This window comes from Solanum lycopersicum, chromosome 2, assembly GCF_036512215.1.
Source record: "Solanum lycopersicum chromosome 2, SLM_r2.1".
In the NCBI taxonomy this organism is placed as follows: domain Eukaryota; kingdom Viridiplantae; phylum Streptophyta; class Magnoliopsida; order Solanales; family Solanaceae; genus Solanum; species Solanum lycopersicum.
Genome location: NC_090801.1, coordinates 32,116,290 through 32,188,378, shown reverse-complemented (window position 1 = coordinate 32,188,378; position 72,089 = coordinate 32,116,290). Strand labels below are relative to the sequence as shown.

The 72,089-nt window shown below is 36.3% G+C and overlaps 2 protein-coding genes across 7 annotated transcripts; both read right to left on the bottom strand.

Annotated features, from left to right (window-relative positions):
- Positions 1–10,256: 10,256 nt before the first annotated feature.
- LOC101263065 (glycerophosphodiester phosphodiesterase GDPDL6-like) lies at positions 10,257–14,972 on the bottom strand. The gene is made up of 10 exons (XM_019212128.3): positions 14,821–14,972; positions 13,943–13,989; positions 12,955–13,402; positions 12,766–12,875; positions 12,183–12,690; positions 12,050–12,091; positions 11,663–11,938; positions 11,405–11,541; positions 10,793–11,276; positions 10,257–10,713 (listed from the first exon to the last, which is right to left on the bottom strand). The coding sequence occupies exons 2-10, from the start codon at positions 13,973–13,975 to the stop codon at positions 10,367–10,369; spliced, it is 2,385 nt and encodes a 794-aa protein (XP_019067673.2). The 5' UTR covers positions 13,976–13,989; positions 14,821–14,972; the 3' UTR covers positions 10,257–10,366.
- Positions 14,973–35,145: 20,173 nt separating this feature from the next.
- Positions 35,146–65,998, bottom strand: LOC101262759 (ribulose-1,5 bisphosphate carboxylase/oxygenase large subunit N-methyltransferase, chloroplastic). Of its 6 annotated transcripts, XM_069293253.1 has the most exons (13): positions 65,760–65,986; positions 65,165–65,263; positions 61,537–61,662; positions 55,275–55,377; positions 54,295–54,589; positions 49,508–49,626; positions 43,439–43,571; positions 37,512–37,588; positions 36,586–36,783; positions 36,117–36,306; positions 35,836–36,017; positions 35,541–35,641; positions 35,146–35,469 (listed from the first exon to the last, which is right to left on the bottom strand). In XM_069293253.1, exons 3-13 carry the CDS (start codon positions 61,539–61,541, stop codon positions 35,334–35,336), a joined length of 1,539 nt encoding a protein of 512 aa, XP_069149354.1. In that variant the 5' UTR covers positions 61,542–61,662; positions 65,165–65,263; positions 65,760–65,986; the 3' UTR covers positions 35,146–35,333. The 6 variants fall into 6 exon arrangements, with proteins under 6 accessions (XP_069149354.1, XP_004231492.2, XP_025884945.2 ...); XM_004231444.4 differs by lacking the exon at positions 55,275–55,377 and having other exon boundaries at positions 65,760–65,998; XM_026029160.2 differs by lacking the exon at positions 55,275–55,377 and having other exon boundaries at positions 61,594–61,662.
- Positions 65,999–72,089: the final 6,091 nt, after the last annotated feature.

Here is a 72,089-nt window from a genome sequence, read left to right as displayed (position 1 = left end):
CATTGAGGCATTGTGGTTATCCACGTCATGAGACTTGTGGTGACCTACCTTCCTACCATAGTAAGGGACACACACTCATATTCAATTTCATTGGTGCTAAGCTAAGTTCCTTAATTGAAAACCTTTATTATATTTTTACTTTATAAAACATAGGTTTAGGAGAGTCATCCCCTTATATGCTTAACTCATAGGTCATAGATGAAAGTTAATCAACGAAATTATGTAAAGAATCCCTTCACATGAACATAGCATATGTAAAGCATCATCTAGTTTAGGGTACACATGAACACACCATTCAAGGCCCCTCTCTTGACTAGGTCTTCATACATGTGTGTGTGTATACATATATTGAGCAAACCTTTCACATCACGCATTACGACACACATTTTCATACATACATATACAAACCAAAACTAGAACTATCTTATCAAGGTACACATGTGCAATGCATAGGAAAAATCCCATACCCTTGCCCATACTAGTACACCTACAAAGTCTTCCTAGCTGAGGAAACACATATCATGCTTTCATAAACATCATCTTAACATGCGTAGTAGTATACACTAGTTAATATGAGAACTACCTTACATCTAGACACCATGGCCTCTACTACTTGTAACATGCATGTAAAGTGAGTGCGTGTGTACATTGGTCAACATGATGAAATAACATATTGAGGTAGCCACCCTCTTAGACCATAATACTCTTTCAAGCATAAACAACTCAACACACAATGGCATAGGAGACAAGCCAACTTTATAATACACTTAAGACTGCTAACTTGTGCTATTCATGCATTCACATAGGGGCACATAGGTAAGGGATTATTAACCATTTTTAACTCATAAATGGAATCACCTATACTTTACCATAACATGTATATACACATGCTTACACAATAGCCATACAACCGAAATCACAACTAGAATAGGAAAGTAGGCATAAGCTTCACATAGTATCATCATAAGCACATGTTAATATATTCATATATTTGCCTTCATGGCCATGTTAAACACATATATCGATTTACAATAAAGTAAAAACCTCCACCATAAGTCGACCATATGACACAATTCCATACAAGGATTCATCAACATTACTATAAAGAAATAGAGAAGTAGAAGAGGAGAGGGATTCTTACCAAACCTTTAGCCTTTGGTCATCATTGACCATTACTACAACTTCATCAATAAATCAAACATAATAAGTATGTTAAGGTACCATAATCACACACAAATTTAAACATAAGCTACTACAAGTCCATGCTACGACTAGTACAACATATCATTAACATGCTAGAATGTAAAAGGACATAGATCATCAACCAACTTCACTTGCCTGGATTATAGATCATATTTCATCAATAATATCAATCCAAGGCAGTAGCTAATCATACACATAGTCATATCAATCATGCTTAAAGCACTTCAACATCAAGCTACTATCACAGACATTAAACTATCAATTCAATGTAGAGTAGAGAGAATAGGCCATCTTATTAATTTTACCAAAGTATTAATCATCAATCATATTTTACCAATAAATTACATTCTAGGCAGTAGCTAACGTGATCGGAAATCAAGTATTATTCATACCTTATTCACCTTAGAATATAGATCACATCACCTACATAGCATTATCAAGTCATAGACTAAGAGAATATGATCGTCAATGATTTAAACCCGCAATTTATCCATAAAATAAACTAAAACAGTAGCTATAATCAACTCAATGTAATCAACGTCTTACAACAATTGACTTAAATCCAACCTTACAGTGAATACAAAGATCATAGTCTAGTTTTGTTCAAATCTTCATACATGGCTTCACATGGGTAATTCATCAATAATTCACCATAAATATACATACTAAATAGTATACAAAATCATATTAACATAATTGAATCACAAATCGACATGCATAAGATCAAGATCATAAAGCCATACATAGGCTAAAATCGAGTTTGTGAAAGATGCATGGGTTCATCATGCAATAGGGATTGAAAATCACGTCCAAATCAGTAGATAATAATAAATGTATTCATATTATGCTTTTGAAATCAATTTAATAAAGAACCCATGTCTAGAATGAAGAAGATGAACTTGATCATACTTTTTTTATAAAAAATTTTGAGATTCACTCTCTAGATGGAAGGATAACTAGAGATGAAGGATCACTATACCTTTATATACATTAAAATCTCTAAAACATGATGATTCATCCATGGAAATCCAAGCTCCAAGTTGTTCGTGAGCTTCTCCAACAATGGAGGTTCCAGAGAAAAAAGTTTTGGAGGTAAAAGTCTAATTTGGTGAATTGTATTGGGAGTGGGGTTAATCATGTTTTTACTCCCTTATATACACCCAAAAGTAGATAAATAAAACAGTTAGAATAATTTCAGGACGTGGGGTGAATTTCCCTTTCACTCCTTAAATAAAACAGATGCAGGCAACATCTTGCAGGCCACCATCGACGAAACCATCTTCTGGACGTTGGTCAGTCGATGGGCCGTGAATTGGCTTCCGTTTTTTGGTCCTTGGCCAAATTTTGGATTTATAACTTCATAATATAATTATTAATTGACTATAACTCACCTATGGTCTGTTGGTTGAAAAACTGGACGTCGTTTGGTCGGTCGATTGACACTGCCAAGGCAGTGTCTTGACCACGCTTGGGTCCTTCTTGTGGGGCCTTTTGTAAGGCCCTTTTGAAATTGTACCCGGATTTTTCCAAAGTAAATACAATACTTAAAAATTTTTAGACCTCCCACATGAGTTTCACCCAAATAAAACACCTGCAACTCATCAAAACAGGCTAGGCCCCATCAAGACACACGTTGAGCGCCTTAAGGGCTATCTTTCGAACGCCTTGGACGTTCTTGGTCGTTGGACCTCCAAACTTCTTAGAAGTTTTTATAACATCTTTAAAAATCATTATAAATAATTTTAATACTTAATATTCTCATGACATGCAGTCTATAAACACGCATGGACACATGAGGCACATAGGCGACTAGTCGACGATAGTTTTGGTCGTCCTTTGACGTTCGACTTCCAAATCCCTATAAACTTTACACACTGCTTCTACACCATATTAAAAGTCATTTTAGGACCTTATAACCTTAAGATAAAAATTTTAGACTCTAGAACCCGATCTCATTTTGAGGTCTTACAAGGGTGGAGGTGGATAAAGAAAAAGTAGAAGTGATTGAGAAGTTGCCACCCCCAATATCGGTGAAAGGAGTGAAAATATTTATTATCCATGTTGGTGTATATAGGAGGTTCATTAAGTACTTCTCTAAAATTTCTAGACCCATTTGCAGTTTATTATAAAAAAAAAAGATGAAATTCTTGTTTGATAAGAAATGCTTGGAGGTGTTTGAACTGTTGAAGAAGAAGTTAATTGAGGCCCCTATCCTCATTGCACCAAACTGGGAACTTCTATTTGAGATGATGTGTGATGCTAGTGATATTATTGTAGGAGCAGTTTTGGGGCAAAGGAAGAACAAGGTGTTTCACTCCATGTATTATGCGAGTAAAACAATACATGAAGCCCAGACAAATTACATTGTTACTGAAAAAGAGATGTTGGCCTTAGTGTATGCATTTGACAAATTCATGTCATATCTGGTAGGAACGAAAGTGATAGTCTATACTTATCATGCTACAATATGATATTTGTTTAACAAGAAGGATACCAATTTATACTGATCTGGTGGATCCTACTTCTTCAAAAGTTTGAAACGGAAATAAGAGATAGGAAGGGAACGGAAAAACAAATAGTTGATCATCTCTCCAGATTAGAGGAATCATCCCATGTGGTGAATGAAGGTCAAATTCATGACGATTTCCCTGATGAACAGCTTTTTACACTGGACATTGCACAGGTACCATGGTACGTTAATATTGTGAAATTTCTAGTGAGTATTTTATTTTCACCTGAGGCATCAACACACAGAAGCAAAGGTTGAGGTATGATGCTCGATTTTATACATGGGATGAGTCGTATTTGTTTAAGCAGGGTCCTATTCAAATGATGAGGAGGTGCATAGCTGAGCAGGAGGAACCACAAGTGTTGGAGAGCTGCCATGTCTCACCGTATGGTGGAGATCATGGGGGAGAAAGAACGACACATAAGGTATTGCATTATGGGTTCTTTTGGCCTACCTTTTTCAAAGATGATGATTTGCTTGTTTGAGGTTGTGATTAGGGCCAAAGAATTTTCACCATTTCAAGAAGGCATGAGATGCCTTTGAATAACATTTTGGATGTGGAGATCTTCAATGTATTGGGGATTGATTTTATGGTATCATTCCCATCTTCTAGACGTAACCAATATATTCTAGTCGTAGTGGCATGTCCAAGTGGGTCAAAGTTGTTGCACTGCCAATGAATGACTCCAAAGTGGTTGTGAAGTTCATTAGAAAACACATTTTCACCAAGTTTGGAACACCAAAGGTCAAAATAACCGATGGAGGTACACATTTTATCAATAACATTATTCATTATATGTTGGCTAAGTATGGGGTGAGGCATAAAGTTGTGACGGCGTACCATCCTCAAACTAGAGGACATGTTGAGGTGTCAAACATGGAGATAAAGCAGATCAATCAAAAGATTGTAAATGCCTAGAGAAAGGATTAGGGTGACAAGCTAGATGACGCCTTATGGGCGTATCAGACTGCTTACAAGACACCGATAGGGACTTTTCCTTATCTAATGGTGTTTGGAAAAATTTGTCACCTTCCATTTGAGTTGGAACACAGGGCATTTTGCGCAATAAAGAATCTATATTTGGACGCAGAGTTCAGGCTTCATGCCTATGAGAATGCAAGAGGATACAAAGAGAAGGCTAAAAGGTGGTACAACAAGCATATATTGTCAAGAACCTTCAATCATGGTCAACTAGTGCTATTGTTCAATTCTAGGTACCAAGGAAAGCTATGGTCTAAATGGAGTGGTCCATTCAAGGTAGTCTGAATGACTCAACATAGTGCGGTTGAGTTAAGAAATAAGGGTGACAGTTCCACATTCCTGGTGAATGCACAAAATGTGAAATATTTTTTTGGCAAGGATGTGGATCACGAGGTTGATACGCTTAAACTGGAAGATTAGTGAGGCCTGGGATGGGTCGTGATGCTTTAATTTAAAAAAAAACAAAGAAAGGAAAAATATAAAAATAAGAGTCATGCCATGACCAAAACTAAGGAGCTGAATGGGAGGAAACCCATCATGGTTTATTGGATGAGTTTTTAGTGCAGGGTGTAGGGTACGATATTCGAGTCAGTGAGCCTCGTGTTCGTCCCACATCGCGTGGTAGGTTGCATTTCCTACCTCGCTAAAGAAATTCAAGGTAGAGCACCTCATGTAGCTTGTGTGTCGCGTGGTTGGGTGCAAGAATTGATTTCGACAGTGAAGTGTTTTCACATTACATAAAACAACCAGTGCGTATCGACCCGTGTGGCGGACGCATGCCAACAAAATTAGGTCAATTGGAATTTTAAATCTAGAAGACCTCGTGTTGGTCCCGCATCACGAGGTGTGTCCCAAAAATTAGGACAACTGGAATTTTAATTCCACAAGATCTCGTGTAGGTCGCGCGTCGTGGAGTCAGGTAAGTATTGTGGAATTTTCATTAAATAAAAATGGGTTTAACCCATTTAAAAAGAAATAACCCGACCCATCCCCACCTTCTTAGATTAAATCCCAATTTCCCCCCATTTCCCCATATTCTTTTCTCTTCTATCGTGCAGCCCCTCTCTTTTTTTTCACCCCAAATTTACTCATTTCTCATGGTCCTCACGTATCATGCAACTAGGGAAGGTTTTGCTCGTCTGTTGTTTTCTTTCAACTCTCACTCAGGTATGTCTCTTCCTACTTTCATGGTGTTTAAATGAGGGATGAAAGGTATTTTTTTCTAGGGGTATTAAGGGTCAATTGGAAGAAGGTTGATGGGTGTTTGGGTGTTATAATTGCCTGAAATTGCACATATTTCAAATTCTTGAGTCAAAACTATCATTGTTGTTGTTGTGGGGTAGATCACATTGGTAATTACAGTTAGTAGGGGTATGAAATTATGGAATGGTGGGTTATAGTGTGTGGTTGTTGTGTAACTGGGTTTGTGATAATTGTTGTTGTTGAGTTCTTGAGTAGATAGAAAAATTGCTTGGCTATGTTGCATTCAGTTATCGTGATGATTTGGTTTTGTCATAGCGCTCACTAATGGTTTGTGTGGGTGTTTTAGGATATAATGGTTAAGAAAGTACTGAATTTTCTTATTGGCCGATTATTTTACGCTATATCATTTGGGAAGTCTGAGTACCAAAGTTTGTCGTACCATAAGTACACCATCCATGTTTTGTTGATGAATAGTCACCCATGGGACTAAAATTGCACATCTTATGCAGGTAATTATGTCAACGTCACAACGACCGGGAAACACTGTTGCTCAGGCTTCCCAAAAGAAAAGGCCAATGAGAGGGAATGTCTCACTAGAACCCCCAGCCCTCATAGGGCAGGCGCAATAATATGGGCTAAAGGCGGTGTTCAAGGAAGGAAAAATTGGTACAAAGAGCACACAGAAATTTCTTACTTCTCCGGTGTGTGCGTTGATCGGGACAGCCTAGCTCGCGAGTTCCCATATATTGTAAGGGGGATGCGAGAGCTTAGGCTTGGCTTTGCATTTTAAGAGTCTGAAGAGTGTGACTTGAGCATGGTTCGTGATTTCTATGCTGAATGAGTTCCGTAAACACGCTCTCATTTTGTCACTATCTGTGGTAGGTACGTGCCCATCACACCTACAAGCATCAATGATCTATTGGGCACGGCAGAAGTCACAGACCCATTGGTGTTAACTCGGCTGAATATCCGACCTCCCTATCAGGCCATCCGCCATTAGCTTTGCGGACCACAGTCTATGGGTCGGTTGACAAAACATAGTAACAAGAGGTATGACAAAACCATCTATACGCTCACATGCTCAGATAGACAGGATCTTAACATAGGTGCCATCATCAAGTCAGCTATGAGGAAGGCTTGGGTTCGCAAAGGCCATAGGTTTGCATTTGGAGGACTCATTGCAAAGATGTGTCGTCGTGCAGGTGTTCCAACGAAGAACCTGGATTATATGGACCCCTTTTACCCCGAAGCTGAGGATATTACACGGAAAAAATGGCCTGACTTAGGTCCCACTCTTACCATTGCGGAGCGTCACCGACGAGATGAGTTGATCATGGCGCGGATGCATGGATTGGAGATGTTGCACTATAGTACTGGTAGTCGACCATCTAATGTGGTTGAGCTTCTGGAGATTAACCAACACTACCCATTGAATACACATGTTGAGGCGTTGTTGGATATTGGCCAAACGTTCACAGAGCCATTTGATGATGACATCCCGACGAATGAGGATAATTGCGCACAGTCTCACACAGATTTTGAGGACGAGATGGATCCTCCAAAAGCAGGGGATGGTGCCGAAGGCAATGATGCCATGGAGGATTAGTCAGGGAGTGTTTATCTTACCCTTTGAACTAAACTGAAATTTCTTTTTCTGTGCATTTGAGACAGTTATAAGTGTGGGGTGGGGTGAAACATTGTCTGTTTATGGCTTTTTGATTTTCATGTTTTGCGATTTTGGGTTCCTTGGTAGTTTTTTATGGTTCTTTAGCCAAGGATAGTATCTTTTAACCGTACAAAAAGATTATTGTATTAGCATTGAGTCTCTAGTCGTAGATCAAGTCAAGTTGCCCAATGATAGATGGATGACGATCGTCTTAAGGAAAATTGTGTCACTTGATTCGTAGGTTGGGTTATGCTGAAGCCATAATTCTCAACACATGTATGAGCATATTTGAATTTATATATGAATGCAGTGCAATTCTGTGCATGCTATAGAAATGTACAACTTAAGCTTAAATGACCATTCTATGCAACATGATTGTGTGCTGACATTTATCTTTCTTGCTGCAACTTGTGCCATGACTGATGAGCTATTGATATAATCCATGACATGCTTTTGTGTCTAGAACTTGTCCAAGTTGTTATTAAAGTGAAATGTTGGTGTATTGTGCATAAAAAGATTATAGTAGGCTTTCTTTGGAAATTGTTTATAAATTGAGCTTGTTTAGTATCGCTATCTAGCCCACTTGAGCCTTTAACCTTAATTTTGTTGGAACCCACTGAATAAGTCGAATCCCTTTTATTAATCCCATGATTTTGATCCTGATCCCTAATGCACTGTGATGGGCTGAAAGGAAGAAACATAGAGAAGGTGATGAAGCGTAGTTGGGAATGCAAAGGACTAAAAACGGTAAGGGAATGCCTCAGGAAGAAGAAGCTAATTGAACAGCTTGATGATATATACGCCTGAACCTCAGATATATCCCGAAGTCAAGGGTAACTACTATATATATATATATATATATATATATATATATATATATATATATATATATATATATATATATATATATTTACTAGTTCTGGAAACGTGTCTTGCACGTTTGACCTATGTTATTGTTATAATTTATATAGGCCCAAGATATAAAATTGCTCAATATTGTTTGACGTACTCCTATATGTCTTTTTGTGGATACAAAATAATTTTTTTTAGTGTTTACTTTTTGCGTAGAACTTAAATATCAACATTTTTTTTGGTGAATGATGAGCAACTTGTAAGGCTAGAACTAAGCCTCAAGGCTGAAATTTCTTGGGATATAAATACTCCAACAATCATTAAAAATAAAAAATGAATGAAGGACACAAACCAATAAGAAAAATAGTGACCAATAAAAAAATATTACAAGAACTATTAGATTATGTGTTTCTCCAACAACCATGAAAATAAAAAAATGAACGAAGGCACAAATCAATAAGAAAAATAGTGACCAATAAAAAGTACTCCTGACAGAAGAACTATTAGATGATGAAAAAAAAGTGTTGTGGATTAATATTTTTTATCCAATTTAAGGGGATAAATTAAGTACATGAAAGGTTTGTGCATGAATGTGTTTAATGGTAGAAGCTGAAAAGTTTTAACAATCAAATTCATTAAGAAATGGAAAATGATAAGTTGTAACATCTAATCATGTATTTGGTCTAGTTTAATTGTCATTATTGATTTAATTTTAAAATTAGTTAATGATTTTTAAATTTAAAAAAATGGTGAAGGGCATTTTCATAATCTAACTTTAAACTTAAAATCTTCCTAGTTATAATACTATATGATATGATGTATATATATACACACACACAAATAGATCTAGCAATAAGAGGGGCAAGGATCCAAATGTGAAGGCGTGTAGACTTGAAGAAGAAGAGGCTAAATGAGATAGAATAGCTGCGATTGTGGGTAAAAGCTAAACATGGTACAATAGGGAGAACAAGTCACTAGTATCGTCTAAAAGAATCTTCCTTGACCCTTAGCCTACATTACAGCCCGAACAAATCCTATTTGATTTGTATGGCGATACACTTTATTAGTAGAGATGTACATAATCGGCAAGCTTATGGTTCTCAATGCATGTATGTGAATTCGATTCTTGAGAGTGAGTTGTTTTGATGATAAGTCCCGATACTATTTTCAACGGTAGAGTGTGTGCATAGAAAGTTTATTGACGTGAGAGGCACTTGTTGTGGAGGTAAAGTGATAAGTAGTAATACACAAGTCTGTTAAAATTGTGGGTTGCAAAAAGTTGTCACAGCATGTCCATAATGCAGGCATATTATAAGATGAAACATGTTGAGAAAACCAGGCAGAATTGTGGGATACAGGTGAAGCACAATTAAGTCTAGAGTCTAGATCTAGGAGTAGAAAGTAGATGTTCGAGGACGAGCAAAGCTTCAAGTGTGGAGTAGTGATCTTGGTAATATTTATATGCCCGTAATACTAAGTAAGCGCATATTCATGCCTAGTTTGGAGTCGTTAAGTTATTGATTAAGTGTCGTATTTACTCAATTCTTTGTTTTCTGAGCTAACCAACATAATTAGTTGTATAGGGAGGCTATTTGGAAGAAATACACACGTAAATGGGCAAAGGAAGCAATGTGGCGACTTGAGACAAAAGAAAGCAAGGAATACGCTGAGGAAATGCTTCAAAAGGACTTTAATTGATTGTCACTAAAAATCATTTTTGATGTAGTGTCAATGCACATATCGTTATCTCTTTCGTAAGCCTTTCCCCTTTTCTTTGTTTGTCTTTCCATTGTCATAGGCACAGGGAACTAATAAGAATAACATGACAGAAAAGGAAGGAATAACTGAAATGGTTGGCTAAGGTTAGTGGAATGATGAATAAATGTAGTAGGTTAAAAATTAACTACATAAGTTAATTGCTTGTGAACATTGTGATTGTTCCAGTTGATCTTCAGAGCAAACTAACTAGTCCAAGAATGGTTGAAAAGAGGAGAGCAACAATATTAATTGTGGCAGCAGTTGCGGTGCTTGGGGTTTGGGCTTGTTCAGGAGGAGATGAACTCGAAGAAGGAGCATTAACGTTGTTGTTGTTTGAGGAAGCAGAACCTTTATCATCATCTTTGGCAATTGCAGCTACAGGAGGCAGTGGTGGAGTAACAAAGTCCTTAGTCTCCAAGTGCACTGGAGGGGGAGGCTTGAACTCTTCTACTTCTTTTGGATCAAGGGAAGTTGTTATCACATCCCCTGGATTTATGTCTGGTATCCTATACGACTCTAGATTCCCGGTGCACAAGTTCCCTGAGGCAACAAGAAAAATGTGATTCTTCTATCTACACAATTAAGTAGATTAGATATATTTGAGTGTTGATTTACTTACTGGTGTATGCATTAGCAGTGCCTGGGTACTGCGTTATAATTCCATCCGCACCATAGTAAATGAGGTTATGGATCAACGAATATGGATCAGAGCTAAAATCCATGTAAATATCTTGGAATTCATTTAGAACAGTTCCAGCGTAGACACTAACATTGGCCCAATGCAAACATTCAATAAGGTTGGTAGAGTTCAAAGTGAAACCCTCTCCTCGAAATTGTGTGTATAAGGAATGCTTATGTAAATATACTGCATCTGCATGCTTCTTTATTTCCAATGCTGTCTCATTCGTTACGAATCCCACCTGCTTCTTAATGTGAAGTACTTTTTGGTAAGTCGGGATATCCTTGAATTTGTCTAGCACTGAACTTTCAGCTGACATGATCAGAACCTTCTGAGTTGACTGCTTATCAAGTGTGGCGTTGCTCAAAGCAGTCGTGACTGCAGCCACAATGTCAAGGCCCTTGTTGGCAAGGTAGACAGCATTCTTGAACACAACAAAGTTGCAGATATTAATAACTCTGGACTATATATATATATATATATATATATATATATATATATATATATATATATGTATATGTATATGCACAATAGAGTAGAAAAGATATTTACTTCTATGTTGATAAGAACTCCTGGAACAGCCTTTGCCTTGGCAAATTCCAAGAAATCGGAGAGAGTTACAAACTTGCCCACATTCTTGCGTGCTGGATCCCTTATCAAATCTCCATTAAATTCACTGAACATTTGAGCTGTGGCCCGGACCATATAAAATAAAAAAGAGAGAAAAGAAGAGAACTAGGTTTCAGAAATGAAATCATGATAGTAATATTTGAAGTATAATTGTTTGAAAGAGATGGCTTGAATGCTCACGTTTCAAAGACAGGATCTCGTCCCATTTAAAATCAAAAGAGAAAATTCCCATAGAGGATTGAATTGAATCAACCTTAACTGCTCGGCTCATGAAAGGTCCGGATGCAGTGGTGGTTGGGATGAGGTCAGCTGAAGGCAAGCAGAATGCAACTCCGTCTTTTGTCATTTGGACAGAACAATCGATTATGTCAGCACCATCATCTACTGCTTTTTGATAAGCAAGATCTGTTGATCCTGGATACTCTCCATTGGCTCCGTTTGCAGAAATAATCAGAGCTGCCAATTAAAAATGGCACAATAGAATTGAGATGTCATCTTTTTCTAAAGTAAAATAGGAACGCTATCTATTACTTAGTTCTTTCATTGCACAGAGATTCATTTTCTTACTAGGTACTTTCCTTGAAGCATTCTTACTTCCTGCCAAGCACGCTGCAACCAGAACGAGCAACAGTAAGCTTCTAGATTTGTACAAAATAAAATTGTATTTCATCTTTATCTCAAGAAGAAAAAATATTCTTACCAATGGCCGTTGATGCAGATGTAGGGAAGTCTGTGACCACACCGTCAACAGCAAACTTAGAGTTGTCAACGAATTGCAGATACTCTCTTTGTACATCATAGCTGTAATTATGAGGCAAAAAGTTGTCATTTGCAAATCCATATGCAAAAACTTCAAGTCCTTGTTTATGAGCATCAGCCACTAAATTGGTACTAGGCTCTAAATAGCGAGCTTTATTGACTGGCCATATGAATTCTCTTGGCACAACGATTCCAGTAGCGAATGTCTTGATCATTGGCAACTTAGTTAATATTGAAGCATATGGTTCATTTGTTGTGGGTTCAACTGCATTTCTATCAATGGGAAACTTGAACATTAGCTTCGTTTTAAGACGGTGCACAACTGGTCCCATGCTCTTCAAAAACCCAATCTCTGGAGACGATATGTATGTGATATCCTTCTTTGTCTCCACAAGATGCTTCACATGATCAAGTAAACTCAGTTTGTGCTGGTCGTAGAATGTCGCATACTGCAATACAGTTTCCGAAATTAATAACCAGCAATAGCATTAAATCAAATGTTTCAACAATGAGAAAATAAGAACCTCGGCATTAATCCAAAGTAGAGCATTCCTGTTTTCTTCTAAATATATGTCAGTTGGATATGGTGATAAAAAATCAAATAAATCTGTTCTGCTGAATATCGATTGTGTCACTGGAGAAAAAGAACACAACAAAGTCAGGTATTTGTCGTCGTAGGATATATCGATTTTGATGCATTAGTTGTGACTTACCAATTAATTTGTCAAACATCTCATTACTTGTAAGGTCCAATGCAAACCATCCTTGAAGTTCTTTTCCATTAACAATGTAAGTTTTTTTACGATTAGGAAAAGCATCCGCTGCATTTGTTGTATTCTGTAGGTTTAATTGTGAGAGACAAAATCCATGTCCATCGCGACTCATATGAAGATCACATAGCAAGACAGTACCGCCCTTTCCAAATATAATTGATTGACTATAAGCTAGTTCTGTTTGTGGGGGATAAAGGCCCGAAAATCCCCCATTTGCAACGACATATGGTTCATCACCATGTAGAGTTAACCATGCATGCTTCGGAAGAGGCGGAACAGAAACAGGAACAGGAGGAACAGGAACAGGAACTACAGCTTTTGGATCAGCTATAGTACAATGGATCATCAAGCATAATAATAACACATGTTTGATCATTTTCTTCCAATCCTGTCAATATATTTATTTCACCAAAAACCATCACCTTTAATTAGTCAAAAATAAAAGGTGATTAAGTTATATCATTTCTACTTCAAATTCGATAATGCAACCTTAACCATTCAATCCCTAATTTGAATAATGAGGTTTACTAATCTTTGATCTTATAACACCATTTGAAACCAAATATTACTTAGAATACATAGAAACCCTTTTATATTTCTCCATTCCTTATCATATAATTCTTAAGTTGCATCATTTCAATAGTTTTTATCGTAACGACTAAAAATGAAAGCCGAAACATCATTATGACCGTAAACATCCAATCAGAGGCGAAATTAGGTGGGGTTCATTGCCTAGCTTTTTCGTAGATCATATATTTGTATTAGAAAATTAAATAAATTTATGTATATTAACATGTGAACCCCAAACAAAATTGATTTAGAACCCCCAAACTTCTAACCTTGGCTCCGACTCTGCATGCAATAACATATATATATATATATAACAACAAGAATTAAGAAGAAAGCAAGATATGCAATTAAGACTCACTTGAATCTTGAGATCAAGGGAAGAAAGAAGCATTTCTCCGTTGAGTTCTACAAGGACAAAAGTAAAGGTAAAAAAAAAATGAGGTAGGAAAGTATCAAAGAAATAAAAAGAATGAGGGAATTTTGAATAAAATGGAGAGAATAGAGGCTTTAATTTATTTTCTTTGCCGCATATTTCCGACTAATATCTAGTTAGTTCTTATTTGTTTTTGGAATAATCGAGATGTTAATATTAACACAAAATTAATATTTTTCTTCGAAAATAATTTTAAAGACCTTTCTTTAAATTCATTTTTATAATACTAATAGCTTTTGTGATTTATTATATGTTGTTTATCTTCTTTAGTTTGATATATTGGTAACAACTTTTTAATCTGTTTGTTTTAATATAAAAGGGTAGACTTTGACAAATTTACCCTTTTCAACTCTCTTAACTTTGAATAGATTTATTTTACTAATATATTCTAAATTTAAATGCTTTAAAACCATCTCAAAATAATATAAGATGGATAATATTCCACTTATGATTCAAGAATGAAACCTTTCTTACCATCCATAGTCTAATTACACATACTGTAATTGTTCATAAGTCGCCTCGTTATATACAAAAAGTGTAAAAGACCATAAATGCATATTGTAACAACAATTGAAACTGTCAAACCACACATTCTTTAGAAGAATAAATACATAGAAGAATTTATGTATTTCTCTTCTTTATCTACATAATTCATAAGTTGCCTCATTTAAAATAACTTTCTTGAATAATTAAATGACTAAAAATCAAACATGCATGTTACATCATCATAAACGTAAATCTGAAAAATATGTGCAGTAAAATATGTCATCAAGAATTAAGAAATGAAATAGAATAATACTCACTTGAATCTTGAGACCACCAAAGAAAGGGAGAAGCATTCCCCTTTGAGTTTCAGAAGGACAAAAAAAATAAAGATAAAAAAGAAAGAAAGAAAACAAATGATGATGTATGAAACTCTCAAGGGAATGGAGAAAAAACGAAAAAGAAAATGAAGAGTTTTATATAAAATAAAGAGAATATTTAGAGGCTTTAATTAATTTTCTTTCTCACATATCTCGGATTATATTTGGTTCTTACATTTTATTTTCCTTTTTAATCGATTTTACTATTTTTATTCTTCCGTTTTAGCTTTTTGGTTGAATTATTTATTTTCTTTTTCTATCTTGGCACATGTGTTTACAGTTCAAAAAATTATTCTCATTTTGTCAATAAACATTTACTCATGCATATTTGTCAATTAGGGTTGATGCATCCTAATTCCTAGCATAATGACTTGAATTAATTAATTATAAAAAAAACATTTTAATTTTATCTTTCTATTCTAAATGTGGATTTTTGTAAAAGGAAACCACCTTTTTAGTTTAATCTTTAGTTTAATTCATTTGTTTTTCTAATAATTGAGATTACAATTCACATTCAAAGAAAAGGAAGATAAATATAGTTTAAGAAAGGGTTAGTCTATCTCGATTCAAAATATTCTAAGTCGTGAAGACATTTATTCTCAACTCAGCAGGTGAATCATTTTCATATTTTAATTAATTTATATGGTTGACACCAATTTTTTCTCTCCACAATTTAATTAATTTTCAAGCTTCTTCTTCAATTTGAAATATATTTTTGAAAATAAAAAATACTTTCAAAATTATTTTAAAGGCAACGTTGCCATTTTTCTATAAATATATTTATATCTAAATACTTAAATATATATAGATTTATATAATTTTCCCCTTGAATAAATACTTGAAAACCATAAAACAGTGTTTGAATTAAATATGGATTTTATTTTCTTTAAAATTGATTAATTCACAATTTAATTGATATAGCTAATTTTTTATCTTCAAAACAATTATTTTCAGACTAGTTATTTATCTGCGCTTCGCAAACATAAATAATTTTCTAAGCTTTTGAATAGACTTTACGATAATCGAATATTAGATTGAAAGAGAGTCGATTTATTTCTATCAAACAACACCCTAGGTAGTCTGTAAACATCTGCAACACTCAGTCCCACTCACGTTTTTTACAAAGTATAGAAATACTTAAAGGCAGCAAACACTAACAATGAACAACGCCTTACAAGAACGCTTCCCAACCTTTTGTTAATATCAAAGTCAACAAAGGAAAAGGCTTCACTAATTCGTATAAGGCTAGAATTGAACTCCCCTACCTTAGACGAATTTCCAGCCTTAATAAAAATTCTGCACAAGGCAGTTACATCTAACATGTGTCTAACACTTGTCCTCACCGAATTCAAACTAAGTTCCAGCACTAAATATTTTAACAAATAGAATATTTTTAAATTCTAATTACATTCTAAAGCATAACCAAAATTAATCATCCTAACACTTAGAATATTTCAACTTATTCCAACACTTAGAATATTTCAGCTTATTCCAACACTTAGAATTATTTCAGCATGTTTCCAACACTTAGAATATTTCAACATGCTTTCAACACTTAGTTTTAATTCAGCTTTTGTCTTGTCAACGCCAAGTCCACGGCCTTTTGTCAAGCCAACACCTCGCCTTGCCTTGTCGATGATCCTGCCCACACGTAAACCTTGTGCGTCCAAGCTGCCTTGCCATCACTCAAGCATCTTGAACTCTTTGTTGCTCACTAACTCTTAATTGCACAGCTACACTGTTTTACCCCCATGCATGCCAAGACAAATGCCCGAATCCTTGCCATGTCTGCACATAGTTAGATCAAGTAGTTTAAAGGTCTAACAGACCACCCGCACCACTTAAAATCGATGTCCTCATTGAGACTGTTTTGAGAGAGTCATCGATCTGAGCATCGAACAGCCATAAATCCTTTGCTTTCTACCAAACTGCATCAGTCACACTCTTGCCTTTCCAATGAATCAAGAATTATGTGTTCGTATTCTTATTACTTGTGCCATAACCCGGTGATCAAGGATCTTCTCAATTTCAGCATCAAACTGTATGGGTACTAATGGAGGAGCCCTCTTTCACCTGTTTCTATACAGATCATCTACATCTGCAAAGTAAGGTTATAAGAAGCTCACATGGAATGTGGGATGAATATTTAACCTTTCTAACAGCTTCAACCGTGTAAGCAACTTCGCCTACTCGTTTCACTACTTCAAACGGAAAAAGGAAAGGCACCAATGAAGGATTCTAAAGACAGACCAAAGAATAAAGATGGTAATTCAAAGGGTTGTTTGACTTTTGGTGGTCCTCATTTGGCTAAGTCTTGTCCAAACCAGGAAAAAGTTAATGTTTTGCTTGCTGGAAATGTGAATCAATGGAAGAAGAAAGAGAAAGTTGTGGCTACTATGGAAAATCCATTGGGATTGTCTTTCAATCAGATTACTTGGTTAATAATGTTGGAGAAACGTCCCGTACTTCGAATCCTCATGCTCCACTAATTCATATGGAAATGAAGGTTAAAGAACAACGTGTGATGGCTATGGTTGATTCTAAGGCACAAGTCATTGTGGGAATAGCTTGTGGGGTGTCAATATCGACTGGAAGTTTGGTGAGAAAACATAATTTGATGGTGATGTTACTTGGGGAATTTGATATCATACTCGGGATTGATTTTCTAAGAAAATTTTAGTTTTTCTGTTTCCTCATTTAGATGGAATGATGGTTATGAATGAGAGCAATGCTGGATTTCTTAAGGGTGTTTATCCATTAGGAAAAGTTAGTAAAGTAGCAAAGAATAAAGACGAAGGAATATTGTTGTCTGATATGTCAATCGACAAAGAGTTGAAGAGAGGTGATGAAACTATACTTGCTGTCTTAGTCAAATTGAAGCCTGATGTTACGGTAGAATTGCCTAATTATGTTGCTGAATTGTTGAAACAATATGTTGATGTTATGACGCCTGCGTTACCAAAGAAGTTACCACCAAGGAGGGATATTGATCATAAAATTGAGTTGCTGCTAGATATTGTTGCTCCTGCACAAGCTCCTTATCATATGACTCCTAAGGAGTTGGCTGAGTTACCGAAATAGTTGAACGATTTGTTGGATGTTGGTCTGATTCAACCATCTAACGATCTCTATGGTGCTCCTGTTTTGTTTCAAAAGAAGCAGGATGGGACGATGAGAATATGTGTGGATTATAGGGCGCTGAACAAGGCAACTGTAAAGAACAAATATCTGGTTCCATTGGTGCAGGATTTGATGGGCATGTTGAGCAAAACATGTTGGTTCACTAAAGTTGATCTCGGGGCAGGTTATTGGAAGGTTAGAATAGCAGAGGGTGATGAACCAAAGACTACATGTGTAATTAGGTATGGTTCGTGTGAGTTCCTTGTCATGCCATTCAGGCTAACTAATGCTTCGGCTACGTTTTGCAACTTGATAAATTATGTATTGTTTGACTATCTTGATGATTTGGTGGTTGTTTATCTAGATGATATTTTTATCTCTAGTCGAACGTTGGAGGAACATGTTAATCACCTAAGTTTGGTTTTGTCTCAATTGATAAAATACACACTTTATATTAAGATGGAAAAGTGTGAGTTTGCTCAACAAGAGATAAAATTTTTGGGGCATCTTGTTAGTAAAAACCAAGTTCGAATGGATCCTAAGAAAGTATAGTCCATTATTGACTAGAAAGCACCAGGAAATGTTAAGGATTTGTGGTCGTTTCTTAGGTTGGCTAACTATTACAGAAAGTTCAGTTTTGGTTATTCGAAAAGGGCAGCGGCTCTGACAGATTTGTTGAAGAAAGATGTTAAATTGATATAGGATGTACGATGTGAAGAAGCTTTTCAAAATTTAAAGGAAGCTATTGCGTCTGACCCATTCTAAAACTGCCTGATTTTGAGTTGCCATGTGGAGTGCACACTGATATGTTTGATAAAGTTAATGGTGGCGTGTTAGTGTAGGAAGGTCATCTTGTGGCCTTTAAAAGTAAAAAATTGAATGATGTTGAGCAGAGATATTCGACACATGAGAAGTAAATGGTTGTTGACGTGTATTTTCTGTAGGTTTGGAGAGTCTATCTCTTAGGTACTAAATTTATGGTGAGAACTGATAGTGTAGCCAATACATTTTTCAAGACACAAAAAAAGTGAGTCCTAAACAGGCACGGTGGCAGGAGTTCCGGCAGAATATGATTTCATGTTGGAGCATAAGCCAAGGAAACACAACCAGGTTGCTGATGCATTTAGTCAAAAAGATAAATTTTTTGTAGTCTATTCAATTTCGTAACTTGAAATTGATTTATTTTATAGAATCAAGTGGTGTGTTATAAATGACTCATTATATGTTAAGTGGATGAGTCAAATGAAAGATGGAACAATGAGACGGTATTGGATCGAGGACGATCTGCTCTCTTTTAAAGGGGGGAGAATCGTAGTACCAAATCAGGGTGGACTATGAAAAGACTTGATGAAAGAGGCACATGATTCTACTTCGGCTGGACATCCGAGTGTTAAAAGGATGTTGGCTTTACTGTCTCGTGTTTATTTCTGGCCAAAGATGGAAGATGATATTGACGCATATGTAAACACTTGTTATGTCTGTCAAGTGGAAAAAACTGAACGTAAGAAGGAAGATAGGTTTTATAAGCCTTACCTATTCCATAAAGGCATTGGTTGTCGGCAAGCATGCAATTTATTTATGGGTTTCCTAAGGTAGATGGCAAAGCATCTATTATGGTTGTGGTGGACAGCTGTATTCTATTTCATTGCTGCAACTGAATTATGTTCATCTGAAGTTGGTGTTGATTTATTCAATAAATATGTGGTGAAATACTTTGGTGGTCCAGCTGACATTGTGAGTGATATGTATACAAGGTTCACGACAGGTTTTGGACATCTTTGTTCAACATGATGGGAACTAAGTTGATGTTTTCTACTGCGAATCATCCACAAACAGATGGACAAACAAAAAGGATTAATCACTTATTGGAAGAATATTTGAGGCACTATGTGATAGCAAGTCAACGGAACTGGGTTGCTTTGTTAGATACTGCGCAGTTTTGTTACACTATGCACAAGTCGTCTACAACAAAAATGAGCCCTTTCAAAATCGTTTTAGGCAAGTAGCCTATGAAACCATTGAATATTGCTAAGACTAAGAATCAAGGAAAGTGTTCAGCAGCATATAGGGTTGCAAGGATAGAATTGAAATGTTATCTGAGGCACAAGACAACTTGTGCAAGGCTCAGCGTCGCATGAAGAAGTATGTTGATCAACATCGTTGCTCAGTTGATTTTAATGTGGGTGACAAGTGTTTCTGAAACTTACTCCACAAATATGGAAACAGATTGTAAGTAAGACTAGACATTTCAGTTTGATTCCGAAGTATGATGGTCCATTTGAAGTAGTGAAACGAGTGGGCAAAGTTGCTTATATATTGAAGCTGCCAGAAAGGCTAAAGATTCATCCCACATTCCACGCGATCTTCTTAAAACCTTACTTTGCAGATGTAGATGATCCAGACAGAAATCGGTCAAAGAGGGCTCCTCCACTAGTACCTACACATTTTGATGCTGAAATTGAGAAGATCCTTGATCACCAGGTTATGGGCACAAGTAAAAAGAATACGAAGACAGAATTCTTGATTCATTGGAAAGGCAAGAGTGCGACTGATGCAGTTTGGGAGAAAGAAAAGGACTTATGGTTGTTCGATGCTCAAATCGATGACTATCTCAAAACAATCTCGATGAGGACATCGAGTTCAAGTGGTGCGAGGGTCTGTCAGACCCATAAACTACTTGATCTAACTACTTGCAGACGTAGCAAGAATTCGGGCATTGGTCTAGGCATGCATGGGGGAAAAACAGTGCAGCTGTGCAACTAAGAGTTAGTGAGTAGCAAAGAGTTCAAAACACTTGAGTGATGGCAAGGCAGCTTGGATGCACAAGGTTTACATGTGGGCAGGATTGTCGGTAAGGTAAGACGGGTTGTTAGCTTGACAAAGCAAGGTTGTGGACTTGGCCTTGGCACGACAAAAGCTGAAACAAAACTAAGTGTTAGAGCATGCTGAAATATTTTAAGTGTTGGAAGCAGGCTGAAATAATTCTAAAGTGTTGGAATAAGCTGAAATATTATAAATATCAGGATGGTTGATTTCGGTTATGCTTTAGAATGTATTTTGAATTTGAAAATATTCTATTTCTTAGAATATTTAGTACTGGAACTTATTTTTAATTATGTGAGGACAAGTGTTAGACACATATCAGGTGTAACTAACGATGTAATTGCCTTGTGCAGAATTTTTATAAAGGATGAAAATTCGTCTAAGGCAGGGGATTTTGATTCTATCCTTAGACTAATTTGTGAAACCTTTTCCTTTGTTGATTTTGATATTAATAAAAGGTTGGGAAGTGTTCATGTAAAGCGTTGTTCATTGTTAATGTTTGATGTCTTAAGTAATTCTATACTTAGTCAAAAATGTGAATAAGATATGGTAAGTGTTGCAGACGTTTGCAGACTGCCTAGGGTGGTGTTCGATAAAAATAAATCAACACTCTTTCAATAAAGAAAAAGCAATGATTTTTAGTAGGTTTTATGACATTTCAATAGAAATTAAATAATTTGACATTATCACGTATCTCAAGAATTGTAACTATAAAATGAATGATTAAAATTATATTGATATGTAATCATTTTTATTTTTTACATAATTTATCGTAATATATGTTTGCTGATATAATTGTCTTGTTAAAATTAAGTGATATTTTTATGTAGTGATGAAGTATCACTTTTTCTATTTTTAAAGCATACCACAACAACATAAATAATTTTTTAGAGACAATCTAGTCTGAGGTGAAACGTTCAACGGTTTTCCTTATTGTTACTTTGTTACTTTAACAAAATTTACATAAGGAGAAAAATAAATTTGAAACAACAGCAAAATATTATTGTTGACCATTTTAGAAATTTATTCTTCATCAAATTGCTCTGAAGCCCCTTCTACATGCTTCATCAAGGTAACTTTATGATTTTTTTCAAAAATATATACGTATAATTGTTGTGTTATAATAGTGAAAGTATATTAAATATTGGATTCTAGACTCATGTTAAAGAATTAATCTCGAACATGAAAAAAATTAAAAATGGTCTGACCTAGATAACGCAAATCCTCATCAATGACTTGGACATAAAGGCCAACAAATCTATATTAATAGACATATATTTTGTAGCTTAAGATACTACTTTTATTTATCGTAGGTTTTCTTTCATATTTTTCAAATTAAGATTGCCGAAAATAGTCATGACTCACACAAAAAATATTTAGAAGAGTCGAATGAGAAGGAAAAAAATAATTAAAGGACGAAAACTTTGTCCAAGTGAGATCATATACATACTAAACGAAAAATAGTCCATGCAATTTTACATAGACAACAAAATTGCGAGAAAAACATGCATTAAAAGGAGTAAACTATTAGATATCGAATTATGATAATAAATAATTCTAACCAGACAACTTCCTATATTCTGAAATAACATACCTAAAAAGTTTGACTAACACTTCAATCAACTTTCAATCCTTAAAGTACTCATAATACCCATTGATAAAATTTAGTAAAAATAGATAACTTGCAATATAAAAGTCAAAAAATATGGACATGTAAAGTTATTAACTCTCAAATGATTTTTTAATGAACAAAAAATCGCATACTTATATGTGCAGGAATGGCGTTGTTGATGAAGTAATTAGAGATTTGTAAGAGATTTTTTTATTGTACCTTCAACAATTCTAGTAGAGAAAATTTGCCTGAATACTCAAGTAATGTTTGTTATTTAATATAGCTAATGTTTTTAATCTTAAAAAAATATTATTTTCAAATTGCTAAAGATAAGAAGCTTTATAGTTAATTAGGTTGGAAAATGCATAAGTACCCCCCTACACTATAACCGAAATCCCATAACACACCTTAACTAAGTTAAGGTCCTATTACCCCCCCCCCCCCCCCTCCCCGAACTTTTTTTTGTAATTTTGTACACCTTTTGTCTTACGTGATATACTCCGTGACTCCACACAATTGAGACAGGTGGAAGATATTTGGATGTCATAAAAACCAAAAAGGTGCACAAAATTGCAAAAAGAAAATGGGTTACGGAGTGTGCCACATAAATTTTGTATACAAAATCACAAACTTGATAAGTTAGGTAAGTTGTGTCTCTGGAATTTCAGTCATAGTCTATGGGGGTACTTGTACATTTTTCCGTAATTAGATATATAATTTATTTCATTTCCAATCTTATCAAAATTAAATTTTCAAGGTAAAGAGCCCAAGTCCCTTCATCCTCATTATTCCAAAATTTGTACTTCAATTGTTTCAGCCATATTTGGTCGAACAAATCATGAGGGTCCGTTCAAAGACTTTTAAAATTAATAGAACTTGATTTTGCTTGTGTAGACTTTTAGTGATTGCATATCAGGCTTATAAAGACCAGAATTAAATTTTAGCGACTAGATTTCTGATATTTAAATGACAAATTTAAGCTTTCGTCTACATTTTCTAATTTCAATTTCCTGAACTAGGAAGCTCTGGTTAAGGCGATTTCAGTTACGTTGACTCGGGTTTTGGCGTGTCTACGTTTTGGAGTGATCAGGAAGCTTGTAAGTAATTGTTTAAAGGTTATTTCTACCCAAAGGTGTTTTCTAAGCTTGATTTTTGATCTTCTATGGTGATTTTATTGCATGGATTATTTTAGCCCATTTCGAGCTTGGATTGGGTCTGTTTTCGTGGCATAAGTTCCTTATCTATGTATGAATTTCTGAATGAGTCCATTTTGGGATTCCTAATGTGTTCCCCACATTCTCATTTTGATTCGACTTTCGAACCATCTCCAATTATTGTGATTTCAATGTGTAAACATCCGTATTGACGTTGTGATCAATAATTTATCAGCATGATAGTGTTCGGAGGTAGGTTTTGATCTATATTCTTTATTTTTATTTATTAGATAATATTTAGAATAAATTAAGTGTAATTTAGGACTACATTTGTCGGGCATTAGACCTGCTTCTTTTATTCTACCTTTTCTTGATTCCCATATAAGCTTTGGGCTTATTGTGGGTAAAAGTATCATTAGTTTTGGCGTGTAGCCTTACTTGAGTATGAATTAGCGTGATTATCCTTTTTAGGATTGATACTTTTGGTTTGAAGATAGTATTGAGCCTTACATTATGCTTTATCACCCTTGTAGTGGTGTCTTGCTTCTGGTATGGCTTGTTTCTATGGTGTATCTTATGTTAGTGCTTGAGACCTTAAAGTCTCTTCATAGCCGTAGGTTAGCATTAGTTATGCTCAGTTGTGGGTTGGATCACTATGAAAGGGGTAAGACATCATTCCTTAAGTTATTTCTCTCCCTTGTTGATTCAGAAGCTCTTCTAGACTCCTTTTCTTGTTGATTAACGGTAGATTTGAGTTGATTTATTAAATGATTATTATATTATTGGGCTCGAGGAAATGGTCGAAGATTAGTTGGATTTTAGGTTAGTATGTTCCATCTTTGTAGTGTGGTAGCGTTGGTATTGTATATTAAATCATGAGAACTTTGTGAATGATGATGATGGCATGCACTGAATATGTTGTTCATTCTCACGTGTTTATGTTTGTTATTTGTACCTTTCATGATTATAGGGGTACGGTTAGATTATTGTTTTACTATATTGCGTATTCCTTTGTTGTTGATATGATAGTTGATAGGTTGTGCTTTAGATTTGTGGACGTTAGTCCTAATAACCTTGGTAGTTGACTCTGGTATCATAGTTTGCTTGTAAGTAAGTTTGCTTGTGAGTAAGTTGTTGTGTTTCATTTCAAGGTACATTCTTTAACTCTATTTCTTTACTCTATGTATCATATCCTTTCATTCTTATTGCATGTTTTGTCATATTGTATCGCTTGCTTAGATACTTGTCATGTACTTTCCTTACTACAATCTATTTATACTTGCTTTATGTTTGGAACTTTGTTGATCGATGTCTGTTGTGTATCACTTGTTGAAACTCATACTACACTTCTATAACTTGCATATCACTATAGGGGTTCTAGCCAGTGACTTGAAGCTACTGTGGAGCAACTTTTGGGACTTAGAGACTATGGTGAGCTCTTGTGTTCGGAGTTACCAGTTTCCATTTACTTTTTTCTAGGATAGTCTTTTTCAGTTAGGTGACCCATGAGATATCAAATCAAAGTTCGTTGATTCCTCTCTCGAACATCACCAAGTTATCTAAATTTTGAGTTCAGATGAGAGAGATATGCATGTTTTAGTACAGTCTGTCAAGAAGGACTATTTTTGTCTTTTTCCTTATTCCACTAGGCCTACACGTTTTGTTCACCTTTTTAGGACTCTAAAATTATTGATATCAGTTTTAGCCATTCCAAAAATAAATCTCTTACGGTTTTTAGAGAGAATTTTAACACAAGAAAAAGGAGAGTCCAAGCATTCGTTTGAATTCGAGGATTTTTCCAAGAATTTGATTCTTTCGAGGTAAAAAAAGTTTTCATAGTGATAATTTAGTTTTCCCTCACTCCAATCATGAGCTTTCCGTTGGAATTTGTTCATAAGATTTCGTATATTGAGTTCTTGAAGAGTTTTCTTGAAGTTTCGTTCTTCAATCTTTATTACTAGAGTTTGATGAGTTCTTGAGGTGAGGGTTAAGAGTTTGAGGCTTGTTCTTGAGGAAAATTGAGTAGGATTTTGTTTACTTGTGTTGGATTTATGAATCTAAGATTGGAAGAAATCAATTGATTCTAGGTAAATTAGGACCAAAAAATGATAAGAAAAAATCGTTAGAATGTTTTGTGGAAAGGGTGGATCAGCGCGTCCCAAATGCGCTAGAGTGGCTGGCGTGGGGTGCCTGCAATGCGCCATAATTAACCCTCTGAAGTTGAGGCGCTAGTTCCTATGGTAGGGTCGCTTGTCCCCGTTCTTCTTCGGTCGTTTGTTCCTGTCACATCTAGGGAGCACCCCTCTCAAACGTAATCGGTGTCGTCGTCCTCATTGAGGACTAAACCTAGTCTCTTAGATTACATCATTATATTTATAGTTTAAAATGCGGAAAATTTAAAACTTTTCTTATGTCTATCATGAGGTTTACATAGACCTCTTGCATAGACATAATATATATTCATATCAAGTATACATACACCCTTCGTATAAGAAGATTACATAGTCTTCTACTTTTATTGCACATATATATATATTATATAACATAGTCTTAAAACCGAATGACTTATCTCATAACCATCTAAACATGAGTATAATAATTTGGCATAGCCCATACATCAATACAATAAAATCCACATATAGGCTATGCAATCTTTAGCACTCAAATGAAAGAAAAGGAACATATTGTCTTTAAGACTAATCAACATCCAACCCTAGAAAGTGACATTGTCCTCGAAGTAGTGAGGACCTACCCAACTTGGAGAGTGAGAATCCAATTCTTCCTCCAAAATTCGTTTTAAGCCCTTCGATGATCGGAATCTAATATGTAGGGGGGGGGGGAAGGGAGAAAATGGGGTTAGCACATCACTTGTACTAAGTATGAGACCATATGCACACACAACACAAAGTCATGCTAAAAGGGACATTTCAATAAAGTATGAAATTTACCTTGAAAATCCTCATGTACATTCATGAACCCATATTACTCAATAAGACATATTCATTAAGTCAAGACCATGTATATCACAAGACCAACAATAGTAAGTCTAGTCAAGTCAACATGCATATGAACATAATTGAGCACATAATCAAGACAACTCTATCATCAAGTTATATAATATCAACAAGCATGAACAAGAGTTCATAACATCATAAACAAAGCAAGAATATTACTCATGAAACCTCATTGATTTCACTAGTGCAATGACTCATCAAATCCCCATAACCTTACTCAATCAAGTAAACCCAACAAGAACCATAAAAGATGTCCAACTTCACATAGCATATCATTAAGAGTACATAAGCATACATTAGAAATAGAGATCTAACACATGTTCACAAATGAAACCAACATCATATAGTATCATTTACATTTATAAGCATATACATATATAAGAACATCCTTCCAAGACTTCCTTCAAGGCTAACTAGTGCAATGTATATGTAGATTCCCATACCCCTATATAAACTAAGTTAAACCCCTTAGGTCATCCTAGTTAGAGTTCAGTACTTTACTTCATTTTACCTTTTGGCAACATCTTGCCTTTACCGACATAGACCACATGAGCTAATGGGAGTTCGATTTCATGGAACCCTACACCAAAAGAAGGCAAACTACTTGCCAAGGTAGTACAAAATCATGAACATAACATCTATTGTGGATCCACAATCTTGTATTCATATGGGGGCAACATAGTTCAAGAACTATGAGATGTAGTTGGGACCCTCTTTATGCTACATGTATTATAGTCTCCAATATAATGAGTACATTAGTGATTCTACTTCCCTATGTGGGAAGGTACACTCCTCACTCTAGTTCACTCGGTGATAAGCTAGAGTTTCTTTTGAAATGTCCTTTATGCCTTTATTAATCATCATAGATTAATGTAGGTCATAGGGTCTATCCCTTATATAATCATCATAATCATAGCTCAACAAGAATTGCATGAGTATTTTCCTTTCATTACAATTCATACATGTGAGGTTAGCACATTTACATAGTCACATCATAATACGACACATTAGTAAGTTCACCATCCTTATAACATTTACATCTTAGCCAACAACTTAAAATTCATAGTTCAAGACATTCCAATTCAACATCATACCAAACCTAAAAATCTTAAAATAAGGTATACTTCAATACAACATTATCACTTAATCACAAGTAATGATAATTGAAGTAAAGAATTGAGATCATGAGACTTACCCGATCTCCTTCACAATACCATCATCAAGGTCTTACCACCAAACATCCAATTCAACCCAAAAATGGGTGTAATATAATCACACAATATTAATCAACATAATAATAAATTTAGTTGAATTACTACACAACAATTCATCACTAGTTCATACCCTAGAATTAGAGACTTAGGTCAAATTCATGATCTACTTTACAACCTAGATCAATCACTCAAAAACAAGCATAATTGGACTACATTTTATCACAATCTACTCATAAATTAGCATGATAACAACATAGTATAGTAATTCACATACTAACAAAGCCAATTATGTCAATACTATATGATTCCATTCAAGATTAGAACCTAGGGTTAAGGGGAAAATGTCATCTTCCACAACTAGGTCAATCATCAATTAGTATAATGTAACCCTAATAAATGTTAATCTACTCATAATAACCAAAAAAAACATAAACAAGAAATTCACAAGATCAATTTCGTATTGGAAGTAAACCCACTGGAATTTCATATTTTTGAAATCCTAATATGAAATCAATTAGGAGGAGCCCTTTGGGAAAGAGATCCCAAATGTGAAAGGAATTTCATACCTTACTAGTTGATGAAGTTTGATGGATTAAACTTGATCTTTTACAGCACTAGAACCCTCCTTTGCTTGGTCTTCAATGGGGTTTCTTTGGGAGAGAGAAAGAAGAGAGAAAGAGGAGCAAATTGGGTTTTGAAAATTATGAGAGTTAAGTGAGGTTTTAGGCTATGGGTAGTTTATATATGGACTTAACTAACTTAATTAACAACCCCCTAATCCCTTATTAACCTCCTACCTAAACTAACTAATTAGTTGAATTAATTAGAACAAGGCAGCAACGTAGGGGCCTGACCTACGAGACCCCGACTGACGGGCTGTAGGTCAGTCGACGGGTAGTGTGGCCTTCCGTGCTGCACGTCCGTAGTTTATGTAACAGATTTTCCAAAACGACTCCTTAAAAAAATTGCTATGTCTTCATCGACGGAGGCATCAATGCCCCGTCGATTTCCAACAGCTCGTCACCTGCAACTCGTCAATGGACACTGGCTTTTGACAGTTTTTGCCAAATTGCAAGGGTTTTCCTCAAGGGCCCTTGGTTGGTCCTTGGGGAGTCGTACCCAGACGTTTTGAATATAAACTAAATATAATACGTGTTAGATACCTTACCATAAAATTTCATTATTTTCCGACTCTAAAAACTTAGTCAAATAGGCTATGGCATACTAGCACCTCTTGAACTAGTTTCTGGACGTCATGGACGTTCCTTGACGTTTTAATTCTAAAACCTCCTTAATGACTTATATACATTATAATTGACCTTAAAACAGTGTTAAAACTCTTAGAATCTCATTTAAGGATCTAGATTAGACTTTAGACTTCCGGAGTATTACATTATCCCCCCCCCCCCCCCCCAGGAACATTCGTCCCTGTATGACACTAAAATTCTTTAAAAAGGAAGGAATAGACTTAAGAATAGCATCCAAACCAACAACAACATATCAAAACATGAGTCACAATAAAAAAACCACATAACCTCATAACATTTTTCACAATGCAACTCAAAACATCATTTTCAACTCATAAGAGTTCAACATTCATTTCATGCCTATTCAGTATGCCAAGGCTTTCTTCAACACATATAATCATGGGCAATACAACTTATGAAGGCACAATATAAAAAAATGCACAACATAAACTCAAAACAAGTAAAAATCAACATTTTCATTTTTTAGGCATAATTTCACTGTAATTCACTGTAACATGCACTTTTTGCACAACTTTACCAAAAATTAATGCAACTTCAATTAAACTCATTATTTTTACTACAAAAAGGAATAAATAACCTTATTTATCAAATAGATGAGGGTAAAGGGACTTCATGTCTACCACAGCCTCCCATGTTGCACCCTCAACTAGGTGAATCTTCCATAACACTTTTACGGAAGTCACCTCTTTGTTCCTTAACTCCTTTACTTGAACACCTAGACCTTCAATAGGAAGAATGGACTTGGAATCACCGATACACTTCTTAATCATGAAATCATGGAACACCAGATGAACCAAAGTCAATTCACTGTGCAACTTCAACTAATATGCAACCTTACCAATCTTTTGCGAAATTTCATAGGGACCCACACAACGAGGTCTCAACGTCCCTTCTTGTCAAATCTCACCACCCCTTTCATAGGCGAAATTTTTAGATACACTCTATTACCTTCTTCAAACTGTAATTCTCTTCTCCTATGGTCGGCATAAGACTTTCGCCGGCTATAGGCTATTTTCAAGCAATTCTTTATAATATGAACCTTCTCCAAAGTCTTATAAATTAAATAGAGACCCAAAAGTGAATACTCGCCCACTTCAAACCATCCAATGGGAGATCCACATCTCCTACCATACAAGGCTTCATAAGGAGCCATAGATATAGATGAATGGTAACTATTGTTTTAAGAAAACTCAACAAAAGGCAATTTCCCTTGAAATCTATTATACAAGCTCTAAGCATATCCTCAAGGGACACTCCTCTCTCTAGTTCACTCTATGATAAGTTAGAGTACCTTTTGAAATGCTTTTAATGTCTTTATTAATCATCATAGCTTAGTGTAGGTTATAGGGTTTATCCCTTATATAATCATTGTCATCATAGCTCAATAACAATTGCATGAGTATTTTCCTTTCATTAAAATTTATACGTGTGAGGTTACCACATTTTTACATAGACACATCATAATAAGGCACATTGGTAAGTTATCACAATTCTTATAACATTTACATCTTAGCCAACAACTCACAATCCATAGTTCAAGACATTCTAATTCAACTTCATACCAACCCTATCAATCCTAACATAAGGTATACTTCAATACAACATCATCACTTTATCACAAGTAATGATAATTGAAGTAAAGAATTGAGATCACAAGACTTACCCATTCTCCTTCACAATGCCATCATCAAGGCTTACCATCAACCATCCAATTCAACCCAAAAATGGATGTAATGCCATCGCACAATAGTAATCAAAATAATAATGAAGTCAACTGAATCACTACACAACAATTCATCACTAAATCACTACACAATAATTTATCACAAGTTCCTAGAATTATAGACTTAGGTCAAATTCATGATCTACTTTACAACTTAACTCAATTACTCAAGAAATAGAATAATTGGATTACAATATATTACAATCTACTCATAAATTAGCATGATAAAAACATAGGATATTTATTGACACACTAATCAAGCCAATTATATCAATACTATATGATTCAATTCAAGATTAGAACCTAGGGTTAAGAGGAAAAGATCAGCTTCCACAACTAGGTCAATTCATAAAGAATTAGTATAATGTAATCATAATATATGTTAATCTACTCATAATAACCAAAATAAATCATAAAAAAATCAATTCACAGGATCAATTCTGTATTGGAAGTAAACCCACTTGAATTTCATATTTTTAAATCAATTTGGAGGAGCCCTTTGGGGAAAGAGATCCCGAGGGTGAAAGGAAGCTCATACATTACTAGTTGATGAAGTTTGATGGAGAAAACTTGATATTTGAAAGCCCTAGAACCCTCTTTTTCTTGGTCTTCAATGGGGTTTGTTTGGAAGAGAAAGAAGAGAGAAGGATGAGCAATTTGGGTTTGGAAAATTATGAGAGTTAAGTGAGGTTTTAGGCTTAGGGTAGTATATATAGGGACTTGACTAACTTAATTAACCATACTGTAATCCCTAATTAACCTCCTAAATAAACTAACTAACTAAATGAATTAATTAGAACAAGGCAGCAACACAGGGGCCTAACCTATGAGACCTCGACCGACGGGACATAGGTCAGTCGACGGGCAGTGTGGCTTCTGTGATGCACACCCGTAGTTTTGGTCAGATATTTGCCAAAATGAACCCTTCTAAAATTTGGCTAAGTCTTCATCGACGGAACCATCGACACCCCATCGATCCTCCAACGGCTCGTCGCCTGCAACTCGTTGATGGACACTGCCTTTGACAGTTTTTGCCAAATTGCAAGGGTCCTCCTCAAGGGCCCTTGGTTGGTCCTTGGGGAGTCGTACCCAGAAGTTTCGACAGTAAACTAACTCTAGTACGTGTTATACACCTTACAACCAAGTTTCATCATTTTCCAACTCTTAAAACTTAATCAAATAGGCTAAGGCACGCTAAAACCTCTTAAACTAGTTTCCAGACGTCATGGACGTTCTTTGACGTTTCGATTCTAAAACTTCCTAAATGAATTATATACATTATAATTGACCTTAAAACAGTGTTACAACTCTTAGACTCTCGTCTTAGGCTCTATATTAGACTTTAGACTTCTAGAGTCTTTTACAGTTCCGTCTGAGTTTTTTTAAAATATGTCTTTTGCACTCTTTATGATTATAACTATCCAAAACATTTAATCATAGAGAAGTACTATATATCCTAATCATAATTCTTGAATTCATTTTTCAAATTCAAGATAGAGTTAACAGTAAAGTTTGAGGGAGTCCTTTAAGTCCTGTCTTTAACGAATTTTTAGAACTTGTTTTAAGACTTGAGTTCTTGAGCATGAGGAGAGTTGAGTCCATGTTTCTGAAATGAATATAGGGGAACTAAGTATTCCCGAATGTAAATGTTTTACATTTAAAAATGAGAGGAAACCTTGATTTTCAAATGGGTTCATGAGGAGTTTTTGAGCATCTATCTTTTACGAAAAGCTTTTGAGCATGAGTTAGATTATTTGAAGTAGTATTGATCACCGATATGAAGATGAGTTTAGAAAAATAAAAGTCCTTATAAACCATGTATGCCAACATGGGTAAAGGGTCATACTTTTTGGATGTTTCTTTATTTATTTTTAAGCATAACTTAGTGGATCCACTTAGTTGAGGATGTTTTATACTCTGGAAAGGTATATGACAGTTTTGGCTGCATGGATGAGACGTTATATCATCAGATAGCTCATAGTAATGGTTATTGGTTAGAGAATTTACCAAATAAGAGTAAAGAGATTACTATTGTATTTTATATACATTTGAGTTATTATCTAGCGTTTGAAAACTTTCTTTACGCTGCATCTTTATTGTTGCTTTTATATTGAATATAGTTGAGTATTTCTGAGTTAAGTATCCTTGAGTTGAGTTGAGTTGAGATGAGGTGAGTATGTTTTTCCTTTTTATCAGTTCAAGCTTATGTCTATGTTTTAGAGTTCTCCTTGCATACTCGTATATTCAATGTATTGACGTCATTTAGCTTGCACCTTTTAATGATGTAAATACAGGTATTCAGGGTCATCAACAGTCACTTCATTGGTACCACTTGCACCCCTAGTTAACTTTGGTGAGCCTCCTTGCTCCTAGAGGGTTCCACATTTACTTTCAGACTTGTTAGGATGTCCAGGGTCTTGTCCCGACTTCCATCATAGTTATTAAAGGCTTCACAGACAGTAGTATTTTGAGGAGTCTTTTCCATTTCAATTGTTAATGCTCAAGACTTGAGTTGTAATTTTTGGCTAGTTGAATGTTTTTCTAAATATTCTGAGTTATTTACTTTGAGACTTTTTGAGAAACCTTTACTTTTGAGTTCGTACACTATTGAGTAAGTCTTCCACTGAGTAATGAGCCTGGCCAAGGGTTCGATTTTGGAGCAACAATGGTTCTCGATTGTCGGTTACGTCTAGGATGTAGGATCGAGGGTCGCCATTAAAATTTTGAACTTCTCGAGTGTCGGTTACGTCTAGGATGTAGGATCGAGGGTCGACATTAAAATTTTAAACTTCTTATCCAACACCAACATGAAGCAATGCTTGTCCTCAAAAAGATAGTTTGTATCCCTTTTTCTACCAACTAACAAATACTCAACAAGTTTTGATCAATATTAGGTACATAAAGAACATCTGAAATGACCTCTTATTACCTGGACGTATTTTGATGACAATAGTTTCTTTTGTTTTTTCAACAAAAAAATTTGATCACCATTTACAATCCTAATTTCGGATATTTTAATAAGCTTTATTTTCTTAAACGAACTCTTGTCCTAAGTGATGTCTTTAGTACAATCACTATATATCAACCAAAAATTTGTCGAAGCCATACTTGAGATACATGTTGCAACAAAAAGATGGTCTTCTTCTTTATTCGCCATACGTACATCTATTTCATGGTCCTCAAATTTATATTTCAAATCATTGCTTCATGGCCAAGTTGATTGCACTTTCTACACTACATGTCTTACCGTTTCCAACATTTGTCTGGAGGATGACTAATTTTTCCACAATTCTCACGAGGTGGGTAATTTTTTGTAATTTTTACCCCTATTTCGAGCTTTATGGTTGGCTGCTAAGGCTCCTTCAACCATACCAACTTGCCTCATAAGTCTTCTATGTTTCTATGCCTAAAAATAATTTAACAATTATATCAAGTTATACGTACTTCATATCTTTTGGCATTGTAACAAAAATTGTTTTCAAGAATTCTTGAATCTTTAAATTCAATAATTAGTAAACTTACCTTGTTACAAGAGAGAGCAAAAGATGCCTAGCCACACACTGGTTTCTAATTTCTCTTAGCTCCCAATCAAATTCCAGTTTATTCACAAGAAATGCTTCCTTTACTAGAACAAGCATGGAAATGTTGAAGTTTGAGCTTGTTTTTTCCTATATTCTCTACCTTGCCCACTCCACCTTATTTGTTGGAGGGAACTATTCAAAGCAATCTGTTTGAATATTCTTCAACTTTCTCAGAGTCTTTTATTCACTGCAACTCGAACTCCCTTGTTAAATTCAATACTTATATTTCCCAAGTTCTTTCATCTCCAACACGTTCTTTAGATAATCTCATAGTTCTTTTGGTGATGCGAGAGGCACAATTCTTATGAAAATAGTTACTGGAAGTCGGAAACATCAACAAACAAATTCCCTTCAACTTAGACTTCGCAACTTTCTTTTTCTTGTGACTCTTAATTTGAGCTATGGTGAAATTATTTGGCAACGGATTAATTTCATAATCATCTTCAAAATCTTTCCAAAGATTAAGAGCCTCATAATATGTTTCCATTCTTACTGCCCGTTATTGATAATTTTCACCATGTAAAATGCATGTCATTTGTGAAAAACTATTTTCAAAATTCATCTCTTCACTCAGGTCCCCTGAGAAAATGGTTCTAGATACCAATTGTTGGTTTTAGAAAAGAAGAATTTTAAAAGAATAAAAATATTGGAAGAATGAAAAACAAGAAACGGAACTTATAAAATGAGTAGATATTTTGACATATTTTAGGACAGTCTAAGAATGCAATTTATAATAAAACTATTAACTTCTAAACCTAAAAATAAACAAAAAGATGTATTGAAAATACCACTCCTAAAGTGTGTAAAATACAACTTATTCAAAATTCAAATAGAATTCAACTCCTAATTAAAAGGGCTAACCAGTTGACTAGATTCATCTAAATAAAATAACTTGCAATAATAATTTAACAATTCTAAAACATAGAAGAGCTTCAGCACTGTTGTTATAATGTGTATATTTGCAGTTCACATTCTACCAACTCACATCCTGCCTGACATGAAGCAACAATGGAGGAAAAAATCCTCCTCTGTAAATCTTTGAAATCCACTGCAAGCTTTACATCACAACTTGTGGTCTCCCTGATATGTTAAAGTACATTTTGGTTAGGCCAATGCAATTCATCTCTCTAGAATGAAATGTTGTTCGTTACCTGTTATCCAATTCAGGATCTCCTAGTCCATCCCGCATCTCTTCGAACATAGAACAAAGGTCCCTAAGTATGTCGAGTTCAATTTCTAAGTTCTCTGGTGTCTGTAAAGATTGATATATGTATTTCAGGTGAAGTAAATCATATAGCTGATTAGATAAGAGGAAGAAAAACTTGATAAAATGAAGAAAGTATGCAACATATACAAGGGAGACTTGATAAAATGAAGAAAGTATGCAACATATATAAGGGTTACAGGATAAGAAAAGCCGTGACAGAAAAATAAATGTGGGATTACAAGGGTCATCGACTGCAAGGAAGGATTCCGAGATCTACGCATACGATCCAGTAGAGGTGCTGGTAACCCATAATGGAAGATGCCGTGATTCTTTGAGAACCAAGTTCCACGGACCATATGGGAGGTCCAATCAGGTGTAGGGTCTGTGTCTGCACAATCATCATTGCTTGCAACATCAATATCTGCCAGGAAAACATGCCCTTGTTCAAACAATAATTACAGGAGTGCCCATGAAATTACTGTATTTAGGTGTAAAGAGATCTTGACATAGACGGAATTACCTAGCGGAATCACATCATAGTAGTTATCTAGTTGTGGTAGAAAACCATAGAAGGTCAGTAGATGAGAACTAGAGAAGCTCCCGTAGCCAAGAAAACATTGTTGCCCTGCATTACACGACCTTGACAAAGGAAATTTTATAGAATTTGTCGTGGAATCAACTTTCCCATAGTGCATTATGTGTGGACAAGTCTGAAGGAAAGAGAAGTGAGCATAATGAGGAAGATGTCAAAATTTGTATGTGAAGAACCTGATATATAAAATTTCTGTATTATACTCCACCTAAAATACTCAGAACACAACAGATATTCCAATTTTTGATATTTAAACTTTCGGAGACACAGATGGCATGTTACAAGAGCTCAAGTCAGCAAGTAAAATTCTAGCTCTGGAATATTACAGTTCCCCGTTACCAGCAATATCAACCACATGAAGGGAAAGAAAATATACTATAGGGAAGAATAAACTTACCGAATGATTAAGAAAACCTGCAATTGGAATCAAGCAGGTTCTTAGCTTTCCATCAGTAAACATAATTTTCATGCTATTGGAGTACCAAAGTTCACAAGCCCATAAGAACTGCTCCCATCTGTATTGCTCCGGAGGAAATACATCTGGGTGATCATTGCATAGGGATGGAAATAGTTCATCATATTGTGCACGCAAGTGCTGCAGGAATATTATTCAAGTCATGCCGGGAAATGGGACACATAGCAAATGAGAGATGAGAAATAAAGCATTAAAAAGTGTAAACAAGCCTATTTGCATTGCCCCAGAGGTCCAGCCTGTCATATATTCTAATGACATTTGAAAGAAGTACCGGAACTAAAAGGAAACACTGATGGCAAACCAAATATAGACAAAAGAACAACTTACTATACCATTACCAACTGAAGGAATATGATATAAAATTAAGTTGATCGAGTGATATATGAAGGATAACAGTTCTGAAACAAAATAAAGAATCTCAAATGTAATTATTCTTTTGCCACCATACTGCTTGTAGACATATACCAATTAATAATTATTAACCATCAAAATATGACTCCATCTTGAATGAAAAAGAGCTTTGTATTGAGACTGGCTTGGTTGAACAACCTTGTTAACATGTTATCAGTCATTTTAGCAACAAGAAAACGTGCCTCTTTTTTTTCTACCTAACAACTTTATGCCAGTGTTCAGGGAAGCGTGAAGCAGAAAAAAGCGATAAGGCCTCGTTTCACACTTTATGCGTTGAAGAGCTCACATACTCATTCTAGTCTGTGAAGCGTAGAAGGCTCGCATCACTTCGCTTCATCGCTTGCATGCTTTCCTAAACACTGATTTATGCAGTTTTGGAGAATTTCCCTGTTGTATGAACGTACTAGCCTATAGTAAATTGGATCAAAGGCTGGTACCTCTTTTGCTTGGACAATCTCTTCTAGCAGCAAGGTTCCATCTAAAGCCATTATAGCCTCCATTCCAAAACTCAAACCTGTATAGTATAAAACAAACAAAAGGACGTCATATAAGGCATAAAGCTGAACCATGATAGAAACCTAAGGAAATAGTAATAGAGGAGCAAGTACAATAAACTTAGAAGAATATGGCTTCAAATAAGTACAATGATCTATGTAAGTACACAAGAATGTGGATTTCCTTGTCATGCATTCCACAATGTGATAGGTACACAAACATTTACTGCTATGCCATTAAGAAAATAATCAAAAGAGAAATTCTATCCATCCCTAAAGATGGGCTATGCTATGTATATTATACAAAAGAGTATCCACATGCCATCTCGAATACCCCCCTCAAGTTGGAGTATAGACATTGATCATGCCTAATTGTTCCACAGATAACCAACTTAACCTCCATTCAAAGCATTTGTGAACAAATCAGCTAGTTGCTCTCGTCTTCACGCAGCAATGAATATCACGTATTTCTAGATCTTCTCATGAATATAATCGCATTTAACTCAATATATTTAGCTCTTTAATGATAAATCGGATTGAGGCGATAGAAGGGCAACTTGACCATCATACCTGTGAGAAATATATGGGAAAAATATTATTGAATTGTGTATCTAAATTGTTACATCGAGGCCCTACTCTACTTATAGACACTACATTGGAATCCTTTTCCAACTAGGATTCCTATTCTAAGTAGGAATGGTTATACTTATTTCTATTCTAAGACTCCCCCTCAAGCTAGTGCATACAAATCATATGTACCTAGTTTGTTACAGATGTAATTAATACAAGGGCCTGGGAGGGACTTGGTGAAGATAATTTGCAACCTGATCATTTGACTTCACAAATTTCGTAACAATATCTCCTGACAATATCTTTACTCTAACAAAATGAATCTCAATGTGCTTAGTCCTTTCATGACAACGGATTTGATGCGATATAAAAGTTGCTTGATTATCACAAGCAAGTTCCATCCAATCAATTTCACCAATTTTTAGTTCTCTCAACTTTTTGATCCAAACTAATTCATAAGTTGTTGTCGCCATTGCTCGATATTCTAGTTCTGTACTAGATTGAGCAACCACCCTATGTTTCTTATTTTTCCACGACACCAAATTACCTCCTACAAAATACAATATCCGAATGTCAAACGTCTATCAGAGGGTGATTCTGCCAAGTCCGCGTCTGTTTGTCTATTGATATGCTTATGGCCTTGATCCTCATAAAGTAGTCCTTTAATGGGAGCTGACTTTATATATCGCAGGACACGAACAACTGCATCCTAATGACTATCACAAGGGGAAGTCATAAACTGATTTACAACACTCACAAGAAAGAGATGTTAGGGCTAGTTACTGTGAGATAATTCAACTTTCCAACGAGCCGTCTATACCTTTCAGGATTACTATGTGACTCCCCTTATCCTGGAAGGAGTTTAACATTTGGATCCATAGGAGTGCCAATAGGTCTACATCTCATCATTCTGGTCTCCTCAAGAATGTCTAAGCCCTAAGGCATTCTTGAGTTGAGAAATAACAAGAGCTAATATGGACTGAGCATCCTCAATGCCTTAAAAAAATTCAATTTACCAAGGTCTTTAGCCAGGAAGTGCTTAAAGAGATGTTGATTCAATTTGGTGAAACCATCTTCATCATTACCAGTGATAACAATTTCATCAAGGTAAACAACCAAATAGATACATCGATTTGCTGCATCATGTCGATAAAAGAGTGATCAGCTCCACTACGAGTCATGCAAAACTACTGAATTACTCTGTTGAACTTCCCTAACCAAGCTTTAGGAAGTTGTTTCAAACCATAGTGTGAGCTATGCAATTGACATACAAGGCTACTGCATACTGGACTCCCCCTGAGCAACGAAACTAGGTGTTTGCTCCATATAGACTTCTTCCTCAATAACACTATGCAGAAAAGCATTCTTAATGTCCAGCTGATGAAAAGGCCAATGACGAACGACAACCATAGATAGAAAACGACGGTCATTTGCTATTTTGGCCATAGGAGCAAAAGTGTCACTATAATCTAGCCCAAATATCTTAGTATACCCTTTGGAAACAAGGTGAGCAGTAAGTCGTTCAACCTAACTGTCTAGACCAACCAACAATAAATTTACCGGGAGGAAGGGAGACAAGCTCTCAAGTATCAGTCTTATGCAAAGAAAACATCTCATCAATCATAGCATGCCTCCATCCACAATGAGAAAGTGCTTCACCTGTAGCCTTAGAAATGGAAATAGAGGACAAAGACGATACAAAGGCATAATGGGGTGATGATAGACAATGATAACTCAAGAAGGTGTAATGAGGGTTAGTATTTCGAGTGAATCGTACACCTTTTTGAAGTGCAAGCGGTTGGCTAGGAGGAGGCAAGTCCACAATAGGAGCAGGGGCCGACACATGACATGAATCATCCGGGACTAGCGCTGGACGCGGACGGCGATGATAAGTTAGGAGTGGCGACACTACAATTGGAGATGTAGAAGTAACCGTAGATTCCTCAAAAGTAGGTACATGTAAAACTTGAGGCATGGACAAGACCATAGATACATCAACATGATTAGAAGATGTATAGTAAGGCTAAGACTCAAAAAAATGTCACATCAGCGGACATAAGGTATCAATGAACATCATGTGAATAACGATACCCTTTTTTGAAGTATACCTCCTCTCTTTAAGGTCATGTCCTCGGTAAGTTGCAGTTATACCATGTCCTTTCTAATCACCTTTCTCCAATACTTTTTGGCCTACCTCTATCTGTCCTTGTGTCCACTACATCAAACTTCTCGGACCTTCGCACTAGGGTACCTGTGCATCTCCTCTTCATATGGCCAAACTATCTTAGCCTCACTTTCCTCATCTTGTCCACCATGGAGGCCACTCTCATCTTGGCTCAAATATTTTCGTTCCTAATTTCATCGCTTCTAATATGCCCACACATCCATCTTAGAATCCTTATTTCCACAACTTGCATCTTTTGAACTTGAAATTTTTTGACTAGCTAGCATTCCCACCCCCCACTCCCATATAACACAGTCGGTCTAACTACCACTCTATAGAATTTACCTTTCTGTTTAGGTGGTACCTTTTTGTTCGAGAAGACTCCGAAGGCAAGGCTCTAGTTCATTCACAGAGCACCAGTATGGTGTGACATCGTTGATGCCCCTACTTCCAAGAATTAAGAACCCAAGATACATGAAACTCTCTTGGGGATAGTTTTTCAGTTAAGCCTCACTTGCAAATTTACCTCATGCATTGCACCGCTAAATTTGCTCGCTAAATATTCCATTTTGTTTGTGCTCTACCTCAACCCTTATAACTCCAAAGTTTGTTCCAACACCTCCAACCTAGCATTAACCCTGTTGCTTGTTAAATAAATTAGATATCAACTGCCAATAACATTCACCATAGCACTTTATCTTGGATGTATCTCATTAATTCATTCATCAACAAGGCAAATAGAAACACGCTAAGTGTTGATCCCTGGTACAACCCCATCTCAACTGGATAGTGTTCCGAGTGTTCTCCCACCATTCTAACATGGGTCTTGACTCCATCATACATGTCCTTCACTACGCTAATACAAACCACTGGTACACCTCTAGCCTCCAAGCATCTATAGCAGACTTCTCTCATAACTTTGTTGTAGGCCTTTTCAAGGTCAATAAACACAATATGTAAATCCCTCTTTGTTTCCTTATATTTCTCCACCAATCTCCTCACAAGATGGATGACTTCTGCTGTAGATTGCCCTGGCTTGAACCTGAACTAGTTCTCGAAAATGGACACATCCCTCCTAATTCTCATCTTCCCCCGTCTCTCCCAGAATTTCATAGGGTGGTTTAACAACTAATAACAATTACAATTTTGGATATAACCCTTGTTTTTTTTTTGTTTTTCTTTTAAAAAAAAATTGGTAAGGTTGAATTCTTCAGCATTAAGGGATGTTGGCTACCTCCAAAAAGGGATGGTATAACCCTTGTTCTTTTACGACACAACTATCATACTCCACCTTCATTCTTCAAGCACTTTTGTTATCTTAAAATGACATTAAACAACCCAATTAATCACTCCATGTCTACCTTGTTTATGCCCTTCTAAAACTAAAACACTACCAGAATCTTATCTAGTTAGGTCGCTCTTCCCCTACTCCTCAAGTAAATACCAAGCTTACCCTCCTCAAGCATAAAACACCTAAACTACCCAAAATTTTAATGTCTCTCTGAGTGCTCTAAATCACCAAGCACCAAGTCTTTATCCTTTTCTTCATTCAAGAGTATGCAAGTATACTTGTCATCTTTGTCTAATGAGTGTCTCTTCCACCAACACCTTGTTGATGCAATTCACTTGATCCAGGTCTCAAACCTTCCACATTCTAGCCTTCGAGAACCTATACAACTTCTTATCTCCATCTTTGTCCCCCGGTTCAACATACAAGCATTTGAAGTTGTGTCTTTTCTTCTATAACCTCTACCTTAGCCTTCTTTTTCGTCACCTTATACTTGACCTTATTCATCTGTTTTTTTCCTCGTCCTTGCACTCCACAACTTAGCATAGGAAGCCTTCTTTGTTTCCATTTCTCCTCAGACTTCTACATTCCACCACCAATCCCCTCTAACTCACAATATCAAAAATAAAGTTGAGTGAAAATCAAGAGAAAATACCAATACAAACACCCAAAGTCAGAGAAGATCAATCCAAACTTTCAACACTATCAAACATAGTTGCAAAATTCTCCACAAAAGCAAACTACTCGATCAACAATCGAAAGACAAAAGATGCAAACAAAATTGATCAAATCTATCGGAACTCATTTGACACCAAAAGGAATTGCAAATCAAAATCTTCTTAAAATCTCCAAACAAATCCCACTGAAAGAGTGCTCAACTTGAAAAGAAAATTGACAGCATCAAACCCGATTTGAATATATGAAATTTATGTAGCCAAGGCTGTGAATCCATAAATCTGTCTACACACAACTTTGTATGATTAAAAGAGTACCAGGAACGGGAAATGGCGAGGCAAGACTGGTAAGTTGAGTCGGGGCTGATTCTATTGGAGCACGTGCCCCTACGCTCCCATAAGGGGGAGACAATTGAGAAGTGGGGAGACAGCTGCGAAGTGGAGGTGGCGCTGAGCCTTAGACGAAGCTCACCCAATTTCTGGAAATGGAGTTTGATGGCCTAAAATCCTCTTTACTGATAGAGAGTCCAAGACACAAACTAGTCACTCTTTTAGGGTAGTTGAATAAGTACAATTTTTTCTAAAACAACAGATTTTGAAATCATTGAGCAAAAATTTGAGCCTTGGAGGCTCTATACCATGTAACTTAACAAAATGCCGAGTAATTTCCTTGTCATCTATTCAACAATGTGATAGGTATATATACATTCATGTTATGCTAATTAACGAGATAACCAAAAAAGAGAAAGTTTATCAATCCCCAAGAATATGTTTAGCCATTTACATTACAAAGAAGAGTGTCCACATGCATTCTTTTAACAATATCCAAACCATATCGTTTATGTATAACTCTTGAACAATTTTCTTCCTTTCGATCAGGTCGATAAAATATACGGGGGAAGGAGCAAAACGTTACTTTATATAACAAAAGAAGGTTGGTAATTTATACAACCAGAAGGACACATGCCATTCTCAAACCAACTGCGCACCTGATACATAAACATATGCACACATGTAAATTGTACACTTATGGATCAACAGGCTAAGGTCGATAACTACTTTGCTCACAATATAGGGACATGTATAGAGGAAGGCCCAACTCCATATTAGACGCAATTACAAACAGAAAAATACTTTTTTTAATTCGAGTAACACATTCTTTCAAGAAACAAACCTGTATTAAATACCTCTGGCAGCGTATCAAAGTACAACTTAAATTTGGAATCAGGGTTGTGCTTCTCCTTCATGCTCCACAACAGTAACATTGTTTCTGCTGACATGCCCTCGATCTTTTCCAAAATGGAATACTGTCACATAATGCAAAATTTTGTTAGCTACTCTTATAAGACTGTCAGTGTTAGGGTGCAAATACCTATACACTCTTCTCAGCTTTTCATGCCGATAAAGCATGAGAATTTGCAGTTGAGAGGTTTCATAAAATAAGTTGAATTATTGTAGATTTTAAAAATGAGGTTTGGATTTTTTCATATTGGATTTCATCTATATCATTGTAACACCTTGAAAATCCAAGACTCATTGTAAAGCCTAACATAGGTGTCATAAAGTCTAAACAGTGTTTCTAAGTCAATTTTTAATGAATATAGGTCTTTTAGGAGGTTTAAGAACCAAAACGTCCAAAATGTTCAGGAAGTTGGTTCAAAGGGATGTTAGTGTGCCTTAGCCTTTTCGACTAACTTTTAGGAGTCGGGAATGTACAAAAATAGGTGGAAAGGTAGCTAATGGGTGTTCAAGTTGTTCCATGGTTAAAAGGCCCGGGTACGACTCCCCAAGGACCAACCAAGGGCCCTTGAGAGGGACCCCTGTAGTTTGATGCAGCACTGCCTGGCAGTGTGCATCAATTGGACAGACGACGGCCCTTGTGTGGATCGACAGGGCGCCATTGCCACCGTCTTCCCACACTTAGGCTGGTGGAGAAGGTCCTTTCACCTGCACAGTCCCTAGAATCATCGACGGAATGCAGTAGTGCAGGTTACATTCCGTGTGAGGATCAATGGGGCGTCGATGCCAATGTCGTCCCACACTTAGAAAATTGGAGAAAAGTCTCACCTGCACCAGTCTCTGACTGAACTTACGGATGTGCATCACGGACCGTCGGTGGACCACCGATCTGTCGATCGAGGTCTCATCGATTGGGTCTGCAAATTCCTGCACGTTTTAAATTAAGTTCATTTAATTAATTAAGTGGTTTAGGTGTTAGTTGGGGATTAAAGAGAGACTAATTAAGTTGATTAAGTCCTACTATAAATACCCTCAACCCTCATTAATCAACACACAACTCTCAAATAAACCCTCTTCCTTCTCTTGTCTTTCTCTGTCTAATTGGAAGACTCCATAGAAGCTTAGCTTGGAAGGTGAACTGGCGGCTGGAAAAGGGTGGATTCTTCATCATATTGTTCGAAAACATTAAGGTATGGGTTCTATTCACCTTTGAGACCCTTTCCTCAAAGGGTTCCTTCAAAAGAGATTTAAAAAAGTTGAGCTTTCTTATGGGTTTCATTCAATTACGAAATTGAAGTTATGGATTGAGTTGTTAATGAATTCTTAGGGTTATATTGAGTACATTAACATGTAATTCGACTTGTTTATGATAATTATTGATGGTTTGGTTTAAATTGAAGAATATGATCCTCTATCCCTAACCCTAGGTAGTAATCTTGACCTATATTGTATTGTAATCATTCAATTAAGTTGGTTGTTGATTTGATTACTATCCTATGGTGTTATTATGATTAAATTAAGATGAATTATAGACCTATCATGCTAGTTCTTGAGATGTGATTTAGGTTATGAATTATAATGTGAAATTAGCCTATGTACCTTGTCTCAAGTTGTGATCTAAAGATGAATTGTGTTATAGATATGCAATTGGCCTTGTTATTCTATTGATTACCACTGTGTGATGATGTTGCGCCCCAAGTCGGGTTGAGTTATGAGTTGATGGTAAGATCTTGATGATAGACTATGAGGAAGACTTGGTAAGTTTTAGAATCTTCTATCTTCACTTCCAATTGTGATTAATTGTTGTTAAGTCATGATATTACATTTGGAGTATGCCTTATATTGGGATTACAGGGTGGTATGATGTTTAATTGAAATGTCTTGACTATGTTGTGAGGTTGATTAAGGTGTATGGTGAAAACTATCAATGTGCCTGAATATATTATAAAATGCTAAAGCGTTAACCTCACTTGTATGAACTGTGATGAAAGGACTAATACAATTCTTATTGAGCTATTGATGATGATGATGATTATACAAGGGATAGATCCTGTGGCCTAAATTAAGTTATGAATGATAATTAAAGGCTTGATGACATTTCAATAAAGGGACTTAGCTTAGCACCGAGTGAACATGACAATGGGAGGTGATTGCTTTCCATAGAGGAAGTGTTACCCTATAGGTCTATAAGTGATGTTGACTCCCCTTTGAGGGATACTCATCCAATGATTCCCATGAGGTGAGGCCCCAATTACTAAATGGTATGTAGAGGGAATACCTATCTCTTACTTCCTTAAACTATGTTGACACCATAGGATACTAGCTAGTGGATCCACCTAGAAAGCTATGTTTATATGAGGTTTTACCTTGGCCGGTAGACCACCTTCCATCGGTGTAAGGTCTTATGACACCGGATTCCACATTAAGCTCATGTGGTCTATGTCGGTTAAAGCGAGTGTTCCCTAAACTAAAATGAAAGAATGAAGTATAGACTAACTAAAGTGATTTGAGGGGTTTGACTTAGCGTAGGTAGGGGTATGGGACTCTACGTATGCCTTGCACTAGTTTGCCTTGATGAGAGCTTTGGGAAGTTAATATTGTGTATATGGATTGTGTTAAATGTAAATGTTTTTATATGATGCTTATGAACATGCAAATGGCCTTAATGGTCTTAATTACTAAAGATGTGAATTTATGAATATATGAGGTTATATTGTGTGGAGCATGATACTAATTATAGTTCTTGTTGGGTGACTTGATTAAGTAGGGTTATGGGGCTTTACTTGGTCATTGCACTTGTTGACTCTATGGGAATATATGATTTGTTACCTTACTTTGCTATTTATGTGATTACTCTTATTCATGCTTGTGATGATATTACTTGGTGATAGAGCATACGATACTATGGGTTCAAGCGTGTTGATATACATTTGACTTCCTTAACTATTGGTTGTGCATAAGTTCTTAAAGGAGTAAAATGGCATGATTTAACTAAAAGCTCCCTTTTTGCATATTTTCCTTGTATATGTGCATAAGATCTTATACTTGGTAAATGTGGAGTACTAACCCCATTTTCTTCCCTTTTCCCCAAACATTTTAGGTTCCGGTCGTTGAAGAGTTCTGGGAGGCGTCATTGTTGAAGGCTTGGATTCTTCCTTTCATCCAAGTAGGGTAGGTCCTCAACTCTCGAGGGCAATGCCATGTTCTAGCTTTGGATTTTGTTATGAGCTTATTGACTCTATCATTCCTTTCCTTGATATTTGAATATTATTCTTTTGTACGACTATACATGGTCTTGTTGAATTGATGTAAGGGCTATGCCCACATAGTGATATTCGTTTAGATGGTATGAGATGAGACAATCATTGAGACTTTATTCCATATTCTTATATATGTGTGTGCAATAAAAGTAGAAGGCTATGTAACCTTCCTATATGAAGGGTCTATGTATACTCTATATGAATATATAGCATGTGTATGTAGAGGTCTATGTAAACCTCCAAGTAGTAATAATACAAGTTTTAAAAAATTTTGCACCTTTCAACCTATGAATGTAATGACATGAAACTAAGAGGCTAGTCTTAGTCCTTAAAAAGGACGACGACGTCGGTTACGTCTAGGGGGTAAATCTGGATGTGACAATCATTTTTCCCAATATGCTTAGGGTTCCCTACTCTATAAACAGGATCCTTCGTACTTTTCTTCTCTATCTATCCTTATCCCTTTTCCCTCTATTTTCTAGTGTTACATCAGTCTTGGCACTTACTAAGAATCTTGTAAATATTGTAGTATCCAATGATTATGTGATTGATTATATTTTACTTTCTTAGGACATGTACACGTTGATATTTAAACCTCAATCGCTTGCGGAAATAATCAAGAAGTGTTGTCTCTCAATATATTCTTCCTTGTTTCATCTCTAACATGGTAACAGAGCTTTTGTGAGTTAGTAGTTATTTGTGCATTTACAGTGATATCAAGAAGAATGTAAATAGCCATCATGCAATTATTCTTCTTTTCGAGCAATTGTCTCGTCCTACTTCAATTTTGTGGATTTTGTGCGTGTGGCGTGTCAACCACATATGATTCGGACTCTGCACATCTTGGTGAGAAAACCCATCAATGGGCAACCCTACGAAGTTGTCATGCGGCAGGATAACCCCAACTTTTTTGGCTAGATTTGTCCACATGCCTGCGTATGCAAGTAATTCTAAAGACTTTCCAGTGAGGTTCCTTCTTCTGTATTGTTCACCTCTTCATCCGAGCTAGTCCATCCCATTTTTGTTACAATCCATCCACCAAAACCCTAGTCTGAGAGGGACAGCTTAGTTATCCGGCGGAGTTGAAGATGAGGACATCCAATTTAATAATAGCAAGATGTAAGAACTGTGTAGCCCCAAAACACAGCTGAAAAAAAATTGAATTAGAAAAGTGTGTGAAGTCTCAGAGAGTTACCCGTTCTTCCTCTCTAGTATCCCATTTATTGAGGGGAACACGGGCAAGATGTTTGATATAATTCCTTGGTGAAAGGCATACCACTATGAAAGGCAAGAATAGAGACAACAAACTGATCTTGTATTTTAGCACAAGTACTCTTAAATAAAGAAACAGCTCAGAACAATCTTTTATTAATAAATTCTAAGTACATCTTGAATAATCATCAATAATACTAATTTAATAATAATATTCTAAGGTTGACCTGACTCTACTAGGACCCCAACGATCATAGTGGTCTAAGAAAAAGATTAATTCTCCACAACTCTCAGCACTACGTGGAAAGTTAGTGCCAGTCTATTGTCAATGAGCTTGGGATAAAATACATTTTTGATGGATTCACCAAATTATATGGCCATTAGATTTGAGTATCATTCTCTAGTAGCTCTGTACGTATTAGAGCCTACACCTCCTCAGATTCTAGTATGTTGATCAATGCAATCATAGTTTCTCAAATAGTGGTTTGTTTAGGTACCCATAGTAGTCAAGTTCACTTCAACCAGAAGAGAATGATGCACCTTCAAGTGATTTGGGAGAATATAAAGTAGGAATTGAAGAACGGGTAAATTTTGAAATCTCGTCAGATTTAAGAATATTTTATTATTTCATCTACACCTTTCAGATTTTTTATTATGTTCAAATCATTGTACATTATATTTCTATCCTCATTATTATAAAAATCACCATCTTAGTTTGATTTATCATATTTTTTAATATAGCCTATTTGTAGAAGTGGTGATGTATTCACCACCTCACACAGACCTCGACTAATTCAGTAGGTAAATGGTCCCCCTCACAAGCACAAGCACCTAAAGGATTTTCTGCCCATACAGGTTTTGAGAGAATCTTTAATTTTATCCTTAACTTTTTATTTAAGACAAAGTTCTAAGTGTCTCCAAAAAGTACATGGTTTTCTACTATAGATATATCCCGTTCATCTATGTTTTGACACACTTAGTACTTTATCATTGATCCCTTGTACTCTCATCTTTCTCTGATGGTTCTCTTATTTCCACACTACTATTCTCTGTTTCTCTCTTCTCGGCTCTAGTGCTATATCAATTTCCCAATACTACCCAATCACTTCTTCAAAGATAAATCATTATTGCACAGAAGAAAGCTTCTTAACTGGTACCACAGGGCAAAATTTTGAACTCAAAGCAAATGGAGAAGTGCCTTCAAAGTATCAAATTGAGAGTCAGTGTGTGGAGACAAGGTTCCTACAAGACTACTAGAACTGAAGTGTCGACTCCAAATGGACTTGCAATTCTCCTATCCAATCGCATGCTCTATTACAGAAAATTAGACATTGTACTTTACAAAACTATGATGACTTCATTTATAGGCACTTCAATCAGCTATAGTTTAAAATTTTGAAGTGTCAAGCTTGCAAAAGCCGACACAGTGAAATCTGATTGTCGAATTGTTTTAGCAAGCCAAGTGGGAAGGCAAGGAGAAAAAGCATAACTGGTTCAATCAACAAATGCCCATAACAATTGACAAAGCATACCATGTAATATTCATGCACAAGATCATCTGAAATGACAATGGATAAAGGGATCTCCAAGGCAATGTCTCCAATTCTCAGATCTTGTCTTGCAATGGCTCCCCTTCCAGCTCCTTCAAAGTCTGCATCACAAGATACACAAATGTGCAAGGAAATGAAAATAGTATTTCTACCTTATTCAATCAATAAGTTAGCCATTGAAGGAGCTTACTAATACAGTTTGTTGGTGAAATAATGACTGGAAATGAACATAGGAAGTGTCAGATCAACCAGTGAAAATTTTCTCCTGCACTGAAGGTAATTGTCCAGCTATCTAGCAAGTCTAGGACAGTAAATTGCTGAAACAGTACCAGTTTATAAGGCCATACGGCTGCAACAATGGGAATTGTCTGATGGTAAAGTTGTTGTGCTATAACTGAAGGATGGTGAGAACTTGGGCAATCAACAAAAGAGAACAAGAACAGAAATTCACTATGCCATTGGCACTGGCAAACTGCAACTTCAAGAGGAAGAGGCTGAGAATTATTCCAGGAATCTCACCATAAAAATTCCCTAGAGAGACACCAAAGGTAAGACCGCATCATAAAGCATTATAGAGGCACAGACTTAATGCATACTTCCCCCCTTGATGTGCATTATTTTCCCATTGACACTCACACACCTTAACAGGTTGGCCTCCCTTTACACACCTTAACTTCAAATTCCGTAGCTAGTACCCCAGCGTTTCACCTTGGACCATGCTGGAACAGCATGTTTGCTTCACTCCGCCAGTCCGCCTTGAAGTTCATTAGTTCCAATCCTTTTTTCTTGGAAAAATACTATTTTCTTCCACAAAACCTTACACTTCAAGATAAATTGACATACATAGGACCTGTACCACCTCTCCAACCATTTTTCAGCAACAGTACAAGCCATCCTCTGAAAAAACACCACGTCTATTCACCATGTAAACCATCCATACTCACCACCAAACACAGCCATCATTTCCACCCAACACCATTCAAGCTAAAAATCACCTTCGTTATAATAGTCCATATACATTTAAAACAGACTCCCAAAGTTACGGGGCGAAAAATCTCTACCAATTTTATCCATCTTTTGACACCTTCACTAAAAATTCTTCACTGACTCACTCTTTTTAACAAACATACAGCATGCATTCCGTTCTAAACAAGCAGCAACCAACAGATTTCCAGTTGAATTCACCATTTTTTTACAGAGTATAAAAAGAATGACACGCGTCCAAAGTTCCACTCACCTGAAATCACTGCAAGACCGCAGATAAAAGTGTAAAACCTATCTAATTCATCTTAGGTCTACAAAGACCCAGCAGATATTACTTATTATTTGAGAAGCCAAGTTATTGCAAAAGTACGGGATTTCATTGTGTAAAGTAGTGCTTTAGTTTTTCACTAGAAGCTCAGCCTAGAGTTGATCAACAGGTTAAACACAAAATGAGTTGATCAGCCGGTAGTGCCCCTCCTGTAATTGACCTGATACCACCTCTCAATCCTCTACCATATTCCTTCACCATCTCTCCACAGCTCAACCAAACAGAACAACAAACGATCGACAGAGAACATTGTAACGACGATGGTAGGTAGAGCAGGCGAAGATGTGAAGGAAAAAAGGAGAAATTTTTTTTTTAGAAGGAAACGATTTATATTTCTATTTCAAAAAAATCAAAACCTGCCACAACATGTTACAGATTCCTAATTACAGATTAAAGAGAGCATAAGAGAAGATCTTCAATCCTATGACAAAAATTACAGTGATCCTAAGATATTCATAACTGATTCTAGATCTTCCATATACTACTGTTTACACCAAAAATGAAACAGCACAAGACATTTCATTTTCATCTTCTGAATAGTGTTTCTCTTGTTCTGATGACGTCTCTCTCCCATCAATCGGTACTAGTTGAAGTAATGAAAAAATCCCCTTTCCTTACAGTCAAGTGGCTTTCAGCTCCTTTGATGAGAAATGCGAAACAAATAAGAAAAAAATACCGACTTCACCAACCCCCAACCCGGCTAAATGGTTTGACGCCTGCATTTAAACTAACTCACCCTATGCTAGTATGCTAGTGTGCGGCTGAGAAAGTATATAGAGGGCAAAGGTTTTCAAAAAGCCATTCTTTCCACGTTGACCACCAAATACAAGCTGGGATGATTTTGCATCTCTCCCTGTGACAAGAGATGTTGGAATAGCTACTCCATATCTTCAGGGTTTGAGTTACTCTCCTTGGCATCACCCAATTCAATTCTTTTTTACTGATGAAAAGGTCCCATAGCTGGTTGGTTATCCTACAGTGAAGAAACAGATGAGTCACAGTCTCAGCCTTTTTCCCACATAGGAAACATCTAGGGCTCAATTGGATACCCCTCTTCATGAGGTTTTCTTGAGTCAAAACAACCTATTTAGCAAGTAGCCAAGTAAAACAAGACACTTTATAGGGAATTTTGCCTTTCCAAATCATTTTCCAGGGCCACCCATTAATTTGGTTATTGAAAGGGTTGAACTTTTTGTAAGCCCCCTTGACACTGAATCTTCCTTGCTTGAGATCCTTCCATTCCAGGCAGTCTTGGACGTTGTTTCCTCCTCTGAATTATTCGAGAGTTCTGTAGAATTCTATTACTCTCTGGATATCCCATTCCATCCTTGGTTTGACCAAACCTCTGCCACAGTAGCCCTCTGTTGTTGGTTGAGGATGAACACATCAGGGAAAAGTGTTTTTAAAGGACCTAGTTCCAGCCAGTTATCTTCCCAAAATAAGACCTTTATACCATTTCCAATTTTGATTTTGCAATTCCCTCTATGTTTTGGCCATAGGTTCCTTATGGTTCTCCAAAGGCTAGTTCCATAAGTGTTGGTCACCATGCTAGTTGACTAATGATCTTCCATTTCATATTTTTCCTGAACCACCTCCTTCCCCAAAGCTTGTTCATTGGAGGCTAGTCTCCAAAGCCATTTCATTAGTAGACATTGTTTTTGAGTCTTCAAGTTTCTGACCACTAGACCTCCAACTTGTTTATTCCCAATCAAGGCTGCCCATTTAACCAGGTGAAATTTTTTTTTTCTCGTTGTTGCCTTCCCATAGAAAGTTCCTTCTTAGAGCATCCAATCTATCAATTACTCCATCAGGGATAGGAAAAAGGGACATCATAAAACTAGGCATAGAGTCCAATACATTATTAATAAGTGTTAGTCTCCCCCCTAGGGAAAGGTATTGGCTCTTCCAATTCACTAATCTTCTTTCACATTTTTCCATCACCCCATTCAAAATACCCAAAGACCTACTGTTTGCTCCAAGAGGCATCCCCAGATAAGTAGTAGGGAGGTCACCAGTTCTTCCGCCAAGGGTCCTAGCCAGAGAGGATAGGTCAGGAACTACATTAATTGGATATAAGAAGCTCTTATTCCAATTAATATGAAGTCCTGATATAGCTTCAAAGAGAATAAAAATCACCCACAGCATCCTGAGTTGTTCTTTGTTGGCATTACAAAATATGAGAGTATCATCTGCGTATTGTGAATGGGTGATCTCCAGTTCACATCCCACTCTGTTTGATATTTTGAATCCCTTTAACCATAGCTTCTCTCGAGCAGTTTTCAGCTATCACTTAGCCTTTCCATTGCAATGATGAATAGAAAAGGTGATAAAGGGTCACCTTGCCTTAGGCCTCTTTGAGCAGAGAAGAAGCCTGTAGGGGAGCCATTGATAAGAATTGAGAATTTGACAGTTTGAATGCAGAAGTTCATCCATCTTAGCCATCTACCACCAAACCCTCTTTTATCAAGAGTTCCCCACAAATATTGCCAATTCAGGTGATCATATGCCTTCTGTATATCCAGCTTGCAAAGAATCCCTGGAGCATTGCTTCTGATTCTAGATCCACACACTCGTTTGCCATGAGGATGGCATCCATTATTTGCCTACCTTTTAATGAAGGCCAATTGTTGAGTGTCCACTAGTTTATGCATCACATTTTTGAGTCTCTCAGTAAGAAGCTTAGAAATGCTCTTGTAAACACTACAGATTCCTTGTTAAACAGTTGGTGGTCTCCATGCCAGCTTTATTGCACCTCGACTTATCAACCCTGCAGCCTGCCCAGCCCACAACCACAGGTTGCTATGGTAATCCTGCCCACCAAGATTGACACAGATGGGCCCACATCAAGTGTTCCAAGTTGTTACTCCCATGCCTCAACCACAAAGCATTTATTTGAAACATGTGCTAATTTGTTTCACTAAACATGTAATGAAAATTGAAAGACATGAATTTATATAATAAAAAACAAAAGAGCAAGTTTGATAGGCATTTAATGTTTTTGCAACAAGTTGAAAGTACAAAGTAGATGGCAAGAGGTTAATACGAGGAGAGTATGGAGAAGAGGTTCTCCGGGGTAGGTGCAAGAAAGGCAGCCAGAAGAGGGAGGTTGCCTTGAAAAACATTCAAATAAGTGAAAATAAGACAGTAGTGAATGTTATTCCATTTTATTTGAAGTAATTTTCTGACAATAAAGACTTGTACAACTCAAACGAAAGAATTGAAATTCACAGAAGTGGTTTAGAAACACCAATTAAATGGCAATCATACAAAAGTCCCACGTAAACAGGGAGGTTATATACACAATGGTAAACTGAAATGCAATTCTATAGTCCTAGATTAGGCTCCAAAGCTTAGCCGAGAAAAAATATAAGTTTCCCCTTTTCCTCAATAGCATTTTCGATCATGCATGCAAAAATAAATACGTTACTTTTGAATTAATGGTGAGATGAGAACTTACAAGATATCTCCAATTGTGACTTCACACCTTGGTCTTCGCCCCACTGTTGTAAACATTTCTCTGCCTCACAGCTAGACCGAGTAACAACTTTGCTCTCCTCTTTACATTTCTTTCCCAATTCAGAAATCAAGTTGACAGCTGCAACTCGTAATTCTTCCAATGTGGTGGTTGAACAATGTTCTCCGTCCAACTTAGCAATGGCTGTAAGAATTGAATTCAAGGCTTCCATCTCATTCCTTGGACTATTAAAGCCTACCATGTCCTTGACATCTTCGCCACCAAAGTAAAGTTCCAGCTAAACCAAAGACAACTTTTATCAGTGCGAAAAATCTCAACAAAATGATACTTGGAGATATCTTGATTTGCATTATGTTAGTGGCACTTTAATGATTTTTCTCCTCCTTTGACAAACTGTGATATATTCAGAAAAGTTTTTTTTTTTTGACAAAGGTAACAACATATTCAGGAAACTTAACTTATAGTAAAACTGCTCTTTTGGCAGATATAAACCGACATAGTAAGGAGGTTGTTAGAAAGCAACTGATTACATAATTTTGCTTCACCAACCATCCATAGGTAAATTATAACAGTTCTATTGACAACTGATTGTCCACATAATTATAGAATTAAAGAGGATTTATGAACTGCTACTCGTGGAAAGCTACTCAAAAAAGTGTTATTAGCATTATTTCATATTTTTTGAGAAGGGTAAGATTTTATAGACAGGCACAAAGTTTATGAAAAAATACACGCAAATCAATTCATTTACATCACTTCAGGAAACTGAACATCTTATCTTTTGTACTTAACATATTCTAGTTATACCAAAAAGCCCAAAAAAAAGATACTTATTTCAATGTATGTACACTCCCACGTTTTCTCTCAGAAGATCCTTGATTCCCTTTTTTTCCAAATCACCCACCACATGCAGGCGGGAATGGTCTCCCAGACTCGTCTTTTCTTCTTCTCAATACCCTTACCAGTCCAAATGTGCAGCAATTGTTTGATAGTCGTAGCCTTCTAGGCATCACCCAGCTAACATAAGTAGTGTTGAAAAACATATTCCAGATTTGAGTTGTGAAGCTACAAGGCAAAAGCAGATGATAAGAATACTTATTCTTGTCGCAGTGTTGTGTAAGAACTGCTTCATATGTGACAGTCCAACAAAATGTACCACTTTGTAAGGTGCCCTGGATCTTATCTGCCTCCAAGCAAACAAGCCGTGATTCTGTTCAATTTTAGTGGTCATTATGAGGACTTACCTTGAATATTATTAGTGCAAATGAACAAACAATCGAGCTTGGATGAGGAGGAACAAAGACAGTTTTGGGAGGATTTTGGATGAGGTAGTGAGGGGTCCCGCACACCGAGAAGCTATTCATAGGAGGTGATTTCAATGGACACATCAGGAATACTTCAAGGGGTTATGTTGATGTTCATGCAGTTTCGGTTTTGGGATAGAAATGAAAGGAGTTTCGCCTTTGGACTTTGCTAATGCTTTTGATTTGGTGATAGCTAATTCGAGTTCCCCGAAGAAGGAAGATCACTGGGTGACTTTTGTAGTACGGTGACAAAGATTTAGATAAATTACTTACTCCTTAGAAAGTGTGAGAGAAGTCTATGTAAGCACTGCAAGGATATCTCGAGTATATTTTTTTTTAGATGAAGTAATTGATTCCATTCATGATATCAAGAAGATGAAAAGAAGTTACACGATAGTGGGCACTAGTATGTTATCTCTAGTACACTATCGTAGAGCAAACAAAACCTAAAAACGTTTTAGAGGAATCTATTGGGGGAAAAAACAACTATATAAATACAAAATACATTTAGCTTTGAACATAGATTGGCTAGTTGAGAGGCCATCAAAACATCTTCTATTTCTTTCATTCAGATAGTCCATAAGATGGCAGTTGGTATCATCTTCCAAATCTTTTTGACGGTGCTGTCAAGTTTTCAGTGGCTCCAGCATTCAAAAACTCCCTGATAGAGTTTGGCATTACCCATCTGAGGCCAAAAAGGGTGAGGACCATGTGCCATAAGTCTGTTGTGGCCAGGCACTGCAGAAACAGATGGCTATGAGGTTCTGCTTCTCAATAACATATGTGGAATCTATTCACAATCCGAATCTTCCTCCATGCAAGGTTGTCCTGTGTAGAACTGGCTTCACGGATCGCTGTCCAGCTAAAGCAAACAACTTTGGGTGGAAGGTGACCTTCCAGACTAGCTTCCAAACCCAGTTGCCAGTGATAGTATTCAGGTTCATCTCTATCTTGTAGGCTGCCTTACTGTGAACTTTCCTTCATCATTATGCCCCATCCTGACTGAGTATCTTACAACTCAACATAAGCTCGTAGCAATGGATTTAGAGATCAAGAGGAAGAGGAAGAGGAAGAATAGGACGTTGTATGACCTATCAACAATCAAGTGCAGTGGCTTGACTACTGTCAAAACCCAGGAGATGGGGGAGAAGTTGATGGCGATGGGGGGCCTTGTATGACTCATACGATGTCTATTTTTCACATAACTCCACAAGTTGACAAAAGACTGGATATGTTGAGAAGTGACTTTCTGTGGCAACACAACCAGGAAAAAAAGGGTGTTCATCTTGTCAACTGGAAAACTCTAACACTAAGAAAACAACAAAGGGGGATTGGCATACAAATCCTTAGGAAGCAAAATCAAAGTTCACTCATGAAGTGGCTCTGGAGATACTCAAATCAAGATCAATCATTATGGAGGAGGGTGATTAAAGAAAAATATGGAAAAGAATACTAGGAAAAGCGAAGTTGTTAACACTGTTTATTGGGTCATGTTTGGAGGACTGTTAGAAATCCTTGGATGATATCAGCATTAATATCAGATTCAATGTTGGGAATGGGCAAGATAGTTCTCTTTCAGGAGATATATGGCTAGGTAATGGCTTACTTAGGATGTTTACATCCTGACTTGCAGCAAAGGGCCAGTATCAATGAGGGTATGGAACAATCAAAGGATGAGACCTGAGTTTCAGAAGACTTTTGAGTGACTGCAAAATGGACAGATTTAGTGCCTTCCTTAACACACTTAATTTTCTTCAATGGGTAGATCGTGGTAATTGAGAGACAGAAGGAGTTTTCACAGTCAAGACAGCATATCACTTAAGGAATCATAACAATAATCTTCAAGTAAACTGGCCCTAGAGACAGCTATGGAAGACAAACATACCATAGAAGGTGGTGTGATTAGTTTGGTTGGCATCAAAGAAGGCTTTTTTGACACGAGACAGACTGCAAAGAAAGAGAATACACCTATGCTCTATCCACCACTTATGATGCTGAAACAAATAGTCACCTCTTCTTGTATTTTAGGGTGACTATTGAACTGTCGAACATATTCTTGCAAGCATTGGTTTGAGTTGGGCAATACCAACAAATACACTAGATGTACTACGTAGAGCAGAAGAAGAGGAACTAGAGCTCAAAAAAATGTTGGAGTCTGATCCCAGGTTGCATATGGTGGACTATCTGGGGGAAAAGGAACTCAAGATGTTTTCAAAACAAAAGCAACCCTATTCAGAATACAAAGCTTAATTGTATTCAACTTTGCATTTCTGGTGTAAAGACAAGTACATATATGACGCAGAGACACTAATATTCCTAGAGTCTCTTTAGTTGCTAGTTAATAATTTCTGCACTTTCGATTTAGCCTTGTAGTTAGGTCTTCACTGGCCCCTTTTGATATTGATTTTACTACAACTTGTTGCTATCTCCAAAAAAAAAAAAACTCTTGAATGAAGAAGGGGGACACGAATATTTTTTTGGGTGATTTAGTGCATCCTGGAGTAGTCAAGATTTTGAGTATTGTAGGGGTATAACGTTTGAGGAGGTTATTCTTTGGATGACAAGGGAAAGGGCGATCGAGCCAGCCAGGTCCAATGAAATTTTTGGAAGAGTGCAGGTAAAGCGGGTATGGAGTGGCAAACTGGGTTGTTTAACATCATTTTTAGGACGTCTAAAATGCCTGAAGAATGGAAGTGGAAATATGATCCTGCTGTACAAGAACAAGGATATTCAGAATTGCAACAACTATAGGGGTATTAAGTTGTTAAGCCACAATATGAAAGTTTGGGAGAGGATAGTAGAGTCATAGAGATGAGGATGAGAAAGGGTGTGTCTATTACCGAGAACCAATTTGGATTCATGTTGAAATGTTCCACTACAAAGCCATACATCTCATCCAGTAAGGAGACTGATGTAGTATAGGGAGAGAAACAAGCACTTACATTTGGTATTCATTGACTTAAAAAACACATACAACAAAGTCTTTAGGGGGTTCTATGGAGATGTTCAAAGTCAAGAGGTACCTGTGTCTTACATTAGGGGGATTAAGGACATGTATCATGGAGCCACGAACCGAGTAAGGATGTCGGAGGAGACGCGGAGCACTTCCCAGTCGTGATGGGGTGCACCAAGGACCAGCCATTAGATTGTTTCTATTTACTTTGGTGATGGATGAAGTAACGCGGCATACCGAAGGAGAGGTGACATGTTGTATGGTATTTGCAAAGGGCATAGTTAAATTGACGAGACACGCAATAGAGATAATAATAGATTATTGGTTTGGAGACTTGACCTTGGAGTCTTAAGGATTCAGGTTGAGAAAGACTAAGATAAAATACGTAGAATACAAGTTTACTAACATAAATCATGTGGGGATGTGAATGTGGGGATTGATACATAAATCGCGTGGCAGATGTGGATGTAGGGACTGATATAGAAATCATCTCCAAGAGAGGGAGTTCCAAATATTTGGGGTCAATAATCCAAGGAAATGAAGAGATTGATAAGAATGTTACACATCATATTAGAGTGAGATGATGAAATGGAGGCTCACATCTAGTGTATTGTGTGTTAAAAATGTGCCATCAAGCCTTAGGTTGTAAGTTTTATGGAGTGGTAGTCAGACCAGCTATGTTACATAGGTCGGAGTGTTGGCGCCTGGTGGGTCCAGAACTTTCACGGCTAGAAGATAAAGTAGCTGAAATGAGGATGTTGAAATAGATGTGTGGGCATACTAGAAAATATAGGACCATGAATAAAGACATCAGGGAAAAGGTGGAGTAGACTTAGTGGCAGACAAGATGAGGCAGTGTTTTGGACAGCGAGAGGCGACAAAAGGCGACAAGGGCCTGCCTCGCCACGCGGCGAGGCGCTCGCCGTTTTGAATCGAGGCGCCAATTAATACCAAAAATTAAAAATATTTAATTGCACATATAATATTCAAAATTTCAATAGCAATTACATATATTACAAATACTATAATAATTACTATAGAAAGAATTAAATTTTTTTTTAAAAAAAAATAATGGACAGCAGTCACAGAATCACAGCACAATGAAAACAGAAGGCATTTTACAGTAATCTGGGACAAAACAGAGAGTGAAGAAAATAGAGGAAAAAAAGAGTAGTGAAGAAAACTTGAAGAAAACAGAACTGAAAGTCTGAAACGAAAATCGAAGAAGAAGAACAGAAAAAAAGAGGTATACCTCAGGTCTTCAGCAGCAGCAACTCGAAGATGATGGAGACCAGGAGAAGAGATTGTGAGGGGAAGAGAGTCGGGGAGAAGAGTGCGCAGCAGCAGATTTCGAAAATATTAAAAAAAAGCCCTAATTTTGACTAATATTGTTAAGTCAAATATTTTTTAAAAATAAAAAAGGCGTCGCCTTTTCTGGCGCCATTAGGTCGCCATGAATCGGCATGGGCCGCCTTTTGCATACCGCCTCGCCTCAGTGGGGAACGAGGAGGCCTCGCCTCGCCTCGTCTCTCGCCAAAGGCGATGAGGCGCTCGCCATTCACAACACTGAGATGAGGGAAGCGAGGCTAAGGTGATTTTGGGCATGCGAAGAGAAGATGCAAAGGTGCCTCAGTGAGGAGGTGTGTGAGAGGTTGGCTATGGTGGGTATAAGGAGAGGCAGATAAAGGCCGAAGAAGTATTAGGAAGAAGTGATTAGACAGGACATGACACACCTACAGCTAACCTCAGACATGACCCGAGATAGGAGGATATGGAGGCCAAGGATTAAAGTAGAAGGTTAGAAGGTAACTGACCGTTGTTTAGTTCCCTATCAATATTGTTGTTATTACTCTCCTACTAGGTTATTCTTCGATTTTAGAGCTAGATGATGTTTCCATTTCTTCAGTTATCATATTATCTGTTGCAACTTGTGTTCTCTTCTAAATTGTTGTTAGTATGGCTCCTTTACTACTGTAATTGTTCTACTAATTTGATTTTTGTTATGCATTACTTGAGGTCGAGGGTCTTTCAAAAACAACCTCTCTATCTTTACAGGGTAGAGGTAAGGCTACATACACACCACCCTCCCAAACCCCATTGTGGCATTACAATGAGTATGTTGTTCTTATTGTAGTTGTGCTTTCTTCTGTACTTTTTGGTAACCACCACTTTCCATAAAGCTCCTTCATTTTGATTGAATAATAGATCTCCAATTCAATTGGTGGAATGCTTTTTTCTCCTTGTTTCCCCTCCAGGAGAAATTCACCCCTTACAGTATCTAGTCTCTTTTCCACCTGTTTTGATGAAGAGAACAGAGACGGCATACATAGGATGTGAGTCTGTAAAACCTCAAGTAGAAAATACATATTACACATTTTGATTTATTTTATCCACTTGTTACCAAATCCCAAAGCCTTCAAAAGGTAAAGTAGAAGCTCCATTTAACATGATCATAAGCCTTCTCTAAGTCTAGTTACAGATGACTCAACTCTTCTTTTGTTTCTGTCTGGTGTCCAAGAGTTCATTAACAATGAAAACATCATCCACGAAATTCCATCATTTGCACAGTTTATCAGTACCCTCCAATGCCAAATGTAGAATCTGACAAACCCATAGTAGCATTCTAGCATTGATGGGGAGTGTACTAACAAAATTCTTCCTTTCCACCCAAATATACCAACTGTTTCAGTCTCTCCCATTTTCCTTCATTTCAAATGACTTGTTTGCAGAAACAAAGAAATAAATCTTCCATCTAAACCCTCGTAAGAATTGTGATGAAGAATTGAATAGATCAGAATAAAAGTAAGGTGAAGTCTAAGCTTAATTTTGCTGGAAAATTACTGAAGTCATTTTGTCCGAGGGAAGACTTTCAACACATTTTCCAAGTCAGAAAGAAAAACAAAAGTGTTATTAGCATTTAAAAGTTACTCAACTAATTCTAGATGTTAGATTTTGAGAAAGGAATACCTCATCTAAGTTTATGATTCTAGCTCTCTCAAGCATCAAAAGTAAAGAAGACTCAACTTCACCAGGACTTGCAGAGCTATGTATGGATGTATGTTTGGCATGAGAACCCATGTCTTCCAGCAGTTTCTGCAGACAAGATTAGATAACACCATGACCAGAGCACATGCGAGAAACATTAAGAACAGAGTTTTTAAGTTTTTCTATGGACTATGTAACAAAGACAAAGGACGTAGTGTAACAACCCAACCGCTCATTTCACGTGTTGGCATCCAATTTATGTTTTAAGCTTTTGCATAAATAGATATTACTATTTGGGACTTGTTGGTAGGGACTAGGGTATGGTTTGGGATCTGAGGGACTCGAGTGTGTTTTGGCACAATTTGGAACTAGAGACAGCTTCAAGTGTGAACCACGATCACAGAGCTTGTCTCACGGCCATGAGGTATTAAACAATCTAGTTTCGCCATTCATATGGTGGGAGATCGTGAACACTGGATTAGGTGTTAAGCAAGACTTCCCTATCGTGGATAACTTGTCACGAGTGCATTGAGCCTGGGCCTGGATAATTTCTGCGATAGCGAGTAGGGTGTCACGATCATGACCAAGCTCCTAGGGTATATAAAGATCAGCCTGGTGGACAGCAGCTATTATATCACCATATTTTACATTCTAAGTTTCGGTAATCAGAGACTGGGATTACCCCCTTTGACTTGGGATAAGTATTTTAATCAGTACCTTAAGTTTATATCATGTTAGTGTGCTAACGTTAACCCTATAACATGGAATTTAATGGCGGAAATTAGGGAATTTGAGCCGAAACACTACAAAAAAAATTAATCGTAGATTTGATAGACTAGAAGTCTCAAATGGAAATCCATGCATAGCTTTGAACTCGTTCGGTTATGCGTAATCTGAATTTCAATTTTAATTTGGGGTTAGACCATGTTGACCCGGGGTTAACTTTTACTTTTATCGACTCTTAGATTATAGACTTAAACTATTAAGCCACACAATGAAGTTTGAGAGAGGGTGGAAGAGATGAGGATGAGCCGATGAGGAGGGATAGGTCTATTTTTGAGAATCAATTTGTAAGCATGTTAGGGCGATCAACTATGCAAGTCATTCATCTTCTAAGGAGATTGTTGAGTAGTATAGGGATAGGAAAAGAGACTTACATATGGGTGTTCATAGAATTAGAAAAGCCATACGACAAAGTCCCGAAGGAGGTTTCTATGGAGATGCTTGGAGTCTAGAGGTGTACTTTGACATATATTAGAGTGATTAGGGATATGTATGATGGAGCCAAAAACTGAGTGAGAACAAGGGGAGGAAACTCGAAACACTTCTAAGTCAAGATGGGGTTGCATCAAGGATGTATTCTTATCTCGTTCTTATTTGCCATGGCGATGAATGAATTGACACGACATGTTAAAGCGAAGCTAACATAGTGTATGCTATTTGCAAATGACATAGTATTGATTAAAGAGACATGCGGTGAAGTTAACGATAAAGTAGAGGTTTTAAGGCGAGCCCAAAAGCCTAAAGGTTTTAGGTTGAGCAAGAGTTAAACACAGTATATGGAGTGAAAGGTCAATGATACATCAAATGTGGCAAATTTTAAAGTGGGAACTGATACACATCATTCCCAAGAAAGGAAGCTTCAAGTATATCAGGTCAATAATCCAAGGAAATCGGAAGATTGACGACGATGTCACACATTGTATTAAAAAAAGGTAGATGAACATAGGCTTGCATCCAATGTTCATATGTGGTAAGAATAAACTTAAAGGTAAGTTCTATAAAGTGGTTATAAGGCCAACTATGTTGTATGGAGCTTAGTTGTGCGGACTCTTCACTTTTGATGCGACACCCGTCAGATTCATCAAAAATACACCACTTTTGGCGATCCAACACGCACCTCGTTGGCATTTTTAAAGAATCCGAGCAACATAAGAATGGAGCAGAGTGTTGGCCGCTCAAGAATTCACATAGGAGATGAATGTAGTAGAGATAAGGATGCTTAGATGAATCTGCACACTAGGAGAGATAAGATTAGGATAAAATTATGTATGGGGTAAGATAGGAGTGGCCCCAATATGCGGAAAGCAAGGTTGAGATGATCGTACATATAAAGAGGAGGAGCAAAGATGCCCCAGTGTACAGAGGTTGGCGGTGATTGTCTAAAGAGCGGTAGAGGTAGAGGTAAACTGAGGAAGAATTGGGAAGAGGTGATAATACATTTAAAATATGATTCTCGATAAGCAAGCATGAAGGTCAAGAATTAGGGTAGAGGGTTAGTATATAGCGGAGTCATTTCTCTCTTTCTTATGAGAGTGAGAGTATGGTTCTAGCTTAGAGCACCTTGTTGGCTCCCTTTTATACTTATCAGTATCATTATTATTATTTATTATTATCGTATATTCAATTGTACAATCATTGTTGTTTCTTTAACTTGGGTTATCTTACTATGTTCGTAGTCAATACTTCTCTTTTATATGATACTTTTTCAACATAGCTTTTACTCTCGTACTTGTCAAACCTATTTTTGAAAATGTTCCTCTTGAGTTGAGGGTCTATAAAATAGCATTTCTATCTCATAAAAGGTAGAAGTAAGGTATGTATACACCCCACCCTCCTCAGATTCCATTTGTAGGATCACACTAAGTATGTTGTTGTTGTTGTAAATTATAGAATTGAATTCAATGGCATTTTTTGACATAACTAATTGTTTTTGAAGTCATTTCGTGCATTCCGAATGCGGTAAAGTTGTTTTGGAAGGTTAAACTTAGCTTGGACTAAGGTAAGTTAAGATTATGACCTCAATTGGATTCTATTCTCAAACTTGGAGTCGCTTATATGCATCAGTTGATGCAAGAATAATATTATCAATGTCATGTACATTAGTTTACATGGTTATATTGCTTGTCACGCACTGTCTATATGTATGTTGAATTGCATATGCAATTCACACTGAATTGTGGGATATGTTAGGGCATGTGGACTCATATTCAGATTATATATCCATCATATATGGGCTATGTTGATACCATATTTAAGTGCATGTTATTATCGTTAAATATATGTGTAGGATTTTCTTAAAAGAATACTTTCATATCATGACCCATGCCACTGCCATGTTAGGATGATCACATTACTAACTAAGTATTTTCCCGTACTAACCCCCCTTCTTCTCTTCCCTACACTTTAAATGCAGATAGGTTCTTAGTACCAGCGAGCCTCTGGGTTGATCATTGTTGATTGTTCAAGTATGGCCTCCACTGGTGATCTAACTGCTTAGTTATGCGGTAGCTGGAAGTTCTTTTACGCTATTCAGTTGATTACTATTTTACACTTATATACTGATGGACACTCGTGATTTAGTATGTAACTAGTCCTGTTTTATTTGAGCTTCCTCATTGCATTTGGATAATTAGTTTCGGGTGATTATGTGATTCTTTCTCTTATTATTAGACTTGCACTCATCTGGTATGTGAATGGTTTTGGATTTTATGGGATTCGATCGACATGGGAATTGTCAGGCGTCTGTTATGAGGCTTTGGGATTTTGGGTCCTGACAGACAACTAGAAGGAATAAAGATAATCAATAATTTGCTTCAAATCCTCAAACCTTCTTTTTCTTGAAGAACCTGTCATTTTCTGGAAGCTCAAGCATCAACGAGATGTCACCGCCAATGTTAGCACCATGAGGCAAGTTCGGGTTCAGTAACTACAAGAAAAAAGAAAAAGGAAGTATTTCAACTGTAATTACACAATATAAATCTATAATTTGACTGTTTTAGCAACTAAAGATAATATACTACATTTACGTTACAGAAAATATAAATCTGTAGTTTTTCAAATTTCCAGATAAAAAGAAGTACAGAAAATGTATTGCATCGAAACATTCAGCCTAAGGTCAAATGAGGGGCGTTCATGGTTCAAAACTTGTTCTAAAATCAATTGATGCATCCAATTTACTTGAAATGGTTATTCGGGATGTATTTCAGTTTTCGATATTTATATAATTATATCTCATGAATCTAATTTAATTTTGGTGCTAAAGGAAGCAAAAGCTGATAGAACTATTACTAACATTGGAGAAAAATATATACACACACATTACTTAAACTTGAATAGTCAAAATTATGTTATGAAATTCTTTCTCACTTTCTGTCTCTGGAAAACCCTATTAGTAAGGATTTGAGTAGATTGAAACAAAATACCTCCATTGAAGCTTTTTTCTTGGTAAATCTTCTCGTTGATGTGGCTGTTTCTATTCTGAAACAGAGAAGCCGAAAGCTTGTGCGTACTGAGCTTTATTTTGTTGGAGGAAGCAAACAAAGATATTCAAAACATGTTTGGGAAGAAAATGGAGGAGAGAAGAAGAAGCAGAGCTGCAGAGGAACAAGAGGTGAAGACACTCGGAACGCTAATTTATCATTAGTCGCATACTAGCTGCGACGTTTTAATTTTATCAATAAATAATAATAATAATAATAATAATAATAATAATAATAATATTATTGTAAAAAAGCTCAGAATATAAGAAGAAAGAGACAAGAAGTATAACATAGATGAGAAAATTTTGTTTATTCAAGTGTATCATATAATGGTGAATGATATCTCTAATTATATTGTTGAGATGTCATAGTCAAAGGTCACCTTGAAATTATACATAATTATCATCAAGGTTCATATCACCTTGAAATCTTATCACATTGAAAACACTAATACAAGAATCCAATTAATTGTTGGAAACACTAATACATGAATCCAATTAATTGTTGGATAACTCTAATGGATCATCCACATATACAATGGATTTACAACACTCCCTTTGGATATCCATAGATTATGTGCCTCGTTAAAACCTTACTAGAAAAAACCCAGTGGGAAAAAGCCTAGTGAAGAAAAAAGAGTACACATATCTCATAATACGCTTTGAATGTTGCCTCGTTTAAAATTTTACCAGGAAAATCCAACTTGGGACAAAACTATAGTTAAGGAAAAGAGTACAACGCGTATTTCGCTCCCCCTGATGAAAATTGTACTTGATATCTCGGAGACGGCGCATTCCGATCTTGTATCTCAACTTCTCAAACGTTGATGTTGGCAATGCCTTAGTGAATAAATCAGCAAGATTATCACTTGAACGAATTTGTTGAACTTCTATCTCAACATTTTGTTAAAGATCATGCGTGAAAAAACTTTGGTGAGATATGCTTTGTCCGGTCTCCGTTGATGTATCCTCCTTCCAATTGAGTTATACATGCAGCATTATCTTCGTATATTGTAGTTGGTATATTCTTTTTCAAAGAAAAATCACACATTTCCTGAATATGATGGGTCATTGATCTCAACCAGACGCACTCTCGACTTGCTTCATGGATGGCTATTATTCTTGCATGATTTGAAGAAGTGGCTACAAACGTTTGCTTCATTGATCGCCAAGATATTGTCGTGTCTCCGCATGTAAATAAATAGCTTGTTTGTGATCGAGATTTATGCGGATCAAATAAATACCCTGCATGTGCGTAACCAATCAGTTCTGATTTAAATTCATTGGAATAGAATAAACTCTTGTCCATGGTCCCCTGAAGATATCGAAGTATGTGTTTAACACCATTCCAATGTCTTTTTGTTGGGGAGGAACTGAATCTTGCCAGTAGACTTACTGCAAAATAGATATCTTGTCGAGTATTGTTAGCAAGGTACATTAGTGCCCCGATCGCACTAAGATAGGAGTTTCATCACCAAGAAAATCTTCATCATTCTCTTGAGGTCGAAATGGATCTGTATTGATGTCAAGCGATCTTACCACCATTGGAGTACTCAATGGATGTGAGTTATCCATGTAAAAACGCTTTAGTATCTTTTCTGTGTACGTTGATTGATGAACAAGTATTCTATTTGACAAATTCTCAATCTATAGGCCAAGAAAAGATTTTGTCTTGCCGAGATCTTTCATTTCAAATTCTTTTTTCAGACACTCAACAGCTTCTAACAGCTCTTTACGAGTGCCAATGATGTTCAAATCATCCACATACACAGCTATTATTATAAATTCAGACCCCGATCGTTTAATGAAAATGTAGGGACAAATCGGGTCATTTTTGTACCCTTTCTTTAACAAATATTCACTCAGACGATTGTACCACATCCTTCATGATTGTTTCAATCCATACAGAGATTTCCGAAGCTTTATTGAACAAGTTTCTCTTGAATGTTTGTAGCTTCAGGAATTTTCATGAAAATGTTGTTGTCCAATGAGCCATATAGATAGGTTGTGACAACGTCCATTAGACGCATTTCAATTTATCATGAACTGCCAGATTTATGGATATCTGAAGGTGATTGCATCTACTACTGTAGAATATGTCTCCATATAATCAATGTCAGGTCTTTGACAAAAACCTTGAGCAACGAGTCAGGCCTTATATCTCATGACTTCACCTTTCTCATTTCTTTTTCGTACGAAAACTCATTTGTACCCCACTGGCTTGATACCTTCAGGTGTTCGGATTATCGGTCCAAAAACTTCACGTTTTTCTAGTGAAGCCCATTCAGCTTGAATTGCATCCTTCCATTTTGGCCAATCATTTCTCTGTCTACATTCGTGAACATATTTTGGCTCAAAATCTTCATCTTGTTGCATTATTTCAATAGCAACATTATAGGCAAATATGTTGTAAATCACAACATTATTCGATTCCACAACTTTCTCGTCGAGACATAATTCATTGAAATTTCATAATTTTCAGAAGTTCGAACCTCCTCATCATCATGTGTTATGACTTGGGTCTCATCTTGAGAAATTTCTTTCAACCCATGATCATCTTGATCATTTATTCCTTTTTTCTTTCGAGGATTTTTATCCTTGGAATCAATTGGTCTACCACGCTTCAACTGTGGTCTAGACTCATTTGCCTTAACAATTTGTCCCGTCGGGATATCAACTTGAACTGGAGCATTAACAGCTGGAATATGAGATTTAGTAATCCTTAGAAGATTAGTAAATGCATCTGGTAGCTGATTTGCAATGTTCTGCAAATAAATTATTCTTTGAACTTTTTGCTCACATTGGTTTGTTCGAGGATCCAGATGAGATAGACATGATGAATTCTAATATGTCTCTTTTCTCAACGACTTATGTTCTCCCCCTAATGTTGGGTATATAGATTCATCAAAATGACAATCAGCAAATCTTGCCATAAATAAATCTCCAGTCATAGGCTTCAAATATTTTATGATTGAAGGAGATTCATACCCAACATATATCCCCAACCTTCTTTGGGGCCCATCTTTATGCGTTGTGGTGGAGCAATTGGGACATACACCGCACATCCAAAAACTCTAAGATGGGAAATGTTTGGCTCTTGAACAAAAGTCAATTGTAATAGGGAGAATTCATGATAATTGATCGGCCTTATGCGCACAAGTGCTGCTGCATGCAAAATACCATGCCCCCACATAGACACAGATAACTCTATTCTCATTAATATTGGTCTAGCTATCAATTGGAGACGTTTAATCAATGATTCTGCTAGACAGTTTTGAGTTTGAACATGCGCAACTGGATTTTTAACTGTTATACCAGTAGAGATACAATAATCATTAAATGCCTGAGATGTAAACTCACCAGCATTATCTAGAAGGATTGTCTTTATTGTATAGTCTGGAAATTGTGTTTTCAATCTTGTGATTTGAGCCAGTAATCTCGCAAAATCCATGTTGCGAGTTGATAATAAACACACCTGTGACCATCTTGTAGAAAAATCTATCAAGACCATATAATATTTAAAGGGTCCACATGCAGGTTGAATTGGTCCACATATATCACCCTGTATACGTTCCAGAAACACAGGGGATTCAATTCCAACCTTAACTATTGATGGTTTTATGATAAACTTTCCTTGAGAACAAGCAGCACAAGAAATTTCCTTTGATTGAAGGATATTTGGGCTCTTTAAGGTGTGTCCATGTGAATTCTCAATGATTTTTCGCATCATATTAAATCCGGGATGGCCCAACCGGTCATGCCAAATGATAAAATCATTAAAATTAGTAAATCTTTTGTTTACTACGGCATGTGATTCAACTGTACTTATACTTGTATAGTACAACCCAGAAGAAAATGCAGGTAATTTTTCATGCACAATTTTCTTCTCTACATTAATTATAGTAATGTAAAGGTATTCAACCTTTCCTTCATTAGCCGTCTCAACATGATAGCCATTTTGACAAATAACTTTGAAACTTAATAAGTTTCTTTGAGACTTACTACAATATAATGCATTATCAATGCTTAATATTGTCCCTCCAGGTAGTAATAAGGTCGCTCTTCCAGAGCCCTCAATTAATTTTGTACTGCCTGATATTGAGTTGACATATGCCATTTTCATAACCAAATTAGAAAAATATTTCTTTTCTTTTAATATTGTATGCATTGTAGCACTATCAAGAAGGCGTACATCTCCATTACTCATCTTGAATCCAACTGACAACTGGGGATTTCTATTAATTTTCATTAAAATAAAATACATTAAAAGAAGGAAGGAACAAAATTAACAACGGAAATTTAAATACTTCAACAAAAATAACATAATAATTAAAAATACATAAGTAAAATACAATGTAAAATATTAACATACTTCATTCCCCAGCTAAAATATCAAACATCAGTTTCGATCTCCAAAGAAGTCATCAACTTCCATATGAGTAATGTCACCAAGGCCATAAAAAACATCATCCTTTAAAGCCAAATTTGCTTCAACATCCTTATCATATTTCTGAGATGTTCCCAGCTTATCATCATCTTTAAGAGTCATATGTGACTCAGCTCGAGCATTGGAAAAGGAAGCACCACTTTTATTTCCTTTCTTTTTAAAGGAATTTTTATAGAGCCTTACAAAATGCTCATGTGTGAGAAATTCATTCTTCCAATGGCCTTTCATGTCACAACGACGACAATTACTTTTTGAGGGGTTATTTTGAGAACTCATGTTGTTCTCCCTTTTATTATGACCACCACCTTGACGATTAGTGTATTTGTCTTTTATCTTTGCCACGTCCCCGTGCATTATTATATCCCCGATGATGATCTCTTTTTACTTCAGATTGATCACGTGCTTCCACCACATTTGCCTCCGATAATGGAGCAGCTCCAGTGGGACGAGCTTCATGATCTTTCATTAAAAGAGCATTATGTTGCTCAGCCACCAAAAGACATGAGATTAGTTTAGAATATTTTTGAAAACCCTTATCACGATATTGCTGCTGCAATATCACATTTGAGGCATGGAAAGTACTAAGTGTCTTTTCCAACATGTCCTCATCTTTTATAGTCTCCCCACATAATTTTAACTGGAAGGTTATCCTGAATACAACAGAGTTGTATTCAATTACGATCTTAAAATCTTGAAATCATAAATGCATCCACTCATAACGAGCTCTTGGCAACACTGTTGCCATTAGGTGGTCATATCTCCCCTTTAAATCAGTCCACAATTCAAGTGGATCTTTTACCGTCAGATATTCAATCTTCAGGCCCTCATCAAGATGATAACGAAGGAAAATCATAGCCTTCGCCTTATCTTGACTCGATACTTCGTAATAGTGGCATCAAGACCTTTAGTAGCCAAGTGAATCTCAGCATCAAGTACCCATGAAAGACAATTTTTTTCAGAAATATCTAATGCCACAAACTGAAGTTTGGATAAATTCGACATAATGAAATTATGAGAGAATATGTGAATAAAATAAAAGTATTTATATAATACCTTTGCAAGTAGCAACTTCGTGCTGATAACGTGTTGTAAAGAAAGCTCAGAATATAAGAAGAAAAAGACAAGAAGTATAAGATAGAGGAGAAAATTTTCTTATTCAAGTGTATCATACAATGGTGAATGATATCTCTATTTATAGTGTTGAGATATCATAGTCAAAGGTCACCTTGGAATTATACATAGTTATCATCAAGGTTCATATCACCTTGAAATCTTATCACACTGGAAACACTAATACATGAATCCAATTAATTGTTGGATAACTCTAATGGATCATCCACATATACAATGGATTTACAACAAATATTATTATTATTATTATTATTGTTTTTATTATATAACAAATAAATATATCATATGATCATTCAACTAATCTTTATTTTCACTTAAAGACGCTCAATTCTCGTTGACAACATCAAACTCATTCAACTATAAATTTTTCTCAAAAAATCATTCAACCAAGTATTTTTTCACATAAAATCACTCAACTTTCTTTAATAACCTCAAAATCACTCAACAATGAAAATTTTACTAACAAAATCACTCAACTATTAATGTTTCCCTTAGAAAATCACTCAACCAATTTAAATAAAAAAATTCATATTGAATTTTGTTGAAACACAAATATTATATTAAATTAATTTTTTAAGAAATTATAAAGCTCATTTAATTATTTTATAAAATTTTGTTAAAAAAATATTCTAGTTTAAAACCAATTTTACAAAACAAGAGATAATCAATTTAATTATTTTATAAATTTTATTAAAA

Coding starts and splice junctions, on each gene's coding strand:
- LOC101263065 (XM_019212128.3), bottom strand. CDS start 13,975: ATGCTTCTTTCTTCCCTTGATCTCAAGATTCAA. Junction 12,092..12,182: donor ATCTGCATCAACGGCCATTG/GTAAGAATATTT, acceptor TTCTGGTTGCAG/CGTGCTTGGCAGGAAGTAAG. Junction 11,939..12,049: donor TGCTTCAAGGAAAGTACCTA/GTAAGAAAATGA, acceptor TTTAATTGGCAG/CTCTGATTATTTCTGCAAAC.
- LOC101262759 (XM_004231444.4), bottom strand. Junction 61,663..65,164: donor GGTTCTTCAAGAAAAAGAAG/GTTTGAGGATTT, acceptor TCTTGTCTGCAG/AAACTGCTGGAAGACATGGG. Junction 36,307..36,585: donor CAGGTTTTCTTAATCATTCG/GTAAGTTTATTC, acceptor TCTTTCCTTCAG/ACTTGTCCACACATAATGCA.